General features: G+C 35.9%; 2 protein-coding genes across 2 annotated transcripts; both read right to left on the bottom strand.

The window, feature by feature from the left end:
- Window positions 1-40,509: 40,509 nt before the first annotated feature.
- Window positions 40,510-44,280, bottom strand: LOC149933345 (uncharacterized). Its single transcript, XM_090157274.1, has 4 exons — window positions 43,667-44,280; window positions 42,325-43,603; window positions 42,159-42,275; window positions 40,510-41,445 (listed from the first exon to the last, which is right to left on the bottom strand). Exons 1-4 carry the CDS (start codon window positions 44,278-44,280, stop codon window positions 40,510-40,512), a joined length of 2,946 nt encoding a protein of 981 aa, XP_090013400.1.
- A 9,939-nt stretch (window positions 44,281-54,219) lies between these two features.
- Window positions 54,220-68,330, bottom strand: LOC149933344 (fatty-acid amide hydrolase 2-A-like). The gene is made up of 8 exons (XM_090156038.1): window positions 68,196-68,330; window positions 64,020-64,236; window positions 62,093-62,312; window positions 60,760-60,969; window positions 60,041-60,160; window positions 56,772-56,932; window positions 55,772-55,870; window positions 54,220-55,228 (listed from the first exon to the last, which is right to left on the bottom strand). The coding sequence occupies exons 2-8, from the start codon at window positions 64,206-64,208 to the stop codon at window positions 54,626-54,628; spliced, it is 1,602 nt and encodes a 533-aa protein (XP_090012164.1). The 5' UTR covers window positions 64,209-64,236; window positions 68,196-68,330; the 3' UTR covers window positions 54,220-54,625.
- Between the last annotated feature and the right edge of the window lie 3,759 nt (window positions 68,331-72,089).

Here is a 72,089-nt window from a genome sequence, read left to right as displayed (position 1 = left end):
TTTAGTCGATACAATGGTAATATTATTTAATAATACTATCCAGTGGTAATTGAAGCACTCGGCTGCAACGTTTTTCCTTCCCCCTTCTCATGCCGGGGATCTTTGGACCATGATGCTGGGTTTTAATAATTACATTATTGCTTTCAATTATCGTCTCATCAGCTGAAAAACAGGCTTTATCATATAATGGTGATTCGCGAAAAAAACGCGTTTTATTATTTCTGGTACGCCGAAGTTCTTCGAAATTCAATGAGAATAACGTATCGTTTTTTGGAAAACTACTTGAGAAAATGTACATCCTAGGTAAATTTCTTCTTATCCACCCTTAAGGAAACGTTTTCACTTTATCACATTGAAGTGACCGACATATCGAACAAAGAGTTCCACCAAGACGGAATATGAAAAGGTGCATTGAGGTATGAATTATTATTTGTGAATTTCTCGTAGAACGAGATTATACCTTTACAGGAACTAACCCTTTCTTTAAAATCTGTGCACCTTTTACGGCCATATGAAGCTGAGTAGAGCCTTTGATAATGCTAAATCTATAATAAGTTACGTAATCGATTTATTACAGTCAAAGCTACAGGATTCTGCATTGTTTATGAGGGTTATTACCCCCTTGACACGGAAGTTCTAAAATGTATTCAAAGAATTTACAGTAGCGTCAGAAAATCTCATCGTGTGATTTCTACACATTATTAAATTAGTTTTGTAATTAAAATGTAATACAGGATTAGACAGTAACCGAATGAAGGCTACAAAAACCCGCCAGAGATGAAAGTTGGTTATTGATAAATTTTATATTGAACCAAGTTTCGAAAATATTTTTGGAACCATTTCAAATCGATAACATTTTACCACACGGTTTAACCTTGGATAAATAGTATAAGCTTACGCTTACTGGATATAGCACTCTACCTTCGTCATGGCTAGATAAGAAATACCGGTTTTATTTGTTTTTATTCATAACCGAAAATTATCCGAATAAAAGCCTATTTTTTTGCATAATAAATCGTTTTATAACCGCGAATAATATCCATAAATTAACAAAAATTTTATGAATAATCGAAATTTTGGCGGTTAATTTATCTGTTCCGCCGAGCTCTAGTCATATCATTCTTCGGTGCGTAACGGAAGGGATCGCGTTTCGCGTTACCAGGGAAACGGTGATACATACAATTTTTTGCGTTGCAGCGCATGCGCATATCGTACAGCATTCATGATTATTATTATATTATTTTGAATGAATTCGTTAATATAAAAAATAAATACGTCTCTACTTATTCTCAACCCAAAAATATTTAATAAGGAAATATAATAAAATCTCTGCTAATACATAATTACAGGAGCTGTACAATATTCAAGCTTAACATAAAAGTGGAAAACCCCACCACTTTGTTTGTATCACCAAAAAGCTTCCAACCGATAGATGGCGCCGAATGCGGTTCAAGAATGAATTTATTTATATTTAAAAATGACTATGCTGAGATGTTATTCAACCTGTTTTCTAGCCCACCTCACGGTCTTTCAGTATATGCTCGTACCCTTAAACGTCAATCAAATCGGCCCGGTATCGAATTGGTTCCGTAAACATACGTCTTCCGACGCGGTTGACGTTATCCTTCCCACCCTCTTTTGACGGGGAGACGGAGAAAGGTATACCACGGTGCCCGAGGATCGCTTATACGTGGTCATTAATATAAATAAATAAATACATCAATGAACTAACCTTGAAATTTCAAAATTCTAGCAATTCTAGTTTTTTTGAAAATTTGGAATTGACTTACGCTCATTTAGGTATTGCGTATTTCAGAACGTAATTTGTGAATTTATATAGGGGTTAAAATTATTTGTGTCAAGTGAAATCCCTCTAGGATACCAAATAATACCCTTTAATAATCCTAGAGCTATTGGTAAGTTTTACGAGTCTTGTTGCAAATTTGGATCTTCTTACTTTTAAAGGGACTATAATTAATAGTATCCTTTCTAAAAATTCCTGCCGAAAATCAAAATAGCTCAAAGGACGTTACATCTATTAAATCGAAAGGTTTGAAAAATTAGAAGACAAACGAACTGAGGCTTGATGGGAAAATCACTTGAAAATGAGTTTGGCAAATGGAAACACGCTTCTCGTATTTGATACATCAACTTGGCGTTTTACTGTTGTGTGTAAAACGTCAAAGTAATAAAAAAAAAGCCCGGAGAATAGACCACAGGGCAAAGACAGCTTTGACTGTACAAAAACTTCCCTCATAAATCAACCTTAAATTCACCATCCAATTAATGACGCTTAATTAGAGCTCTCATTCCATTTGGATGTAACCTGTCATTAGAAAAAAATTGTAAATTTGAAGAATGATCAGCTAATTAGCTGCAGCACTGAAATGATAATTTAGTCGTAACTATTTCAAATATTTGAAAACCTTTAATTCTGCTACAATTATAATTCACCAACATTTCTCTAGTGTTGACACTCTATAGAAAACCTAAAGCGAATAAACTAGCACGAATGTCAAATATTTTCTTTCAAATTTTATCGAAAGTTGGATACGAAATAGGAATCCGTGTTAAAAACGAATAAATAGTTTTTAGAAATATTTGAAAGCGTGGAAAATTGATGAAGGGATATACCGGATCTACCAACAACTATTCCATATTCTACTCCGTAGACTTTACTCTCACCAAATACCAAGTATCGTATTCAGATACAAAGAGATATTCAACGGGAAATGAAAGCTAAGGCTTGCAAAGAAACAAGTTGCTTTAACCCAAAATACATGTGCTCCGCAAGTTAGAAGTGTTTGAAGCCTGTGCAATTTACATAGCAGACAGCTCTTTATTTCAGTGAACCTAGAAAGGCTTAGTGGCAAGTCGGAAATGATAATGTAGCAGTCGCATTTAACTGTGTGACCGGAGTCGATTGCTTCAGATACACACTTTATTCGCTCTTAACTTCAAATATGGATATCTATGTGAATATCTAAAGGGTAAAGAAGCCGAATACTTGTAATCACAAAAAGCAAAATCGCCACTGTAAACGCAGACGGTAAGAACCTCATTGTTATTATAATTGGGAATAAAAAGACAAATCTGATTTCACAGTATCCGAAATAGATGCATTACTGAATACCACCATATTATTCATTTAATTTTAAACAGATAAACTGTATCCGCAGGGTAATACCATCAATTTCAAAGAAGTGTACTGAAATATTTAAGCAGCTACGATAAATTGAAATCTCTATACATAAAATTTTCTTTGATAGATCTAAATTACACGTTCATAGAAATGTGAAAACATTTCAAGGCGTCCGAGTAATGCTCTTTCTCGGGGAACATGTCATTTAATTTTTCATTAATAAAGTCTGGCATTTCTATTGCATAGTTGTGTGTTCTTGAGATTGAAACAGGTTCACCTATTGGTAATCCTCCAATTAGCCATTTCAGTTGTGTTTCATAATATACGTAAATGTTTCTTTAGCAATTTGATAACGAACCTCAGTGCATTGTTTGAGAATATTTCAACTAAAATTATACGATTCTAGTGAATCTTCAGGGGTAAATAAGTACATTATCTTTTCACAACTGTTCTTATGAAAGAAGCTATATCATTTAAAATGTCAATTTTTTTATTCGAGTATACTTGATTAAATGTTTTATTATTATTATTTATTAATTTCTTGTACTTGAAAAAGAGGTAACACCGCAAGTTCGTTGTGAAAGTGCAGACAAAAAAAGTAAGCGACGTAACAATATAAATATCGATGGCGGCGCCAGCAATAAATATTTTCAGAGAAAGCCTTTGCTCTACCCAGGATTTCTTTAGAATATAACGCCCACGGCACCAAATGGCGAAACACGTAAAAACAAGAAAAGCAAATAACATACTTTAAGAAAAGATAATTTTAGGTGATACCTTACCGAGGGCTCGGGACTACTGTCTATCTAGTGTCTGTCATGTGATCGGGGCGCTGGGTCACTGGAACCTCATGGGTGTTCCACACTCGTCATTCTGTGACCTACTAAGGAGGGTAGTTTGCAGTGGAAGAGGAAGCCACTCTAGTCCTCAGCTGTGCGAGGGTGGGTCTCGGGCAGCCCATGGTGTCGCCTTTTGTTGGGCCGTGATGAGGGCGTTTGTTTGCTATATGTGAGGCGGTCAAAATGGCTGTCTCACTGGCCGAACGTTGTTTCGCAAAGCGCACTTTTGTCCAGGGCTGGTTGTTTAAGGTGGCCGCTGTAGTGCTTAAGGCGGAGCAGCGGGGTACAAATACATATACTTATGTCTATCTAGTGGTGTGATGGGGTCACTGGAGCCTGTGGGGGGCTCCATACCCGGCTCTCAAGGTCATGTGATCGGGGCGCTGGGTCACTGGAACCTCATGGGTGTTCCACACTCGTCATTCTGTGACCTACTAAGGAGGGTAGTTTGCAGTGGAAGAGGAAGCCACTCTAGTCCTCAGCTGTGCGAGGGTGGGTCTCGGGCAGCCCATGGTGTCGCCTTTTGTTGGGCCGTGATGAGGGCGTTTGTTTGCTATATGTGAGGCGGTCAAAATGGCTGTCTCACTGGCCGAACGTTGTTTCGCAAAGCGCACTTTTGTCCAGGGCTGGTTGTTTAAGGTGGCCGCTGTAGTGCTTAAGGCGGAGCAGCGGGGTACAAATACATATACTTATGTCTATCTAGTGGTGTGATGGGGTCACTGGAGCCTGTGGGCGGCTCCATACCCGGCTCTCAAGGTCATGTGATCGGGGCGCTGGGTCACTGGAACCTCATGGGTGTTCCACACTCGTCATTCTGTGACCTACTAAGGAGGGTAGTTTGCAGTGGAAGAGGAAGCCACTCTAGTCCTCAGCTGTGCGAGGGTGGGTCTCGGGCAGCCCATGGTGTCGCCTTTTGTTGGGCCGTGATGAGGGCGTTTGTTTGCTATATGTGAGGCGGTCAAAATGGCTGTCTCACTGGCCGAACGTTGTTTCGCAAAGCGCACTTTTGTCCAGGGCTGGTTGTTTAAGGTGGCCGCTGTAGTGCTTAAGGCGGAGCAGCGGGGTACAAATACATATACTTATGTCTAAACAGGTGCCAGAAATGACGTTGTCTATTGAGCTTTGGAGTCGAAAAACATCATACACGTCTACATTTTATTGTCAGACAATGTAAAACGCTCTAATGCGATACTATTTATAACGCAAAATTAAATGCTTTAAATATGATATTGGTCTCGAAGATCTTGTGTTGCGATGTTGGAAAATTTGCATACAGTTGAACTTAGATATCATAAATGATTTTAATCTTTTTTAACTTCTCTCGCAACTCATTGAGGTCAAATGCTTGCTTAAACAAATCTTCAATTGTCTTTACAGTCTTTGGTATCTTTTATGTGGGTTTTATAGTGATAGTTTATCATCTTTAAAGGCCGTTATGAAGAAAGATTATATAACAACAAAAAAACTATACTTCAAATTTAAATTCAGAGATAAAATAGATTATAAAAACAAATTATGTCACGAGTTGCTTTAAAATTAGACGGTTATGAAGCCAAATAGGAGCGCGCAATATTATTGTTATCAAAACGTTGTCGATATCGAATCGCGGACACAAGTTTTAACGGGAAACTTCAAATGTTTTAAATACGTTATTGAAAAATCTGCGCACGTGCGATAACCGCCAGATTTCGCTTGAAGATTTTCTTTCGAAGGAACTGTTCTATATCTCAATTCCCAGAACTTTTTTAACCGAGTAACGGCAGGATATCGGCAACTCTCGAACGTAATTAAAAAAAACGAAAATGGTGACCTGAAATCTGAGCACGTCTACAGCTCTGAATGAAGAAAAGTCACATAATTGTCATTATTTGTATGAGACGTTTTCTTTATCACGTTCGAATTAATCTATAGTTTAAATAGTCTATTTCTCTAACTTAAATAGTTAAAGTTAAACATTTTCTTAACACATTCTAATTAATCTATAGCTTACATAGTTTGAATAGTTAAAGTTAAGCGTTTTCTTAACACATTCTAATTAATCTTTAATTTTAGGATAATTAATTTAAGTTTAAATATATTTATTTTATTATAATTAATTTAAGTTTAAATAGATTTATTTTAGTATAATTAATATAAGTTCAAAGAGATTTATTTTAGGATAATTAATTCAAGTTTAAATAGATTTATTTTAGGATAATTAATTTAAGTTTAAATAGATTTATTTTAGGATAATTAATATAAGTTTAAATAGATTTATTTTAGGATAATTAATTTAAGTTTAAATAGATTTATTTTAGGATAATTAATTTAAGTTTGAATATATTTATTTTAGGATAATTAATTTAAGTTTAAATAGATTTATTTTAGGATAATTAATTTTAATTTAAATAGTTTTATTTTTGGATAATTAATTTTAATTAAAATAGTTTTATTTTTGGATAATTAATTTTAATTTAAATAGATTTCTTTTAGGATAATTAATTTTAATTTAAATAGATTTATTTTAGGATAATTAATTTTAATTTAAATAGATTTATTTTAGGATAATTAATTTTAATTTAAATAGATTTATTTTAGGATAATTAATTTTAATTTAAATTTAGATTTCTTTTCGGAAAATTAATTTTAATTTAAATAGATTTCTTTTAGGATAATTAATTTTAATTTAAATAGATTTCTTTTAGGATAATTAATTTTAATTTAAATAGATTTATTTTAGGATAATTAATTTTAATTTAAATAGATTTCTTTTAGGATAATTAATTTTAATTTAAATAGATTTCTTTTAGGATAATTAATTTTAATTTAAATAGATTTCTTTTAAATAGATACACATTTTTGTTTTATATTTAATGTTATTATTATTAGTAAACGTTTTTAATAATTTTCAAATTAATCTATAAACTTTAAGTAGCTCAGATAACTAAATTATTAGTATAACAATTAATTACTTTCTGCTTAAGAAAATAATCTTTTTAAAATATTTAAATTTAAGAAAAAGCATTATCTGTTGTTATTTTATTACAAAAGAAATACAATACTTAAACTATGGCTTAGATAAATTGAACTCTATCATTCAATTATCTTAAGAGAATATAGATTATTTGTTTACAGTTATTTTGTTGATAATATGCGGTGGTTATATTTCCATATTACGTTTGATATACAAAGTTATTATGGGCAACTCACTACCCACTGATACTATTCTCAAGATTATAATTATATTTATATATACTAACATTAAGCTCCTTACCTCTAAAAAAAATCGGCTCGACATCTCATTGGTTTCCTAAGACTTAAGTTTCCGACGGGATTGAAACGCACGCTGGTGACGTTTCTCACCATACCTTTCTTGCCGAGGAAAAGCTGGACCAGAATCACTATTCCTAAATTGGTATAGATTCCTAGTAAAATAATTTTTTTTGCAATTGTTTTCTATCAAAATTCATTCTGTTTTTGAGAACCCTCTTAATATTGAAATTTTAGGTCGTCAACCGGGTGACGTTTTTCTTTCCCCCTCCCTTTTTTAGTTAACACTGGATCCTTAATTAGAGTTACAGCACTATTATTAGCATAACTAGCATAGTGCGATTACGCATGCCATTTCCTATTCTCTCGACGATAGTAGAAGGAAAGTGAGGGCGAGGCTCCGAACCCGGGTTCGGGTTTGGGTTCGGGATCGAAATCCGGGATTTAAGGGATGAAATGGGGGTAAAATCGTCAAAAAGTCAATGTATTTAGGGTATTTCTCGCGACGATTTGTTTTCCCGTATATCAACATATTGTGTCCAGGCCAACTTGTTCATTTATCTACGCTTATCTCGAAAGATACTTGAACGTATATCTTATCAAGTTTTATCGTACGGAATAAGTTGAAATGATGTAAAAATTGATAACCTAGGCGACGCGTGCGCAGATTACCCCGGGGGACGCGGTTAATTTGAATTTAAGAGTGTTTTGACGTCATGGAATATTCGTTGTTAAAGTAGAATGGAAATATTTTTAAACTTCATTTTAATATCATTGTAGTACTTCAATATGCTTGACACTTGAACCAATCTCACGAGTATTTCTTAAAACGAATATCTCGATCGCGTTTTATCGTACGAAATAAGTGGAAATTATGTAAGTTGTATGATACTTGATAACCTAGGCAGGAAGATAGCGCGCGCGTGCGTGGATTACCTGGGAGGCGCGGATTGCCCGGGCGCGCGGTTAATTTGAATTTAAAACATGGATTACCTCCGAAATAATTCATGTACCCAAAATTGGACCGCAAGTTTTTTTTCTTTTTAGGGGAATCTCTATGGGAGTTTAACATTACAATAAAGCTAATAGGTCCAGTTTGGGGTACTTTTGGTCCGAAATGGGGTACATAGGGCCGAAAATGGTGACTTTGGTCGTTTTAAGGGTACTTTTGGTCTATTTTGGTCCATTTTTGGGTACATCAGAAAAGCAGTTGGAAAAACGAAGAGCCTTATTTTTCCACCCATCTCCAAACTCCAAAAATTTATTGCTTTAATTTATTTATCGCTTCCGTAGGTATAAAATAAGATAAAAACCACTTACCTTTATTTTAATTACGGTAAATTAAAAATAATTAGTGTACTAAGTTACGTTTAAAAGAACCTTTTGTAACAATTCCAATATGTATATATAGGTAAAAGGATTGAAAAAATACTTAAAGTGGTTTTACTGATAAACTCTAAAGGAATTTAACTTTAAAGGGTATCTTAGATTATTGTTTTTAATTTTATTCAAGTTGAAAACGTATTAAGAGTCCTTCAATAAAAGGATTTTATTTACGAACTTAATTCATATTTTCTTCAAACTTTCAATTCGCTTTTATTACTATTTAAATACGGTAAAATATAATTCTTATACACAAATATAGTCAGAAAGATACTATAAAACACTAAAATTAAAATTAAATTAAATTTGTGTGGATAAGATTTGTAAATATCATTTTGAAACTAATACCTTTCACGCTTTATTTAAGTCAAGCCAATAAAAACAATTACCTATATTTTAAATACGGTAAAATATAAATACATTTCCGATATGTAAATAGGTAGAATAACACTATGAAAAGTTCCTTTTTCTTCTTTTAATACGACAACACACAACTCTGATACGCAAATATATAAAGAAAATATAAAAAAAAATTTACTCTACGTTCGATACGTTAAAATACATTTCCGATACACAAATATAGATAAAGAAATACTATAAAATGTAAAAAGGTAGAAAAATACTACACATTAACCATTATGAATTTAAGCTTACAACATCCTTCACGTATAGAGCATAACATATATGTTCAGAGTTAACTTGTTTCCTCGTTATCTTTATCGCATGTGTTTTAAATAGCGTATGGAATAAGTTAAGAATGTACTGAAATGGTGTATGTTTAAACCTCGTAGAATAAAGAGTAAAACATATGTTCAGAGTCGGCTTGATTACTAAAGCGAATAACACAGAGACGTTTCCGGTGTAGTCACGTAGGAAGAAAAATACTACAACACTCTCTATACTCTACATTCAACACGTTAAAATATACTTCCGAAATGCCAATATAGGTAGTAAAATACTACAAAATCTCTATACTTTACCTTCAATACGTTAAATTACATTCCAATATGTAAATATAGGAGGAAAAATACTACAAAAGCCTCTTTTCTTGGCGTTCAATATGTTAAAATAGATTTCTGAAATGCAAATGTAGGTAGTAAATACTACAAAATCTCTATACTCTACCTTCAATACGTTAAATTACATTCCAATATGTAAATATAGGTAGTAAATACTACAAAAGCCTCTTTTCTTGGCGTTCAATATGTTAAAATAGATTTCTGAAATGCAAATATAGGTAGTAAATACTACAAAAGCCTCTTTTCTTGGCGTTCAATATGTTAAATTAATGATATGCCTCCGATCGAATCGTTCACATTTTCCTATTTAAATATACGCATTTAAATTAGAATTGCTTCTAGTGTTCGGCAGTCGATTAATTTTTATCCACAAATTTTTCGATTTATTTAAAAAACGTTGGTAAAAAGAATATCATTTTAACTTATTTAATTGTGTTTTTTACCCAACCAAGCATTTATTTGAATAAAAGTGATATTTATTTAAATAACCAATAGTTAAATAAAAATTGTTAAATGTTTAAATAATCGAAAGTGAACAAGCCTATTTTTTAAATAAAACAAACAGACTTTAGAGTTGATAAGATTTGTAAATATCATTTGAAACTAATAATTTTCACGCTTTAGTTAAGTCAAGCAATTACATTTTTAAAAATGAAAGAAGTTAAACAATATAAAAATTTGTAAATATTGTAAATATTTTTAGGTAATAAAGAAATTAAGAAATGTTTTAATTAAAATATCTTTCATTTTCTACTACATTTTTAAAAATGAAAGAAGTTTAACAATATAATTATTCTAATATAATTTCAAAATCAGGTATTATTTAAAGTACAAATGCATGATTTAGTGAAGCAATTCTTATTTAAATACTTTTATTTAATTAATTTGTGTATCTGAAATGTATTTATTGAAAAATAAGTGGGTTTTACTATTTATCACAGTTTTATATATATATATATATATATATATATATATATTGGAATTGTTACAAAAGGTTCTTTTAAACGTAACTTAGTACATTAATTTATTTTTTAAGTTCAAAACGTATTAAGAGCCCTTCAGAGTACTATAAAAGGATTTCATTTACAAACTAAATTAATATTTTCTTCAAACTTTCAATTCGTTATAATTTGAATTTAAATGAAAACATCATGGATTATAGGTACGTAATCTACTATTAGACCGAACGGATTAAAAAATACTTAAAGTAAGTGGTTTTACTGATAAACTAAAGGAATTTAACTTTAAAGGGTATCTTAGATTATTGTTTTTAATATTATTCAAGTTCAAAACGTATAAAGAGTCCTTCAAAGTAATTTAAAAGAATTTTATTTACGAACTAAATCCATATTTTAGAAGTTAGTTTGTATGAAATACTTACTAATACCTGAAAAATGGACTTTAGAGTTGATAAGATTTGTAAATATCATTTGAAACTAATAATTTTCACGCTTTATTTAAGTCAAGCAATTACATTTTTAAAAACGAAAGAAGTTAAACAATATAAAAATTTGTAAATATTGTAAATATTTTTAGGTAATAAAGAAATTAAGAAATGTTTTAATTAAAATATCTTTCATTTTCTACTACATTTTTAAAAATGAAAGAAGTTTAACAATATAATTATTCTAATATAATTTCAAAATCAGGTATTATTTAAAGTACAAATGCATAATTTAGTGAAGCAATTCTTATTTAAATACTTTTATTTAATTAATTTGTGTATCTGAAATGTATTAATTGAAAAATAAGTGGGTTTTACTATTTATCACGTTTTTATATATATATATATATATTGCAAGTAAAATTAATAGTAATTTCAATTACTTTTTTAGTTTTTTTTTTGACAAATATGCAAACTATTTAGTTATTTCAAAAACAAATACGTCGAATTATTTGGTATTCGAAATACTATTGGTTAGTTTTTATATATTTAATTTTATTTTTCAGAACAATTTCTCTTTGTCTAGCTTCTTCTAACTTTAATTTAGATGGCCTTAAAGCCAAGTATTTAACAAATTTTGTAACCAAGTAGATGGAGCCTTAAGCAATTTTTCAGTCATGTATTCAAGGAAATGTTCAAATATACGTGTATTTGGTCATTTTGATGGTCAAATAGCCCAGTATGGAACTGCGAGATGATAGTCAGACATTGAGACGCGGGTGGCGCCCGTGCCCCAGCGTCCGCGCCAGCCCCGTCGGTGCCCCATTTCACATTTCAGACGTCGACGGAGGCTCGGGGCACCATCAGGGCGAGGGCGAGGGCGCGGACGCTGGGGCACGGGCGCCACCCGCGTCTCAATGTCTGACTATCATCTCGCAGTTCCATACTGGGCTATTTGACCATCAAAATGACCAAATACACGTATATTTGAACATTTCCTTGAATACATGACTGAAAAATTGCTTAAAGCTCCATCTACTTGGTTACAAAATTTGTTAAATACTTGGCTTTAAGGCCATCTAAATTAAAGTTAGAAGAAGCTAGACAAAGAGAAATTGTTCTGAAAAATAAAATTAAATATATAAAAACTAACCAATAGTATTTCGAATACCAAATAATTCGACGTATTTGTTTTTGAAATAACTAAATAGTTTGCATATTTGTCAAAAAAAAAAAACTAAAAAAGTAATTGAAATTACTATTAATTTTACTTGCAATAGTAAAATACTAAACCAAATGTATAATTTATATTTTATTTTATTTAATAAATTTAAACTATATAACTAAACTTTTTCAAAAAAAACTTTTACAAACAAAATTTAAAATACACATTTTTAAAATTTAACTACACCAGCACCAAGTCAGCTAGCGACTTTTTTTTTTAAGTAACTACTAACTACAATTAAAATCAAAGGATCTGCTATATTTTTCATGCTTTGAAAACAATTCATTAAAATCTCGAGTTTTTAAATATATGTAAAACACGAAGGAGCAGATCTTTTATCACAAATTTTCAAAAATTATATTTAATTTAGTTTATAATAATATAGGGAACTCAAAAATTAAAAAACGAAAAATCAAAAAAAATTACTTACTTCAACCTTTCTCCCAGTTATTAGTTTCGTTTTAAACTTGGTTTACGTTTTAGTTTTATTTCTAGAAAATTCTAAAATTCCTTTAGAGTTTATCAGTAAAACCACTTACTTTAAGTATTTTTTTAATTAGTTCGGTCTAATAGTAGATTACGCACCTATAATCCATGATGTTTTCATTTAAATTCAAATTATAACGAATTGAAAGTTTGAAGAAAATATTAATTTAGTTTGTAAATGAAAACCTTTTATAGTACTCTGAAGGGCTCTTAATACGTTTTGAACTTCCAAAATAAATTAATGTACTAAGTTACGTTTAAAAGAACCTTTTGTAACAATTCCAATATATATATATATATATATATATATATATATATATATATATATATATATATATATATATATATATATATATATATATATATATATATATATATATATATATAAAACCGTGATAAATAGTAAAACCCACTTATTTTTCAATAAATACATTTCAGATACACAAATTAATTAAATAAAAGTATTTAAATAAGAATTGCTTCACTAAATCATGCATTTGTACTTTAAATAATACCTGATTTTGAAATTATATTAGAATAATTATATTGTTAAACTTCTTTCATTTTTAAAAATGTAGTAGAAAATGAAAGATATTTTAATTAAAACATTTCTTAATTTCTTTATTACCTAAAAATATTTACAATATTTACAAATTTTTATATTGTTTAACTTCTTTCATTTTTAAAAATGTAATTGCTTGACTTAACTAAAGCGTGAAAATTATTAGTTTCAAATGATATTTACAAATCTTATCAACTCTAAAGTCTGTTTGTTTTATTTAAAAAATAGGCTTGTTCACTTTCGATTATTTAAACATTTAACAATTTTTATTTAACTATTGGTTATTTAAATAAATATCACTTTTATTCAAATAAATGCTTGGTTGGGTAAAAAACACAATTAAATAAGTTAAAATGATATTCTTTTTACCAACGTTTTTTAAATAAATCGGAAAATTTGTGGATAAAAATTAATCGACTGCCGAACACTAGAAGCAATTCTAATTTAAATGCGTATATTTAAATAGGAAAATGTGAACGATTCGATCGGAGGCATATCATTAATTTAACGTATTGAACGTAGAGTAAGAGGCTTTTGTAGTAATTACTACCTATATTTGCATTTCAGAAATCTATTTTAACATATTGAACGCCAAGAAAAGAGGCTTTTGTAGTATTTACTACCTATATTTGCATTTCAGAAATCTATTTTAACATATTGAACGCCAAGAAAAGAGGCTTTTGTAGTATTTACTACCTATATTTACATATTGGAATGTAATTTAACGTATTGAAGGTAGAGTATAGAGATTTTGTAGTATTTACTACCTACATTTGCATTTCAGAAATCTATTTTAACATATTGAACGCCAAGAAAAGAGGCTTTTGTATTATTTTTCCTCCTATATTTACATATTGGAATGTAATTTAACGTATTGAAGGTAAAGTATAGAGATTTTGTAGTATTTTACTACCTATATTGGCATTTCGGAAGTATATTTTAACGTGTTGAATGTAGAGTATAGAGAGTGTTGTAGTATTTTTCTTCCTACGTGACTACACCGGAAACGTCTCTGTGTTATTCGCTTTAGTAATCAAGCCGACTCTGAACATATGTTTTACTCTTTATTCTACGAGGTTTAAACATACACCATTTCAGTACATTCTTAACTTATTCCATACGCTATTTAAAACACATGCGATAAAGATAACGAGGAAACAAGTTAACTCTGAACATATATGTTATGCTCTATACGTGAAGGATGTTGTAAGCTTAAATTCATAATGGTTAATGTGTAGTATTTTTCTACCTTTTTACATTTTATAGTATTTCTTTATCTATATTTGTGTATCGGAAATGTATTTTAACGTATCGAACGTAGAGTAAATTTTTTTTTATATTTTCTTTATATATTTGCGTATCAGAGTTGTGTGTTGTCGTATTAAAAGAAGAAAAAGGAACTTTTCATAGTGTTATTCTACCTATTTACATATCGGAAATGTATTTATATTTTACCGTATTTAAAATATAGGTAATTGTTTTTATTGGCTTGACTTAAATAAAGCGTGAAAGTTATTAGTTTCAAAATGATATTTACAAATCTTATCCACACAAATTTAATTTAATTTTAATTTTAGTGTTTTATAGTATCTTTCTGACTATATTTGTGTATAAGAATTATATTTTACCGTATTTAAATAGTAATAAAAGCGAATTGAAAGTTTGAAGAAAATATGAATTAAGTTCGTAAATAAAATCCTTTTATTGAAGGACTCTTAATACGTTTTCAACTTGAATAAAATTAAAAACAATAATCTAAGATACCCTTTAAAGTTAAATTCCTTTAGAGTTTATCAGTAAAACCACTTTAAGTATTTTTTCAATCCTTTTACCTATATATACATATTGGAATTGTTACAAAAGGTTCTTTTAAACGTAACTTAGTACACTAATTATTTTTAATTTACCGTAATTAAAATATAGGTAAGTGGTTTTTATCTTATTTTATACCTACGGAAGCGATAAATAAATTAAAGCAATAAATTTTTGGAGTTTGGAGATGGGTGGAAAAATAAGGCTCTTCGTTTTTCCAACTGCTTTTCTGATGTACCCAAAAATGGACCAAAATAGACCAAAAGTACCCTTAAAACGACCAAAGTCACCATTTTCGGCCCTATGTACCCCATTTCGGACCAAAAGTACCCCAAACTGGACCTATTAGCTTTATTGTAATGTTAAACTCCCATAGAGATTCCCCTAAAAAGAAAAAAAACTTGCGGTCCAATTTTGGGTACATGAATTATTTCGGAGGTAATCCATGTTTTAAATTCAAATTAACCGCGCGCCCGGGCAATCCACGCCTCCCAGGTAATCCACGCACGCGCGCGCTATCTTCCTGCCTAGGTTATCAAGTATCATACAACTTACATAATTTCCACTTATTTCGTACGATAAAACGCGATCGAGATATTCGTTTTAAGAAATACTCGTGAGATTGGTTCAAGTGTCAAGCATATTGAAGTACTACAATGATATTAAAATGAAGTTTAAAAATATTTCCATTCTACTTTAACAACGAATATTCCATGACGTCAAAACACTCTTAAATTCAAATTAACCGCGTCCCCCGGGGTAATCTGCGCACGCGTCGCCTAGGTTATCAATTTTTACATCATTTCAACTTATTCCGTACGATAAAACTTGATAAGATATACGTTCAAGTATCTTTCGAGATAAGCGTAGATAAATGAACAAGTTGGCCTGGACACAATATGTTGATATACGGGAAAACAAATCGTCGCGAGAAATACCCTAAATACATTGACTTTTTGACGATTTTACCCCCATTTCATCCCTTAAATCCCGGATTTCGATCCCGAACCCAAACCCGAACCCGGGTTCGGAGCCTCGCCCTCACTTTCCTTCTACTGACGATTTTTTAAAGATAATCTCTTTCGCCAATGAGCGACCTGCCGTGTATTAAATTGTGGCCCTCGAAAGTAATCGATAATTAATTGTATATTGCGGCCCGCGCTAAACTTTTAGACATTTTGAATTCCGATTTTAAAAAGCAGCGCCCATTTTCTAACGTTCTCATTAACTTCGAGAAATTAGCAGCATTGTAGCCCTAAGTTATCCCTATTGATAATTAAAAAAAAACTATTTATCACCCTGTTTGGGAAGCATTTTCCTTCCGTCGTCTGTTTCTCCATATGCTCCACGGTGTACACGTGCAACTCAATCAAGCAATGAATCCGTTTTCTTATTGGCTAGATGTGCCGACTTTTTGACGACTTAAAATTCCCTCTTTGCCCATTTGTCGGAATCATTGCTTGATTGAGCCGATTTCTAAAAAGCGCGCTAATTCAAACAATGGATCAAAATAAACACAAAACCAGCATACGTTTTGCGCATGTGTCGGATTCATTCTTATTGATGATTCTATTATTTCGCCACTGTACAAGTTATAAAAGAATTTTAAAGTTTAGTATCGTAAATATCAGACATTTTATGAACCGCCAAAGGTAAATAATGATGCTTAAAATAATATTTCATATTTACGCTACATATACCATAATGTTTACTAAACTTAGTTAGGCCTTGGTTCTAATGTTACAGAGTTGGGTTAGTGGCTTTCCCCGCGTTTTATCCTCAGGTTGGTTTTTTTTTATAAGCTCGTTATGAGCGATTGTAACGGGTGGGACAATTCAGTCCGCTCGTCCATTCGATTAATCAGGTGCGAGATATGTGTTACGGCCACACCAACGGGGGAATACTTGGGGATAGGGTTGGGACACCCGTGGCGGAAGTATGACAACCACCCGTTGGGGGATTAGTGGTCGTCCTCACACGGCCATCCACAAACTCTGCCTCCCGGACGCCTGGGATTACAGGAGTGAGCCACTACTCCCGGCATCCTCAGGTTGTTTCTGATGATGCATGATAGATATTTGGACAGTTTTGTACTGTAATGAATCCGACATATGCGCAAAACGGATTGTATGACGTCATAAAGTCAGCAAATGTAGCCAATATGAAAATGGATTTATTTCTTGATAGAGTTGCACGTCGGAACAGCGGCGGCGATCGGAAAACATTTCTGTGGGGGCACAGGCCATTATTTTTTTATCAAAAAATTCATATACTTAAAACCTAAGCAAGAAAATGTACAGCTCTAAATTTTTATCTTTAGAAAAATAGCTGTGTACAACAGTACATGGCTAGCAAGGTTCGTAAATCGTGCATGGCTAGATAATTAAGCCTTTCTTGGCCACATTCTTTACGAAGGTATTTTAGCTAACATAGGGTACACGACGACGCGATTTTCTATTTGGACGAATCTATAGAAATCAATTTTACGGTTGTATCATCTTAATGCTACTCGCATCTGCAATCTCAAATTAACTTCGGTAAAAAGACTGAATTCGGACCCAAATAAAGGCAGTGAGATCATAGACAATATATATCCCTAAGGGGACGAGAATACGCTCTGATTTTTAGACCCCATCACAGTCGCTTTGCGGCCAGCTGCAAGAGTTCGTGTCGATGCTAGGGCCCCAACTGAATAAAGACGGCTGTACTTTAAAAACGGGAACTTTCAAGGTCATTTGAAGCGCTTAGAAGCTTACGTGTTTTCCCCCCTCTTTCAATAACAGAGCGTCAGTGAGAGAAGCAGCGACGTTAATGCAGTGGAAGGTAGGCGATTTCTCGTCCCCTTAGGGATATATACTGTCTATGGTGAGATTATAAATTTTTCTTTGGTTCCTCAATTTTATTTATGTGGGGGCTCTGCCCTCGTTTGTGTTTCCCTGTGGGGGCTCGAGCCGATACAAAGAACGGCGCGTAGTTTCTTTTTTTCATTACACACTTTTTTTTTTGGTATATTAAGCTTGGTTTTCATTTACGCGAAAATAACTACGTTTGAACACGACGTCGAACGTAAAATTTTGGTTTTCGGATTTCGGTCGACGCAGAGTAATAGCATTTTAACTTAGCGTCAATAGATTCCAGCATTGCTATCTTGGCTATAGAGAGAGTCACTAATATAACCAAGGCTTAACCACATTTTAATTCCCTTTGAATTTAAATGTTGCTTGGTTTATCGATATGTTTTCTAAATTTGCATTATAATAATCAGTGGCGGACTGGGTCTAATATTTTTTGGTTGCTATTAGACTAAGGGTCCCAGCTTTAACAACTATAACGCTACCATGTTTACGGAGGCCCACTTTATGAACGGTACATGGGATCCACGCCATCGGGCAGGTTACCTCTATGGCCAATCCGAGACTGATAATATTTTTTTACTTTAAATTCAATAAATGAAGCATTTGATATACTGAATTTTAGACGTCCAATACGTTCATAAAATAACATCATAATACCTTAAATTATTATAAAATAACATCATAATACCTTAAATTATTATAAAATAACATCATAATACCTTAAATTATTATAAAATAACATCATAATACCTTAAATTATTATAAAATAACATCATAATACCTTAAATTATTATAAAATAACATCATAATACCTTAAATTATTATAAAATAACATCATAATACCTTAAATTATTATAAAATAACATCATAATACCTTAAATTATTATAAAATAACATCATAATACCTTAAATTATTATAAAATAACATCATAATACCTTAAATTATTATAAAATAACATCATAATACCTTAAATTATGTTTAAATGGAAAATTACTTATATCAAAATAGCAATGTTTGTTCACCGTGCGATGATAACCTTCAGCAGCAAAAATTATATTATTCGTAACTCAGATTTATTTCTGATTGGAAGGCTCAGAGCGTCAGAGGCGTAGCCAGAAATTCGTCAAAAGGGGGTCCAAGAATGTTATTATTAAGAGGGGTGTCGAGAAGGGGTTGTAAATTTAGTATGGACAAGGTAGGCCCAGGGGGTTGACATTGAACCCTCCTTGTGTACGCCACTGCAGAGCGTTATCGTGGAGCACGGCCACAAAAATAAAAAGCCAATATCGAGCCTTCAACCGAATTGCGACCCGGCATAACTGCGAATAATTTTGGATGTCGTTTGACGTCAGGCCAGTGGCCTACCTCGGAAGGACCATGGACTAGTACGAATTGGTATTTGCCCTTGCCCTTCTGGTCGCGTGTTTTTTAAACTGTCGCTACAAGAAATAGCTCTAAAATTTATACAAACGCCGGCGTAAGCCGCCGCCGCCGCCGGTATATTTTGGGTCAAACGCCGCTGCCGACCCATATCAGATCGGCGCAGGCTTCTAAACGTGGGGTTTTCAGAAATGGCTTTTCCATTAGGCAGATAATACATGAAAATCGTACTGTTCAAGAGAAATGGACTTAACAGTTTTATTTAGGTTGGGTAAGAGACAAATTTAAATTTTAAACTTGCGTCCCTAGACATATTTAGAATTTTCTTATTTGACCCTTGAGCTGAAAAGGTTTGCCACCGCCGCTATAAATCAAAGATTGGCGAGTGACGAGTTTCCTCTTTCGAAACTTTCGATTACGCAAATACCCAGTGACAGACTATCATTAAGCGAAATCGTTGAGTACCATATTTATATTTTTATGATACTTATGCTATTAGCAAATACACAACTTATTTTCTGGCTACCAATACTCCCAGAATTGAAAGGTGAGAATCAACAATTATAATGGGAATCATTCTACTTAAAGAAAATCGCGTAACAAGTTGTTTCTTCTCTCAATTTTATAAAAAAAAATTAGGTAGGATTTTTCAAATTCACTTTATTATATTCAGTTTAATCTTCAAAATTCAATGAAAAATAAATAAATGCGTTCTTGTTAATAAATCGATGACAAACCAAGTGGTTTTAAAAACTACTAAGATATCGATTTTACGATAAGCCGCAATTGATTATCGAATATCTGTCATCGTTTTGGCCTTGTTTACCTAAATATTTACGTTCAGGTGACGTTAGTTTTAGTGGTTAAATATTGTATTTTTCATATATTTGGTCGCGAGCGGCCAACATCATATCTGCTGTCATTTACTTAGAATAGTAGATCACGTGCCGATCCCACGCCAAATAGCATTCGAATTACTAAACTGTTGCATACTTAAAACAATAAGGGTGGACAATTTCTCGTAACATTGTCCCGAAGAAAATAATTTTCCCTTTTGAGTGTAATCTCTTCCACGGTCACAAGAGTATGTATGTATTTTAGATTCATACCCTTCAGATTTACCCGATGAGCTATGCCCCTGCCCCTGCGCAACAATAGTTACGAATAACTTATTTAAATTCGGAGTACAGTGTACAATATAACTAACCAATTTGTCTCGTGAATTGTCACATTTACCTTCGTTTCAAACATTGAATCTCCGAAACGTTATATTTTACTGATGTTACGAAACTGATTTAAGGTGTTATTTAAAAATAGTTCTTGAATTGCAGCTAAAAGCTCTAAATATATTAATGCTAAAACAGTGGCTAATGATGCAGAGCCAAATGTTGAAATGCGAACGCATCAGTTGACAACAAAGTAGACACGTAATATTAAAAAATTTGAAGTATGTTAATCAGAACCTGAAGTTTTTAAAGTTAAGTAACTGCAGTAATTGCACTAACCCTGAAATCAGTCACTTAAACTCACATCAGTTGTGATAAAATTTACGCGGCAATAACTTATCGTCAATACTTTTCCGAAAACCGAATACTTTGAAAATAATCACGAACTTAATGCCACGTTATACGACTAATTAAATATTATTTAAATAAAGCTAATCGAAGACTATGATCATTTCTATTTCGTAATGATATTGACTTAAGTTTGAACTATTATGAGAGATTTTTGCATTATACACGTGCATTTTGTGATTAACTCGCCGGGAAGGCCGAGTGAATCAGCTGCTCTAAGACTTCATCCTCCGAATGTAACCTTTGGCAATCTTCTGATCGGTTTATCGAATAATTGTTGCAGTTAAAATTAGGGTTGTAGCCGGTCAGCATGTGTAAACGAATCCTCTGATGCTTCCTGTATGCGGAATCATCATTGGGTACTCTGTGAAGAAACGATAACAACATTACTAAGGATAAACATTTTGATTACATCATATGAAATGACAAAAGTATTATATCCATTTTACGACGCTTAATTTTTATTGAATGTATTTAATTTTAAAAATGAATGATTGTACTTAAAAGAAATAAATTTAATTGAATTGAGAATATAGTCACACAAACACTCATGCATACCCACGTAAACCATTATTTTTCTGTAGAACCTTCTTTCTCACAGCTGATAAAATTTAACTCGGTATTCTTTATTTTCCCCCTTACTTTGAATTTCCACTTAAAGATAGCCATATGCGAAGCCACATGCAGAAAATATTATCGTTCTTTTGTAACAGGTAATTTTAAGACCCCTTCGCATTTTCCTAATTGCGAAAAGTTTTCTTCAATGTTTAGGGTTAGCTTCTCTTTTCGGTTTAGTTAGTCGCAAACGAGATTCCCTGCGAGCTCCCAATAGGGGGAAACCGGTCTTCCATTGGAAATTCTGGCAATTTTAATTTGTTTTTGAGTGGAAGATCTGTTTGGTCCAAGTTTCGCGTTTTAATTTTATTATCGAAGACCTATTAGTCCGAATATTTCGTTAATTTTTTTCATTACTTTAAATTTATTAGTGTTAAGCTTTTTTCCCTTTTTATTATAGACTTTTCTACCTTTTCGCGTAATTTAACTGCATTATAGTTCATAGGTGGTTTTTATTAACTTTAACGAAAAGCAGTCTAGCTCAGCTCTAGCACAATGGAAACCCGAACTATCTAAACCAGAAACTCATTTTATCTTTGGACTCCAAAGTTCAATACGCCCTAATGCCGTTTGATTACCATGGTACCCCGAACACCTGCGGTGAAGGAAAATACAAACTTTATCACATAGGCTCTGGTGTAATACGTTAAATTGCGATGTTAAATTTCATAAAATCAATTTTTGACGTGTTAATAAAGTTATTGGAACCACAATAATCCAATCCCAATGGCGCGCCCTTTTATAACCTAACTTCTTTCCCATTAATCAAAACCCCTCACATATTATAACAATTTGGTCTATCAAGGCTATCTTTACCTGTGATTTATATTGCTAAAAGGTAAAATCAAAATATCTTACGTTCTTCTGTTTGACCTCCGCTTCCCTACTTGTCGATAAATAAGGTTATCAATATGACACACCAAATTTAACAAACAAGTGGGCGAATTGGTTTTTTTAACTATGTAATCGGCGTAGTTTATTACGTGCTGAACAGTTTTGTCATCAGCTGGGTTCTCAGCAATTATATCAATTTGAGCTTGAAGACCTCTCCCTTTAAGTTGTCCGAGTTTTTCCGCCAACGAATCCTGAACCCTTATTATCGGATTACTACGCAGTGGTTGCTTGTTAAACTGTCCGTCTTGACTGCCAAACAGCATGCTTGAAAAGGGGTCAGGTTTGTCGAATGGATACAGAGGATTTCTGACGTTTGGTCTCTTAACCGACACATCCACTGTCCAATCGGGTGGCTTCGTTGGATGGGTTTGAACCAGCTCGTGTCTTTGAAACGAAGTGACCGTATCTGACGCGGAAGGTAAATTACTATCTCTAATTCGACCTTCAACTCTGATAGCGTAGTGTTTTTCGTAATGTGATGGGTAGTATTTTTTAAGCCAATCGTAATAACTGACGTTTTGATTGGAGTAACTGGCGTTTTCCCAATTAGGGAAGTATTTGTTCAACCAATCCAAATACGCGTTGTTTTCGTTGGACGCGTGACGGATGCCATTGTTCCCGAAATATTGATTATAATAATCTGGGTAATATTTACGTAGCCATTCCCTGTACGTTATGTTTTTGGCGGTATTTGGACCATTGTTCACCTTCATCGTATGATTAACTCTGATGAATTTGTGTCTATGTATACGATCGTTAATATCCGCAGAAGGGGCGGTTATCACTTCCGTTTTAGTCAGAAATTTATTAAACTTTGTACTTGGGATTGGACCATTATTTATAAACTTAGTATTTTGGATGTCTAAGGGTTGTGTGGGAATTACGGGTATAGTCTGCTGATGACTTATTTTGGCGTCATCAGGACGTGGCGTGGTTCGAATACGCTGGCTAATGAAACCCCCGTGAACCGATTGCGACGGTGCGCTATTCCGATTAGATTCGTGACGGTTTGTTTCGATTCTTTTCGAATTAACTATCTCCTTACCAAAGGGTATTGGTGGTCTAATTTTCGTACCAAAATTATTAGTAGACGGTCTAAATAAAGTATAGTTTAATCGCTGTCTCGATTCCTGCACGTTTTGGTCGTAGTGGTCATAGTTTCGTACGGGTATTAAAATTGCGTGCTTGTAATTCGTAATATTTCTTCTTAAAGTATCAAAGTAATTTTCGCGGGGCAGAATGTCCTTTTGCTCGATGTTGGCCAATTGCGCAGCTGGTAGGTAGTGTACATTGCCTTGTGGCTTTACGTGTCTCATTTCATGATTTCCTCCGGAAGAATCGACAGAATAAATAGGATGAAATCCTCCGTATTCGGGCATAGTTTTTGAGAACTGGGGCTTATGAGGATCATTAGCTAAAAAAAACCCTTTGTTATCAGCCATTCCGACTGATCTTGGTAAATGGTTGGGTGCTAGATTTGAATATATTTGTTGCGGTCTTGTTACTGTGGTGCGCGTAGGTACTGACTCTTCCCGATTTAGATCGGAGTTCTGTCCAGTTATGGGAAATATGTTCTGTTCTGGGCGAATGGGCACCACCGCTACGTGCTCGTGAGTATTTACTTCTGAATCTCTCCACGGTAAGGCGTTGAGGAAAGACTCCTTGTTATTCACAACGTTTAATACTTTCATCGGGTATTTGTCGTATTTCAGTTTGTCTTTGTTATCCATTAATAGTGATGTTGTTGCAATTTCGCCAGCAGGAATAGGCAGAAATTGAGGAACAGGAATATTTTTATTAAGCTGCTGAGATAGTTTCTTTAAATCTTGGATGTTATTTGGTTTGACGTTATGCTGGCGGATGTCACTGTGTATATGTTCCGGTTTGAATGAGCCATCCGCATTCGATTCTTTCGGAAATTCATTAGGAAAAGGTGGTAGAAAAGTGGGTAAAGGTGGAAGTCGAAGATGTTGTGCTCCGTCCATTCCTTGTTCAACTTCGGCTAGTCCTTTTTCAGCACCATCTAGTACATGGTGAAAATTAAACGGTCCTCCCTGGATATTTATATCAGGAGGAACTGCGTATTCAAATGGTAATAGTGGTTTGTCAGGAAGTGGTCCGTGATGTTCATTTTTAAAAAGTTGAGAGAAAGGAAGACCTGGTGGGAAACCATGAGGTCCTTGAATTAAAGGAAAAGGTGGTGGTGGTATGCTATGGGCTTGAAACTCTCCATGCGGTGTATGAAATGATAATGGTAAAGAATCGTGGTGCTCAGGGTGGTTCGGTTTGTTCAAAATTTCGATAGAAGCGCTGACTTGTTTCGGTGGTCCTGGCCTTCCTTTAACTGTCTCGGCTTCTATAACAATTTCCGAGGGTCCCGTTTGATGGTACTCATCATCGGGATTCTTTACGTTGACTCCAAGCCCAGTCCAAGAGTGAGGATTCGAGCTGATTTGTTGCTGAACCCATAAGGGGTACGAGTCCAAAGGCCGAAACTTAATTTTTTTTGGTCTATGAAATTTTTTCTTCACTTCTTTCACTTTGTCCAGTAAAGGATGATTAATCTTAACGTCAAAACTAACTCCGAGGCCTTTATCGCTTTTTTGATCGTAATAGTCTTGCCTTAGCTTCTCCAGATTAAAGTTTCCGAGAGTCGGATGACCGACGACGTTGATGTACTTGTAGAAACCTTTTGGTTTAACGTGTTTCAATGATTTCTTGTACGCTATAAGAAGACCTGTCTGGAAAATTAAATAATAGGATTTCCATCAACCCTTGTTATAAAGAAATAGTCACCCTATACCACGTAGCTCGGTAATTGTAAAGTCATTGTTAAATAAATAAAATTGATTAAATTGTAACGTTTCCCTAGTTGAGGCACTAATTTCCTACCTCGACCAGCGTAGGCAATAACGTTGACATTAAAAGTAACTTAATTAATATAGGTTTTTACAATTATTAGGACGCAGAGAATATTGATTAATTGAATACGTTTAATTTTAAGAAATAATTATTTACACTGCATTATTAATTAAATCAATAGTTGACCTAGAATATAAGCCCACTACTGTTTGGCCAAAATCCCTAAATCTAAAGACTTATGTTGGGAAATTAAAAACACTTCAAGGTAATAATAATAAACAACAGGTTATGAACAATTAAAAACTAGGTTAATACGGTACGATTAATTACTATTTGGTTGGTAGTGGATCTTAGTTAGCGGTTACGATATAGCACCGGGGTACCCCACTCGATTGTGCGCGCGCGATTAATTACTAAGGGAGACGAACTCCTAATTAATAAGAACACTAAGTTCTCTTTCGCGAATGGCCTATTACTGCGGCACGTAGTTCGGGTAACCCGTGATTAAACTTATCTCACTTGGTGGCTCATACGAACGGCTGATGATCCAGTGACTGGTTTCCAGAGATCTTCATCGGTTCCGGTGCCTGGAGCTTCGTAACGGTGCACCCTCGAAGGTCTAGTGGGAGACGCGGCGGATAGTTAGCTACATAGCCGGTTACTTATTTTATCACTACCGCACTAATTGGTACCACGGAGTTTTTCGCTATGGTAGAAACTGTCGCGACTATTTTGGTCTTGCTTCTCTTTGTGTTCTTGCTCCGAGTGCCTGACCTCAAGGTCGAGTTTTCCCTTTTTAAAAGCTTCGCGGTTCTTACACCACAAATCGACACATCTTGGGCCATAGGGGTCTTTCCACTCTTCGTACGTCACTACCAACCAATATCCGCTCTGGGGTTTTCCACTACTCAACCAAAAATATCAGAAAATGCTATACAATACTATTCGCGTTACAAATATATTTTCCGTTGAGGGATATCCCCTGCGTTCTATTGTGAACTTGAGAAAAAGGGCTCGGTAAATACCCGCTGGTCAAAGTTGGAAGCTAAGCCTATAATTCTAAAGACAGTATTTTTTGAATATATGTTATGATAAATATAGGCTTATATAATGTTTAATATTTAATATACATCCTACATAAAATCTCGTTACAAAATCTAATGAATTGTTTCAGAGAAACGTTACGAAAGTGACTATAGTCCACACATTGTTTACAGTAAAGCAAACACTGAGAGTAAAACCCTCAAAGGTTTGATTTTACTGCTTTTATTTATAGTAGATGACCCAAAATTTTAAAGTATGTGAGGAATACATACTTCTAACACTATTTAGTGGGGTGGCGGAGTGGTTAGCACTTTCTCTTCGGTTTCACCTTCCATAAAAATTTGTTGAGGTTAACAGTAATAGTTAGTGTAGGTAGCTCGCGGGGCATTGTAACCCGGCCACCTGAATTCATGGCTTTAAAAGTCGCCTTGGTATTAGCCTAGCTGATTATTATTATTTTATGTAAAAACTATAAACAATGTTTCAACTTGGGAAAATTTTGGGAGAAAACGAAACAATATTTTTTTTTAATAATAATAACAGCTACGTTAATACTCAACAGAAACGTTTAAAACCCCTTTAATCAGTAGTGATAGCACTTGAAAACACAACGCAGAAAGAGCTATTCCGAGTTTTTACCCAGTGGCACAAACTGTGAATGAGCCTATTGCAGTGAATCGAAAGTACTAACCATTCCGCCACCTCACTTATAAGATAATTGGAAAATTTCAACATTGAAGCTATCCCATAAGACTTTGGCTATTTAGAAATCGGCTTTTAATAGGTTAAAACTTCTCCAATGTATATCAGTTTGTAGATTATTCAGTGAGTAGTCAAATTTAGATACGCTAAAAAATCTGATATAAAATGCTTTGAAGCTACTTACTTTTGCTGTCGTAAGGGCGTTAAGAGTAAACAAAGCGGCTAGTGGTTTGTGGAATTGAATGGGAGCTTTCAGCGGTGACACGAGCAAACTGAAGGATGCCGGGGAAAGGACGCTCAGTGTATCGCTTTCTTCAGGGACCCACAGCCACACCAAGAACAGAAGTCTCCAAATCCATTTGACGTCCATATCTGCGCAATCTAAACAAAATAAAAATACGGCTGTAGTCTACATTTGTCTCCGCTTTTGCAAATCTTTCTTACCGTAATCACTATTAATCGAATACCACTTCTTTTTATTCGAATATCGCTTTTAACACTCTAATAGAATAAACTCATTTATTTACTGTAATTAAAAAGAAAAATATTTAGCGTGTTCCGGTATGTTTTACTTTATATCAAAAGTATGTAATATATTTGTTAGAGGGAAGCATCCATCTACCCATACTGCTATTATTATTCACTGGAAACGTTTACCTTTGCAGGGTCCCGCTTATAATCAAAATACGTTTTAAAATAAACTAAAGCTTTACCATACGCAGTGTAATTTCTGCATATTTCCATAGTAGGAAGAGTAAAACACGTGTTATATTTTGATTAGGTGTGTGCTACAACTGGAAACATGTTTCAATTTTATGGTCTTAATGAGTACTTCCTCGTAAGTAATATGTTATATACCTCTGCTAATAAACTACTAGCCTAGGTTTAGAATATCCCATATTTGGAAAGTATCCATACAGTACAAGATTTATTTTTATGAGTTACTAAGTTATTATATTGATGACTGTACAGACTCGTATCATTGTCGCTTGAATGAATGTCTGGGAGGAAATTTCATTTAGTGGTCAAATGGTTTATCGGAACGAGACACAAACAAGGAAATCCAATTTGGCTTTGATTACAATTGCCAATTTAAATTGACTGACACGCCTGCCTAGAAAGTAAATGATAAATGGTTTATTAGTATAATATATAATTTTACAAGCACTAAGCCGAGTCTCGAAAGTTCGGCCTTTAACTTAATTCACAACATGGTTCTTTTAAATATTAGCTTATATAAATAATGTTTTTGACGTAAAACAACATTAAAATGTATTATGGTCGTTTAATTTATTTTACCTTCATCCAGCTTATTGCAATTCACTTAACTAATATTTCAGATTATACTCCGACAGCCCTTGACCCAATTTCAAATGATATATTTTATTCCATAAATTATCTAAAATTGATGAATTTCGAAAAGAGCCAGTATTTCTAAGCAATTTCACGGTGTTTGAGTGGCCTCCCTTTAATAGTTTATCACCTATTTTCAATGGAGTGTCTGGTCCTGCTGAAATTGAAGAGACCAAACACACGCGGTTTGAGGGGGAATAGCCAGGGTGACAAGACAGATGTTCAATAATACTATCTCTTTCCCGACCTTCGTTTGGTTGAAATTCCCAACAGACCTCCTCCTGGGAGATTTCGAGAACTCTTAAAAGTAATTCATATTACTGACGATTTTTTTTCCTTTCAAGGATTCTCTCTATTCGCCAATGCGATGAATTTAAGGGATTCTCATGACTTTCAAATAAGCAAACCTGTGGGAAGATGGATATTTTTAATTGGGTGAGTTTTATTTAAGTACTGTAGTGGGTGGTAGCACGGCACATTTAACTATTCACCGCCAAGGAAAGATTTAACGTTGTAATTAAAAGGCATTATATATTATATTGCATTACAATACATTATATTATATTCATACTATTATTTGATTCGGAGGAAACCAAAATCTATTTTATTGAACAATTTCAGATCATCATATATTTTTGACCAAAATATAAAAATTGGCCTACAAGGAATTTATTCACTTATAAAATTAACTACATAAATATCCAAGTTATAATACACTGAAAGTTAGGAATAGTCATGTTTTAAATTGAAATTTTTCAATATTAAAGGACTTGTACATTGCATTAAGTAATTTTTGTTCAAGCTTGCCTCGTACAGAATGTTAAAAATTAATTTTGGAGGAATATTTTATTTTCAAAATATCGTCTAAAATATAATACAATCTCGAAGAGTAAAATTAATTTTTTTGTTATGTTTCTTTATTTTTAATTCAACTATTTCCTGTACTAACGTCATATCCTTGTTAAATTTGTAGGTTAGAGATTTTTAAATATTTAAGGTTTTTGTTTTTAATGACAAACCGCGAGTTAAAAACTTTATTGATACTAAACGGTACCCTTCAACTAGCAATATATTTAAATAGCTTAGAACTAGTGGGAGGATTTTAGGTGGTGTACGTTAATATATTTTCGCCAAAGTGGAACCCATTTTAAACTGTTGCAATTTTTACAGACAGTAAATGACCTTGCTTGGGGCCCAACAAAATGATTTTCTGGGTGCCTCTAAAATTAATTTGCGGGGTACGACTAAAATGAAAAGAAGGTCCGCGTAGTCTACCATTAAAACCGCCACTGCTTATAAAGGTCCAATTATAGGTCTATAAATATAATTTTTTGAAATCAAAAATATCCTTACTTTTGAGAAAATGTTCCCTTACAGTCGTGATCGAATCGCAAACATCGTAAAGTTATTTCTTTCAAGGCCAATGCCAACTAACGACGCAGCGCTTATTAAAAAAAGCATCCAGGAATTCCGGTCGTAAAGTAGGTCTCTGTTCTCTTGTCGAGCAGGCATGTCCCGCTTATAGATTCGTTCCCCCGTCATTCTTGTTTTCCCTCCGAATCACCTAGTTTTTACCGCGATAGAAACACGTATAAAAATCAGGTTTTTTATCCAACTTTAATATTTCTTAGACGCCGGGGAAAAGTTTAAATTAGGCGGATCTATATTATTCCCGCGTTTCTTAGACCGAGAAAGACCAATACCTGTTCCTAAAGAGAACCAAAACAATATGTTACGAACCACTGTTTTCTAGCTCGAATGAGTATAACTAAGAATGAATGTAGGTTATTGAGAATATGTGTTTCCAACTATAGCTTCTATTTTCGTGTTTCCCGGAAGAGAGTGACTGCGATAGTACCAGAGTGACTTGTCCACTTATCGGGAAAAAGGGGGGGGGGTTACTCTAGGAAAGCCGGCTGGGCGTGGTTTTTCTTCCACGATACATTCTCGGTATAAGGAACGGATGAACGGGAAAAGAGGAAACCCTAAAAGAAACGGGATTATTTCGAGTTCAAAGTAAATTAATCTTTTTCAAATTTTATTCATCCTTTCACTAAATGTAACTTTGTTACTAAATGTAGCCAGTAGATTCGAGTCAGTAATTTATTATAATAATATAGTTTGGCTTTTAACGTATAAATTCTTTGAGCGATGCCAGTAAATATATGGGTCATCGAGGATTTGTGATGAGCCTAGAATGTATTTATTTCTACTTGGAAAGAATAACTATGTGAATTCGGCCCGGTCTCTCATTGGTTCCCTAATACCGACGTCTTCCGACGTGATTGAAGGCCACGCCGGTGATGTTTTTCCTTCCCCCTCTCGTACCCGGATAAAATTCGACCATGGATCGGCTCAACATAGTCATTCTCCATAAGCATAAAGAAACATTCTTGTTTGAGATAAATGTAAAAAATATATTCTTTTTGACGACGTAATATATTTCTTTATTTTCTTCGAAGAAGGAAATGTACTTGGCCTTTGGCCTCTTTGGTTCTAGTTGCATGGTTGCATTTTTCTATTTATACTTAAAAAAAATTTCAGATACGTATACTCGAAATCGATGTTACCTGAGACTACTAAAAGGCCATTATCATTAAAAACATCAGCTTCAGTAACTGGCCGATAGATGGCGTCTTCCGTTATTTTCAAATTATGTTATTATGATAAACGATAAAAGAATATTAAAATTGAACTAAGTAAATAAGTTTATAAAAAAATAATTTTACAATTAGTAGAATTTTAATAAATTATTATTTTATTATTTTATTATTTTATTATTTTATTATTTTATTATTTTATTATTTTATTATTTTATTATTTTATTATTTTATTATTTTATTATTTTATTATTTTATTATTTTATTATTTTATTATTTTATTATTTTATTATTTTATTATTTTATTATTTTATTATTTTATTATTTTATTATTTTATTATTATATTATATATATTATATATATTATATATATTATTTTAATTGTCTTAGCCTTCGTTCTTATCCTAGTCCGTTTACTTATAAAACGAGTCTACCCAAGATAAGAAGTATATTTTGTTCAATGTCAAGCTTTGATTAAATGGTTTAAATTGAACAATATCCTTTTCAATGTTTTTCCTGATATCTCCCTTTACGCTTAAATAAGGTAGCTGATAGCTAAGACGACGTGGCACAAGGTTCCTAGAAAAATCTCTTATATGACGTGGCAGGGGTGTATTAACCATTAGGCAGAGTAGTCACGTGCCTAAGGCGACATTTTTCTAGGGGCGCCAAAACTCTGATAAAGCCCCACGATCGAAGTACTTGACTTATCCCTACTTAGCGGACCAGCCCGTTAGACAATGCCCAGGTGCACCAATTTTTTTCTGCGTCTAGAGGTGCCGAAAGGGTTAATCCGTCTCAGTGACGTGGGGCCAATAAATCTATCGCTAGCCTGCCGTAAAATACTACTTTATCTAAAAATGTATGAAGAGTTTAAAACGTGTTTTAAACAACGTTTTTTAAATGTTATTTTTAAAGTTATTTTTTAGTTTAAATTAAAAACAGTTTAAGACAACGAATTGTGTTTTAAACAATAAAAAACAGCGTTTTTGTTCTTTTTGAAAAAAACAAAGATTTTTCCAACCGTTTTTCATTCATTTTCCGGATAAAACAATCAGAAATCGACGAGCCCTGTTCTTCGCACATAGTGGTGATACAATCATATCTTATGATATAAAACACCGCCGTATCCATAAATCCTGTTGGAATTTCATTTTTTTCGCTGAAGAATCTGTAATTTTTGTGTATATAATGTGACGGGCTTTATCACCAGGGCTAAAACCATAGTCGAAAACCCATCAGCAATTGACTCTGTCCCGGGGAACTCGCGTAACTTCACTATTGGCGTTAGCGAGAGACATACTAAATTTAGGATTAAGTGTCTAGGGGTATGCTTACTAGTTAGAGGTAAAGAGAATAGATTGAAGTTTGCAAGATACATTTAATTTTAAAATAAACATTGATAAAGTTAAACACAAAAAGGAACATTTACCGGATATACGGTTGACCAATAAAAACAAATTAAAACAAAAACAAAACATTTCATAATTCAAACACCAACTAGGGTATTTATGGGAATTCCCTTAAAATAAGCCCATAGGGCCCTACTAATAGAACGATACTTAAGATTTTGAGTCCGGTGTCCAACGCCTTGCTTCTCCTAAGAAGATGGCACGAGCGGGGTGCGCGCACAATTTAGACGTATTCTGGACCTTCTTTATTTCGATCTCTTATACCGTCGCGTATAACGCGAATCATCGGTTTCGTGTCGATCACTTATACCGTTGCGTATAACGCGAATCATCGGTTTCGTGTCGATCACATATACCGTTGCGTATAACGCGAATCATCGGTTTCGTGTCGATCACATATACCGTCGCGTATAACGCGAATCATCGGTACCGAATAGATGATTGACTAAACAAATTTGAATTACTCTCACCATCATAGGTGAAGTCGCTCACGAGGCTGTTTTGATCTCTCTAGAGTTCGTCCTTTTCTCAAACTTCGTTAAGATTCCAATTCTGCCTTCCAAAAACGCGGACACCGAGTTTTTACTCGAGGGTCACGTGACCTCTTCATCCGGGTCGGTTTGTGTTCGCCAATCAGTTTCTTTAGTTTTTTAATTGGAATATCTTATTCGCAGAAACTTAGAATACCAGGGGACACCAAACTTGGTGACCCCCAGGGTCCAAGGTCGGAAACGCGCACATGCAAGTTATAAACCTTCCGCACTTAGCACACATGGTAAATTTACTACAAAAACCAGTTTAATTGGACACATGTTCTTAAGATTGTAAGGTGGGTTAAAAATACTAACTTTCAAAGAAAACGAACACACATATGTTCTTAGAATTATACTGGATTTCTTGCAAACTTCAATAGTTATTTTCATTGTAAATAAGTAAAAAGGAAACGAAGATAAGAAACAGGGACGGATTCTCATAACGTCCCAAGAGTGGAGACACGTGCGGAACAATGTCAAAAGCGAGAACGGGGAGTAAAGGACCATGGCCATTAGCCCTCTAAACCAATTTAAAGGCGAGCCTGCCAACACGCCTTGAGGCGAGTGAGCAGAGCGCTGATTGTAAACCTGTCAACCGTCATGGGGGCGACCAGCGTCCACACATGACGATTGATGGTTTTTTTTAGAGTTGTAAGTCGGAAAATGACCGAGACCTTTTTTCCGGAAAATTTTCCGTATTTTTCCGAAAAAAATAATAAAAAGTTTTCATTCCATGATTAGTCTAATATATTGTTTGCAAATTGAAATAAAGCGGTATTTTAGCCTCATTTTTTCGAATCTGAAAGTAAAACTAAACCTCTAGACTAGTTTAAACTGATTAACAATGTAACGCTATTAATGTTTTGTAGTATGTTTACTGATATTCGACATTTTACATCGATAAAAAGTTAAAAACATTAAAAACCCTTAAAAGGTAATTTATGTTTCAAATTTTTATTTCTCCGATTTGGGGAAAAGTTTCCGCAATTCGGAAAATTTTCCGGAAACTTTTCTGGAAATTTTTCCGCATTTTATTTTTCCGGAAAATTAACATCCCTAGTTTAAAAAAAAAAACTAAAATAGGAAACTACTGCATTTCTAAGCTAGAAATAATATAACTGGGGAATATATACTTAGTTAAACTCATTGATTGTGAATATATAAAACTTAAATATTTGGCATTACGAATATATAAAACTTAAATATTGGCATTACAATAAGATGTTGCTTTATTCTCGTTTAGTCTGTCCTTTTAAACATTAGTTAAGACTGGCAATTGCAATATCAATTTTGCCAATAATAGGTGCAGAAATTGGTTATCTAATGTTTCCAAAATTGTTTGTGTAATCAAGCTGTTGTAGTAACAATATTAATTTGGGCAACCGAGATTCGGAACTCTAAGAAATCTTAGGGAAAGTGATATTATATTTTATCTTTATTAAACAAAATTGGATGCATACTGGGAAGCTAATACAAAAGACAATTACGGTAAGGAAAAAAAAATGTTTATCCCAGAGGCCGCGTTGACTCGCTGTACGGCGATCGCGATACGTTGATTTAAAAAATATCAAATATTGGGCTTATTGAATTTAGCCGTAACATTGATAATTCTTCATTCATTATATTTCAAAAACCCTATTTATTATTTCGTGGAATTCAGTTTATTTTTATCCAAGGAATGGTTCCACATGTAGCGTAGTTTACGAAACTCGCGCGCCACGCGAGTGGAATAATTATCTCGATATTCGACCGTTCCCTAAGGCCCACATTGTGTGTAGGGAAGTGGGGTGGCAGAGTGGTTAGCACTTTCGCCTCGCAGCAAGAGGAGCCGTGTTCGATCCCAGCTTGTGGCACTGGGTGAAAACTCGGAACAACTCCTTCTGCGTTGAGTTTGCAAGTTCTCTCCCCACTGGTTTAAGGGGTTTTCCCCCGAGTTCTTCGGTTTCCCCTTCCATAAAAACTTGTTGAGGTTAACGGTAATAGTTAGTGTAGGGAGCTGTTGGCTCGATCGCGTGGCATGCAGGGCTTGCCACCACCCTCCTACGCATTGTAACCCGGCCACCTAAGGTGGTGCCTTGGGTATTAGCCTAGCTGATTATTATTATTATTATTATTAAGGTCAGCCCCTTGCCCACGATTTAGTAATAGTGATGGACATGAAGTTATGTATTTGTACCCCGCCGTTCCGCTAGGCACTACGGCGGCCCACAACACTCAACCAGGTCCGGACAAAAATGCGCTTTGCGAAACAACGTTCGGCCAGTGAGACAGCTATAAAAACCGGCTCACATATGGCAAACAAACGCCCTCATCACGGCCCAACAAAAGGCGACACCATGGGCCTGCCCGAGAACCCATCCTCGCACAGCTGAGGGCTAGAGAGACTTTCTCATTCACTGCAATTACCATCCCCGATAAGGTTATCAAATGACAGGTATGGAGCGAACCATCGCGCGAACCCAAAATCCGAGCCCAGCAACCACGAACACACCCGTCCCCCCTCCGGCAGGCGGCGAAGGGGGCGATGCGAACTGGCGCGCAAGCCCAGAAATCAGGCCCGGCAGCCGCGAACGACACCAGTGACCCCATTAAGGACAATCCGGATAGGGACAGTGATACCTGTGCAAATCAGCCGCAGGTTATTAGCCATACGTTGCCCGGCTCTCGCCACGAGGAGGCTTTGCAGTCAGGATTTAAGAGAGCCAATAGTGATGGACAGGAGGCTCGAACAAAACTAAGCTGCAGAGCCGAGCTGAATACATATTACGATCGGGTCAAACGAAGTAACATTTGGACCTAATGGGCCTAATCCCCGTTGTGCTCGGTCTCCAGCTTAACTTAGCCTTGAACTAACTCTCAAAGGCTAGCTCACTGAGTGAGTCGAATCCGACCGTGCGTCGGCCCAAGCTGTTGTGTGGGCAGGTAACGCTAGTGAGTTGAGCATGTCTGGTTTCCCAAGGAACCCTCAATGGTGCGTGAGTAGAAGTGATTCATCCATGGCCAACAAAAACTCCAATGAGAGTGCTGCCGCAGTTGAAACCAATGCAAGGGGACTGATGAATAAGTATAAAAATGTTGACTTTATAAGTAATTATTATGGGGTTTTATATATGGGAAGCGGTTTATGTTGTATTATTCATATGATGTTAAAGTTTATAATTACTGTTTGTTTCACCCCCTGGTAACATCATTTAAATCTAAATTTAATGATTGTTTGAGTGGGGTGGCAAGCCAAGCACTTCGACCTGAGGTCCATTGTGCATCAAATGATAGTTATAAGCCTACCATTTTCTAGACCAGCAGCTACGCTATCTCTAATAATGAACGATACGCGTTTCATCCATTAATTGTAACGCCAGAAAAGGTATGTTGGCCATGGTGCGTTCAACCATTTATTGCGATTATTAAGTTGAATGTAATAGTTACGTTACACTATTCCCGAAAACACCACACCACCGTGTTCGCTCCCAAATTTGTACGAAGTCCGATCTCTATTCTGGTGTACCTGCCGAGGTACCGGCGCATATAATATTATTACCGGTAAAAATAATCAAATACCTAGTTTTAAATAGAAGTATTCTTAAAGGAAAAGTCCAGGTTTGGTAAATCTTGGGTCTATTTGAAAGATCATGTTTAAATAAACTCAAAAATATCAGTCGTAAAATTGTATCTTTTTTTAATGACGAGAAATTAATTTTGAAACGAGCGAAATTTACCGCCAAGCGATCTGCCATTTTTTGTTTCGGGGTGACGTTTTAGGACTTTAATCACGTGCTGTTCGCGCTATAACAGGCTTTAACCATAGATATAAGAAATGTATATAAAGGTCTAGATAAATTTCGGGGCGTCTAAGCCTAACATAAAATACGGAGTTGACACCTAGCAGACACCGAGGAAGGCACGTGACCAAGAGCGCGAGCTCTCTTAGCATTTTGGTACTAAGTGCTTGACCTTTCCGCAGGCCGTAGTCTTTAGACACCATCTGTTGGTGACCTTTAGTATCATTTTTAAGCAGGAGACAATGGCTCTCGCGACGATAGCACGAGCTTTCTTACCGATAGATAGCGCTTTATAAGGATAGCCTGCAGAAATTACGCGTTTCTGCTAGCTGTCACCTCCGTATTCACTCCCTTTGAAATATTTTATCTAGACCTTTATATACGTTTCTTATATCTATGGCTTTAACAGCGCTCTGTTCCCCGCGCGCGCTTGCTCCGCGTGCGGTCTGCGGAAGGAAGACGAAAGAAAATGGCAGCTCGCTTGGCGGTAAATTTCGCTCGTTTAAAAATTAATTTCTCGTCATTAAAAAGAGAAACAATTTTGCGACTGATATTTTTTAGTATATTTAAACGTGATCTTTAAAATAGACGCAAGTTTTACCCAACCTGGACTTTTCCTTTAATTAACGGAAGGAATCTTAATTAACGATATATTTCACTTTTATTTGTGAAAAGGGAAATGTTTGGGCAACGCTGGGGATCCAGTGTCGTCTACGTCTAGTGGTTAGGATATCTGACTATCACTTGGAAGGCCCGGTCTCTAACCCCGGCATCGGAAGAATTCTTCGCTTTGCTATAAAGTTTAAATTTGATTTGAAATAGAAAGCACCGGAAGTCTAGGTTTCCTACTTATCTGCTGGTCAGGTATCGTCTAGTGGTTATCTGACTCTCACTCAGAAGACCCCGGTGAAAACGTCGGCTTCAGAATAATTCTTCGTTTTACTATAAAAGGTGTTTTAATTTGATCGCACCAGGGATTTTACTCGAACACTATATTACCTAGAAATGTGAAAATTTCAGGATGTAGACTATCAGGGAAGGTCGTTGTTATTGGTAAATTTCAGAAAAATCATGACATTTTTCACGTTTTGGAATTAATATTTTTTTAACGCTAGCTGGTATTGAAAAAACCCTAACCGTGGCGTTTAATTTTCTCGTTAAAGTTAAATTTACTAGGGAGAGTCCTTTTAGATTTTGGAATCGCTAGCGACTAAAAACCAACGATTCTCATATAGAGACTGTTACTGGATTAAAATAAAGACGGGTTAAAATAACAAACATTTATTTTAGAGAAGCAAAAATTCGTAAAGTTACAAAATAATAAGGAGATCTGTTCTCGACCAGTCTCACATTTCAACTGCCTTCTATTCCTTTTTTCCAGCGCCACTTTTTCCCACTGGGCCCAAGTTTACTTTAATGAGTGCAACTGCACTCGGGACAATAGCAATCCTCGATCGTTCCCCATCCGCCACCACTCTATTTTATGACTCTTGGCTTTTTAGGCCAAAGGGCCTATTTTACAATATTTTGTCATAGAAAAATTTAAGACCAAATTATTATTATTTTTTCCTAGCATTACTACACTTTAAATTGTGCCCTACATTAAGTTCTACCTAAAATTAAATTCAATTAGAATTACAAACTAAGAGTTTTAACACTCCCCACCGTAACACGCCAGTGTTACACAATAGTTATTAAGTTCAAATTACTGAAATAGAAATGTCCAATAAAGAGTTCAAATTAGAATTGTTCACAGAGATAATTGAAATCAAGAATAACAAAAAAAGGAAATTTTTCTTTCCTACGATACATCATACAAGTTATACATAAATTAACACTATGCGCGAATACAACATTATTATGTACATTAATAAAAAACAATTCAATGAAAGTTAGTCAACCAACACCAGAGTATTTACAACCTCATTTTCGTCTTATTACTTATTAACCTCGAATTTATAAAGCAGCTGGATTGGTCGCCTGATTTCGCTGCCGTTTGACATTCGTACCCAACACGATCTAATACATCCCTCACGAGTCTCGCGACCTTCAACAAGTTTAGTCACCAGCCCCAGTTTCCACATTTGACGCGGTAATTTGTCATCTCGTACTATCATTACGTCCCCGACCTTTATTTTTACATCTCGTTTAGCTAAACTACTGTAATGGGCATTGCGCAGCTCCAACAGCTATTCGTGACGCCAACGGTTCCAAAGTATTTTCATCAGCGCGTCTCGATGTTTAACTCGTATAAGCATATTTTTTCTGCTGTTATTGTTAGCTGCAACGGCATCATCCTTTCCCTGGGGGGTAAGCAGGTCCCCCTTTTTCCAAGAATAAAGTGTGAGGGGGTCAGGGGTTCTGGCTCTTGAGCGTCATTAAAAACGTATGTTATCGGTCTCGCGTTAATCACGGCTTCGGTCTCCGTGAGCAGGGTCTCCAGTTCTGGATAAGTGATGGAAGCTTTACCGAGAACCTTTTTAAGGGTCGTTTTCGTTGATCTCACCATTATCTCCTAGTAGCCTCCCAACCAACTGGCTCTTTCCGCAATAAACTTCCACTCTACTCAATTATTTCCAAAAAACTGCTTAACTTCGTCGCTGTTAAGATTTCGCCACATTAGCTGTAGATCTTTGCTCGCACGTTTAAATGTTTTTGCGTTGTCGCTGACAATTAGGTTAGGGATTCCACGCCGTGATACCATTCTGCGAAAGGCTAGTAAGAACTCGTAAGCTGACAACAACGGTACCAGTTCCAGATGAATAGCGCGCGTCACAGCTCATGTAAATAAACAAATGTAAGATTTAACTAGACCTCCTGGTGATTTCACGAATACGGGTCCGGCGAAGTCTACGCCGACAACTGTAAACGGTGGCGATTCCGTTATTCTTTCGCGAGGTAATTGACCCGTGGTTGCGTCGCACGGCTTTGCTGTAAATTTTTTACATATTAGACAGTCTTTTACTATTTTTCGCGCTAATTGGCGGCCAGCGGTGACCCAATATCTCTCTCTGACCTGAGTTATGGTCGCCTGAATACCACCATGCATTATTTCTTCGTGGCTTCTTCTCATTAATAATTCCGCAATCCTTTGCTTTTGGTTAATAATTATCTGGTATTTCTGACTATAGCTAAATTCTGACTCGCCTAATCTACTTCCAACGCAAAGTATTCCCAGATCATTTAACTTGGGTTTCAACGTCATAAATACTTGATTGTTTAGATAGCTTCCGATTTCCCTTTAAACTCTCTATTTCTTCCTTGAAATCCTCTTTTTGTATATCTCTTATCCATTTTTCCTCCAAACTGGCTATTTCTTCGGCGGTAACTGGGCCCTCGCGTCGAGCTATTTTTCTAGTCCTTTCGGTAAATCTAGTCATCAGAGCCGTTATTCTAAAAACCTTTGTTATACTGCTGTATTTCTTTAGGTCTATAATATTCTGAATTCCCGTTGGGGCGTCCAACGTCACTGCCATCACTGTTTTTCGACGCTCCACCTCTACTTCTTCATTACATAATTGGGAAATTTCGGTAGGCCATTGATGTTCGTTTTGACGCAACCAAGCTTGGCCTACTAACCACTTTCCCCCGATTACGTCCTTCACCCTAGCTCCTCTGGTCGGTATGTCTGCCGGATTTTCTAACCCTGGTACGTGTCGCCAACAAGAAGGATCTACGAATTTCTTAATTTCAGACACTCGATTTTGAACGAAAGGTTTCCAATTATTTCCTTTGATCCAATACAAAGCAATTTGCGAATCGGTCCACATTTTTATCTCGACACCGTTTTTTCCGAAAACTGGTTCAACCCATTAGCTCTAATCTCGGTAATGTCAGTGTCTGGGGTTTCAGGGGAGCTACTCTGCATTTAGAAGTTACGAGACAGACGCGTTTCCTTCCCTCTTTGGTTTGGTAGCGCGCGTAAACAACGGCGGCGTACGCCTTTACGATGGCATCAGTGAAACAGTGAATTTGAATGTTCGATTCCTTTTCGCCTTGCCCATAATAGGATCTAGGGATCCTGAATTTTCTTAAATGGGTCATCTCAGCGCACCACTGACTAAACTCTTCGCTCATTTCACCTGGAATTTTGTCGTCCCAACCTAATTTATCTGTCATCGCCCATAAAGCTTGAAATATAAATTTTGCTCTGACTGTGTAAGGAGACAAAAATCCCATCGGATCAAATATCTGAGACACTGCGCTTAGGATGAATCTTTTTGTAGCGGTTGCGTCTTGTAATATTTCCATTAATTTTGATAGGTCAAAAGTAAATTCATCGGCTTCCGGATTCCAAAGTAGCCCTAAGACTTTCTGACTAGGATTGACCTCTCTATCAAACCTAACCGCTACCCCAGGGTCGTTATCTTCCCCTCCTATCTTCTTCATCAATTCGGGCGAGTTAGAGTTCCATTTTCTAAGCCGCATGTTAGCTTCTCCCATATCTTCCGACGCTCTTTTTGCTAAGTCGTAGGCTGACTGTACATCTTTCGCACCCGTTGCGAGGTCGTCCACGTAAAAATCATTTTGAAATATGTCTGATATTTCCGGATCGCTGTCTTTATATTTATCAGCGTGGGTTATGATTGTCGCCGCGAGAAGAAACGGGCTGCATGTTAAGCCAAAGGGTACTCGCTGCATGCACAGCACCGTGTAATCGTTAGGAATAATTTTACAGTTATTATCTTTCTTAACCCACAAAAAACGAACACTGTCTCTGTCTTCCCTCTCCAACGCAACCTGAAGGAAGGCCTTCGTATTGGAGTTTTAAATCCAATGTTAATCAGCAGAGCTACCCTACACTAACTAACTAACTAACGAAACTAGTAAGAAATCATAACGTAGTGATTTAAAAAGACAAACGTTTATTAAGAATGAATACTTTACAAGATGAACGACATATTAGGAGTGACGATAATAATAAACGCTGTAAGCGAATATATATACACATAAGGTTAAAAAATAGTAAGATAAGATTAGTGATTAAAATATATCTTATTTACAATAAACATTTTTTAACCTATTAAAAAACCTAAACGAGAAAAGCCGATAACGCTTTTTATCTTCAACACTTCGCGATATCGGCCGTTATCGCTATTTTGTGGTGTCTGAATCTTAGTAGCAGTTGTAGCATGTCTTGGTACAGGTTTGGGCCTCTAGCTACACATTCGTTAAGAGAAGGAGTCCCGTAGGCGTGACTAGTTCCATCTAAAACCACCCGCAATTTAGTGGTAGAACTGTTTTCCCTTTTTACCGCTTGGTGGGGCTGATAAAAGTTTCCCGCGGGGCAATGTGAGGATCCTGAACTACCGCTGCTATTCCATTTTGAAATTGTTCATTTATAACCCTTTTATAATCCGAATAGAAAACTGGTTCTCTCATAAACTTCCTAACTAAACTTCCCATTCTTTTAGTCGCTACCCCGAAGTTATCCTAATCCACGGCAAGCTCACACTATATCTACCATCTTCAAATTTCAATTTATCTTTAAAATTTTTAAAAACTTGATCCACTTCGAAATCTTCTTCTTCTTTGGGGTTAATTCCTAAACTTTCCAACTCCCAAAAGGACTGTAATCCCTTTATTTATTTTATTCACTTCGATATTCATAACTGTTACGCCAAAACTCCCAAATTCCGAATTACTGGGGTCCCGCGTGGGCCCCTGAAGAGCCCAACCTAATTGAGTCTCAATAGCCACCATTGATTTCCCAAATCTTCTAATTTGCCCTCTAACTATCTCCCAATAATAATCAGCTCCTACAAGGAGTACAATGCTCGAACACGTTAATGTTTGGTAGCTAGCCTCGTCCGCCATCTGTAAACCTTGCTCTTCCATTATTTTTTCAATATTTCCACAATTGATAGAAGTAACTGTATTACATAAGTAGGGTACCTCGATAGCGATTATTTCAATTTTTGTTTCGGGGAATCTAGTATTTTCCAAAATTAAATTAACTTTTCTTCTCTCTACCCGCTCTGGGTTTTCATTCCCAAAATTGTGGATTGTCACCAATTGCCTGCCCACCTCGGAGAGCCCTAAACTACGGGATATCTCTTCCTTCACGAACGTAGCCTGGCTGCCCCCGTCCAAAAGACAGCGGATCTCTTCTTTTCTCTCATTCGTGGGGTTTTTTGCAATAGCTCTCGCTGTTTGCAACCGTATAGTCTTATCGTTCCCTATTGTCCCGACTACTCCGACGGTCTTAGGCTCCGTGTGCTCTGTTTGTTTATATTGCGTATTTGTCGCTCCATTTTTAAAAGTCTCTACTGAATTCTTATTCGCATCGTTCCGTTCGCAAAGCGCGGTACTATGCCCGCGACGACAAATTTTACAAGTATTGTATTGAGCGTGGCAATTTCTGGAGTCATGATTGAATTTTAAACAGATAAAACAACGGCGGGCTTCCTTAACTATGTTCCACTTCTCATCTAACGTATATTTGGTGCAAGACGTTGACGCGTGCGACGGCCCTTTACAAAATACGCAGTAAACGGCTTTAGCTACTACGTTGTTCGATAGCGCTGCCGCGCTCATATGACCATTCTTGGGTCTGGTGTCGTATCGACTGTATCTATTAAAGTTATCTACGCGTTTCGGTGGATCGGGTTGTTTAGTTTCACGCCTTTGCGGCTGGTATACTTCTCCGAGCATTTTACAAGTTTCCCTGCTTTCAATTTGTTTAAGCAAAAAGCTAATTAGTTCGTCCAAATCCCACTCTGCCGATGCCCCTCTATATTCCGTATATTTTAGTCGAATGTCTGGTGGCAGACACCCTATTAGCTTAGGGCAAAGGAATGTACCATTAACAGCGGTATCAATGTCAAGAGCGCGCAAACTCCTAATGTTTACTTCGTACGTGTCGTATAAATTGCGAAGGGCGACCAAATCCGAAGAACTGCTTACGGGTTCTAATTTTAATAATTTTTTCATATGGGCATACCCGACAATATCATCTCACCCAAACCTTCTCTTCAACAAATCAATTGCTTCGTCATAATTTTCATTTGAGGGTTTCATTCCTCTTAATACCTTTAAGGCATCCCCTTTTAACAATGTCTTAAGATAACTAAATTTTTGTACCTTAGAAAGATTTTTCTCACCGACCGTAGATTCGAATAAACTGTAAAATCCATTCCACTCGGTCTCGTCGCCGCTAAACTTCGGCAAGACCAGCGGCGGAAGTCTCGTATCCTCTTGTCCTTTCGCGCAGTTTCCTCCCAGACACGAAGTTCTGGTGTTATTTGCTCTTGTTGCTGCTTGTGCCCTTTGTTCCAATTCCTTGATTCTCCTGATCGCTCTATTCTTCGCCAACATTATTTTGTTTTGGTATTCGTCTTTCTTGTTGAGCTCTTCATCTATGGCTGCGTCACTATCCGTAAATTTTAAAATCTTCTCGTCCAAGGGTAGTAATTCTTCCTCCTTTCTCGATATTAGCGTTAGCTTGTCTTCAAAGTCCGCTATTGGAGTACTAGCTTCCCCCAATAGCACGTCTAATTGATTAACTAAGTTAGTAGCTGCAGTCCGTATTGTTCCGCGAATTTTCACTTCTCTCGCCCGTTCTCGATCCGTCATTTTTAAATATACAGGCTGTCCAAACAATTCTAGATCTCCGTATCTTTTCGTTTTTTATACTATTTATTATTCCGTTATAAATTTATCCGATACCGATGTCCAATTTTCGGCAACTGCGCGGAAGTCCAAAAACCCGCTTTTCCGTTTCCAAGTTCGATTTACCTAGTTCGTTAGTCCGCTATGATTCCCGGGTTTCGGCACCATGAAAAAACCCTAACCGTGGCGTTTAATTTTCTCGTTAAAGTTAAATTTACTAGGGAGAGTCCTTTTAGATTTTGGAATCGCTAGCGACTGAAAAACCAACGATTCTCATATAGAGACTGTTACTGGATTAAAATAAAGACGGGTTAAAACAATAAACATTTATTTTAAAGAAGCAAAAATTCGTAAAGTTACAAAATAATAAGGAGATCTGTTCTCGACCAGTCTCACATTTCAATTGCCTCCTATAACTTTTTTACAGCGCCACTTTTTCCCACTGGAGGCAAGTTTTTGAACATGGTGGCCGGGGACAGAACCTCTCTCTTTTATCGAGGCGATTTCTCGGTATTTCCTCAAAAAGCCCACGTGTCATAAATGGGCTTGGTGCTGCTCTGGGCCCAAGTTTACTTTAATGAGTGCAAGTGCACTCGGGACAATAGCAATCCTCGATCGTTCCCCATCCGCCACCACTCTATTTTCTGGCTCTTGGCTTTTTAGGCCAAAGGGCCTATTTTACAATATTTTGTCATAGAAAAATTTAGAACAAATTATTATTTTTTTTTCCTAGCATTACTACACTTTAAATTGTGTCCTACATTAAGTTCTACCTAAAATTAAATTAAATTAGAATTACAAACCCAGAGTTTTAACAGGTATAGACGAAAACTATCAATGGACAAGTTTGTAGAACATACTCGTAAACATTAAATGATATTGGTTTGGTCGGAATAGGTCAATTTATCACTGAGATATTAGATCATGAAAAATAAAAAGTGGTAGTACGTGCCTTAGCCTTTTCCCAACTAATTTAAAAAGAAAGCTATTTAAATTGTAATGTTTGTACTGTCACTACGTTGCCTAGCTACATAAAAAAAACTAATGAAGCACATACGAAGTTCTCGAATCTCGACATTCATGTTCAAAGGACCTAACCGCTGGCTCGTTATTCTCGACATTAAAGGGTCTGAAAAGTGAGGTTTTGAAAAACGTCATCCATGACGTCATTAACGAAATTTGGCGAGTAGAACTACTTTTTCTCAAGTTCGCGAAGACGTAAACAAGCACCGCTGTGTTGGTATTTTTGTATGACTAAATCCAGCGTGGCCTTGGTTAGTGTTAGCTGAGCTCGTAGGAAGTTTTAAAATTTCGTTAATCTTTAATGAGATTTAGTTTAATGAACAACAAATGTTTAACGAAAAATTCATTTGAGTGATAAGGTCTTTTGGTAGTAGTGTGTCCGTTATTTTTTTAATTATTATTTGCGAGTTTCATCGAATTTTGTAAAAACACGCTTAATGAATCGAAGCCAATTTCTAAGGGCCTTGGTTTCACTGGGGCATTTTGATAAACCTTAGAACTCAACCACAGTTATTTTGCCTTTTCCCATTTATCTAATTCACCAACAAGAGATATTTTCGTATCATCACGTTTCCGTTTTTTATTTGAATTAAACTCGTTCATTATAATTAAATAAATATTAAAATACTAGAACCAAAACCACGTTCACGAAGGCCCGAATATCTTATTTCGCGTATGAATACCTCTCACTAGTCTCTCTCTCTATCGGGTCGCTCTTCACTATTTTCAAAACATCTTCGTCAGAGCCAAATTCCTCAAGCGGGGAAAAAAGAAAATAAAGCAGGGTCCGAATTTTTTTGGAGATACCACGTCACTAGACGATTTCAAAACCCCACATTCCAGCCCCTTTAAGTCACTCTACACCCTCATTCCACACTATGATGGATTAAAAGCTCTTCAGCATTATCTCAACCGTCACCATGACCAATAATTTCCAACTGACACTTTGTTGCGTTTAGAGTTACCGAAGAAAGTCGATTAATATTCAAGCTCGGAACAGAATACCCCTGCGGTCTATACGAAAAACTTTCCTTTCGGTGATTTATGGTGTTTCCCTAGTCCCGTAATTGTTTTATTAATCAAAATTATCGCTTAATTCTATAATATTATTTCTCTAATTTTAATGTTTTATCGAAATTCTAGTTTAATTCCGTATTATAACCTTTTGTACGCATTTTCTTTTTTACGTGGTTTAATTAACGCGTTCTCGCACGCGCTTCTGGAATTTTATTTTTATTGTTATAGCGTTTTCCATTGGGAACCTCCGAGCACTCCCGGAGTGCTCCAAAATCAAAATTGTATTCCATTGGGAAAAAAAGGGGCAACTCCGAGAGGGAGGATCGTTTTCCATTGACCAAGGTACTCCCTCCCAGAGTGCTCCCAGCTGCCCCAACTCAAGAGTCGGAGGGAACCAAAAAAGTGCTCCGAAAACGTTACGTATTTCATTGGGAGTTACCAGTGCGAATCCTCTGAGCGCCTCCTACAGAGAGCAGTGACGTCATTTAACAAATCTAGATCACACTCGGAGTTCCCAATGGAAAACGCTATTTTAGTTTCTTCTCCGCCTCGAAGGCATATGTGCCGAAGTACCGCGTTTTTTCAAATTAAAACGGTTTAGCTTAACCCTTGTCCATTTACTGTAATGTTTGTATGACTGCTAAAAATGACCGTTTTTTAAACTATTTTTTTTATTGGTAATTAATTTGGAGAGAAAGTGTTACAAAGTTTTAAAAAACGAGGTTGTAAGAAGTCTACAAAAATGTCTAATTTATGCCAACTTAATTCCCCAAAGCTTTTTTTTGCATTTGCACTTCGTTTAAATTTAGGTTTCCTTTTAAGTATTTAAAGTGCGGAGTCACCTATATTAAAACCATTATCTCAACGTACTTCAGTAATTAAGTATGCCTCATAGTTGACGTGAACAGCGGTCCAAGTTGGTATAGTTATATTACTCTGATGGTCAGTTATTTCAAGTTGACCAGATCACCACACTATTATCCATGCTGTTCGTGACTTTGAAGATGATGTCAACCCGAATCGCGCATTCCACGGACGGGGAAATCAAATCATTAATATGGAAGACATGGTCAGCACCTACTTTGTCGCTTACCGTCGAGCAAGTATAAGAATAGCATGCTCCAATTTGGAATTGTCAACGTATTGTAAAGTATTTTGTAAATATTCTTTATGTTCGCTCCCCAATATTTAAAAATACTTCGTTTCCTTCTAAATATGTGAACAATGGTCAATATAAAGGGTATTACTAGTGACGCTCCTAGAACTTTCCACCGAGTTGCTACCAATGGTGCAATCAAAGTGAGAGAGCGGACACTATCGCGCGCTTAATGGTCACGTGGTGACCCATTGTGCCCAACAGGGTTAAAACCTTTTAGCGCGCGAGATTTTGTGGAGCGAATTGAGTTAACTGTGAGACCGTAAAGATGTTATCGTCGCTCTCTCCTTTTTCTTCGTGTTTTGTGCGCGCCCTGTTGGGATGGGCAAAATGCTTTTCCAGATGGAAACCGTTGTTGTAACTATTTAAGAATTATAATTATCAATATACCTGACTAGGACTTTCGTTGACACTCTTCGATAGTGTAGTTTGTGGCCTGACGAGCCATATTTGTTTTGTAATGATATTTCGTAAACCTTAGTTCTAATTTATTAAATAACATCGTAACTGAATTTAACTCTCGCACTATTTCATTATTATCTATATTTATCCAATGCTGACACTTATTAATTCCGCTAGACAACGAATCATAACTTCAATTTGATATTAACCCGATTTATTTCAAAAAGTGTCACAGTATTAGGTCTGGAGTGTCCTTGACCACCTTAACTTTCATAAAAGCCGTGCCACGCTACACCAAGCACTTCACGATTGGACTTTTGCAACTGGTTCAGTACCATGACCGATGCAAATGAAAATTTTCTCCGTTTGCTCCTCGTGTCGGATGAGTGCTCATTCTCGAGGAACGGCCCACTTATCAGACAGAACAACCACATGCGGAGCGATGAAAATGAGCACTGGGGACTTCCTCACCACAATCAGGTCCAATTTCGTTGTAAAGTCTGGGCTGGTCTATTAGGAGATCGGGTAATTAAACCATTTCTTCTATACCGAATCGACTTAATGGGGAGAGCTTCTTGACCTTCGTAAAAAATGAAGTTGCACCAGCAAAGAGGTGTGGTACAATTCCTTAACATCTAGATGCCTGGGCGTTGGATTGGAAGGAACGGTCCAGTGCGATGATCTGCTAGGTTCCCAGATTTGACATGCACGGTTGGACTTTTTCCTGTGGGGATTCTTGAAGGAGGAAGTTTATAAGATGCCAGATAAGTATTACAGCATTTCGACTCGTAGCTCCAGCTATGGTCCGTGGTTCATTTCAAAATATGCTGTATCGCGGAAACACTTTCGGAAATGTTTTTTTCTCTCGAAATTAATTACCAATAAGAAAATAGTTTAAAAAAAGATCATTTTTAGCAGTCATACAAACATTGCAATTTCAATAGCCTTTTCACAACTAATTAAAACAAAACCTTAGGCCACCTACTACCAAATTGTTATTTTTCATGACCTAATATCTCAGTGAAAAATTGACCTATTTCGACCGAACTAATTTCGTTGAAGGCTTACGAGTATGCTCTAAAACTTGTTCTTTGACAGTTTTCGTCTACCACCTAGCGTTAAAAAATAATAATTCCAAAAACGTGATAAATGTCACGATTTTGCTGAAATTTACAAATAACAACGAACTTTCCTGATAGTGTACATCCTGAAAATTTCATATTTCAAGGTAATATAGTTTTTGAGCAAAATGCCTGGGGTGATCAAATCAACACACCCTGTATAGTTTAATTTTGATTTGAAATAGAAAGGCGTGGAAGTCTAGGTTTCCATCTTATCTGCTGATCCGGTGTAGTCTAGTGGTCATTTGACTCTCACTCAGAAGGCCCGGGTTTATACCCCGGCATCGGAATATTTCTTCGCTTAGCTATATAGTTTGATTTTGATTTGGTTTTACTATATAATTTAATTTTTATTTGGAATAGAAAAGCGCGGGAAGTCTAGGTTTCCGCCTCACCTGCTGATCCGGTGTCGTCTAGTGGTTATTATATCAAGACTGCTAACTGAAAAATAAAATTTTCCAGGCACACAACAGACTAGAGATTTTATGTAAAACATAAATCCGAAAATTTGTTCAATCGAAATTTCAAATATTGCATTATTTTAAAATTTAATATCCAACCAAAGAGTTAGCACAACTCTTATCATTCAAAGGGCGTTTGAATTTTATTTACCCATATCCGGTTGCTATTTGCTAGTAAGGTCTATAAATATAAAACATTTTAGTATGAATTTATCTTTATTTTGTTTCAACGTGAACGAAAAATTTGAGGGACTCGTACGCTCTGATTTAAAAAAGCACGGATTAATACGGGTAACCCATATTATCAGGAGGTTTAAATCAAGGGCCCTAAAAACTTGCCTTAAAGTAGGGGGCCCAAGTCGTGGCTTAAGCAAAGTCAGGGTGGGCCAATTAAAATTAAGGCCTTAAGGTCCGGGTAGTAGTTAATCCGCCGTCTAAATAAAGTTATTTCTGAAAAAATGGTTGTAGATTTCTAACTCTCTCGCGTTTAAATAACTGAAAGAATTCTAGAGGCGCTAGTAGATTTGACTCAAAGTGACTAAAGAACAGCAGAAAACTTTCCTATTTTGGCTTTGTCAAAAATCTATTTATTAATTGGTGGACCTTAAAATACATTTTGCGCGTGAAAATATGCCTAACCTTGCAATGTAAAGGTACTATCACGCCAAAAATCGTAATTTAGAAATCGGTCAATTCTGAGCCGCATCAATATCGTCCAACAAAAGTTTTAAGCTCATTAGTATCTTCAATTAATGCCGCTTTCTTTTTCTTTCCTCCCCTGCGCGCATGCGAGAGTTACTGAATAAAATAGTGACGTGTTTTTGTTAGTTTTTTTGTAAGGTTAAAGTTTATAGCGCTCGCTAATTTGTTTCTTCATGATGCGAAATTGTATGAGCCCTTCTATATTGAATAGTATATCCTGGCAAATTGCTGAACAGGTTTTATTAAGCGTCTATTAAAAATACTAAATGGTTGCTCTCACCTTCGAAACAGCTAACGCTTTCAAAGAACAATTCCTCCCAGTGGATTTGAAATGCTAATTGGCCTTTTAATTGAAGACCGCAGAATATTGAAAGACAGTGGTAAAAGTACATTTATGGATGAAGCACAGCACACCGATTACAATTGCCGTCTTCATAATCGTTACGATTTACATACGAAATACATTTCAACACTATAATTATAGCCAATACCATGAAAAAGTACGTCGCGCAGAGACTTTTGAGAGTTTGTCATATTTTAGCACGCACAATTTAACGTTTATGGAGAGAGTGACTCTCGCAATTTGGCGGTCAATTTAAAAAAACGTGCATACGTTCCAAAAAAAAATAAAGTGAACACTTTTACGGAAAAAATCTATTATGCTATATTTAAAACCTCTATATTTTGAAAAATATATTATAGATTAATCGTATGCGTCGAAAAAAGAATTTGAAGCTAATTTCATCCCTGCTCTCAACTTTTGTTGATATTAGTTTGGTTAATATTAAACAAACTACGATTTTTACAAAATTCTAGAAAATTTTAATTTATTTTATGATTATATTAATTTCGTTCTTAGGCCTGTATATTTCTTACTACCGTACGAGGTGGCGGTGGCTCGGTTGTAAAACATTAGCCGGGTTCGATTCCCGGCCGATCCTTTACGAGCTTATCTAGAAATTTCTTTTTTCGATTATATATCTCCTATTCTTGAAATTCTTAAAAATTGTCGAAGCGTCAGTCGTAAAACAGTTGTATGTATCAAGCTCTATTGATTAGCCCGCGCTTCTGATCGTAATATTTAAAAAGATGGTGGTTGCTCGATAATTCGTTAATAAAATAAGAATACGTCAGGCTGTCTTATGGAAAAATGACGTATGGTCCAGAAAGATATGGTTTTCGGTTTTAGTGTCACCTATTTTAACTTTCTTGCATTAATTTAATAGCTGATTGGTTAAAATTTCTCATCAATACTCATAGAAAGAATGAAATATTTATGTTATTTTCATTTCACAAATAACATAACGATTGTGACCACACATGGCGTAAACACTAGGAGTTCTCGGATCCGGACACTTTCAGACCAATTAACGCAGCTCCGACTGTACACGTTTTCCAGCCCCATTTCGACCTCTCTGTGGCTCTTACATACTTTTTCCATGAAGCGATATTTCAAGCAGGTGGTTAATTTGTTAAGTCACAGGAATTTCATCATTATTTTAATATCTGTCCCTACTTCGCCATACAATTTACAGAATCAACAAAGCTTTTTCATTCAAAGAACTGGTTTTTGCATAATTTATTCCCCTTTTATAAAATTGGGTTAAATTGAACGTCTGTACGAATACTATATCACTTCCTGCAGATTAAGTGTTATTTTTTTCCACCAACAATGCAATTTTCCACCAATAAATGTGGTTAAGCTAATTTCACACACTTCTACTATAAGTGTATTTAACTATTATATATTTAATTTCGGCTCTAGGGTTTCCCTAGCGTCAGCAAAAGCAAGAAGGATTCTCGTTTTGGTCTTTAAACGTTATTCCTGGTATAAGAATGTCTAGGGGTATGATTACACGTTAATGAAATAAATAAACAAATGATCGGGTGTCCAAGTAATATAATATAAAACCAATGCTAACAAATACACTAAAATAAAAAATATCAAGACTTCAAATAAAAATATGCACCACACTAAAATAAAAACAACATGCAAATTAAGTTCGTTTCGCGGAATCACGAGGGGGGACAACGCGGGCTCTCTCTCTCTCTCTCTCTCTCTTAGTAATATTAAATGGAAACCGTTCTCGGCTTTGGCTCACCAATTTTGCGGTTAGTCTGTTGGCTCACACTTGAGATGGCTGCTCGAGTCTTTGGATGGGTACTTCCGTAGTTGGGCCTTTGGTCCTACTCCGTTGGATAACTTCTTTACTTGTTAAATTAAACTTGGCCTAATACTGGGCCTGAACTCTTTAGTCTAATACGGAACTTCTCGCTTTATCCCGGGACTAACTGTCTCCGGACTCTTCCTTCTACTCAGCTACCCTGAGGTTCTCCGGTTCCCTGGTTCAGCGGGACGCTCTCGGAAAATTGCCAACTACTCGGTTTTACTGTACAGGGAGGTCACGTGATTAAATCAAATTTCGAAGATGACAATTTTTAGGTCAATGATTGGCGAAGGTGAAAGGTTAAAGGAAGCTTGAGAGAGGCGTTTCGTTGAAAGGTGATTAGTCGAAGTATATTTGAAAGTCGGTTGTGGAAATTGGTGACACGTGTCCGCATGTGGTACCACTTTTTGGACCCGCGGCACTTTCGGAAGAAGAGAGAGTAGTCTTTACACTTTACGTTTCCGATCAATGTCGAGAAGAGCGGATATCGAAGAATAGAGAGAGAGGGGTTCGATGGCGCACAATGGGACAAGATGTTAACGCGCGCAAAACTCTGTGTAGAGGAGAGCCATTCTAACACATGTTGGGGTAATAAAAACTTTCGCGAACGAGAAAACACCTTTTGTAAAAATAATACACTAATGATAAACATTTGGGCTTGGACACCCGTACGGGGATAGAAAATATAAAGGGGCTTAAAGTAAAATAGCTAATGGATAACGAGAATACTTTCCGCGTGTGTGAAAACGAAAAGATAAGATGCTAGGAAATTTTACAAAGAGCGAAATAAAGTGCTGCCAGATGTTTTAAGAAATGAATGGTAGCTTTAAGAATATAGGATAATAAAAATTATTGGAATAAAGTAAGGATTATAAAAATTAAGCGTCGCAAATTTAATAAACTCTATTTTGCCCTAGTCATACCTGAACTAAGTTAACGATTGTGTTTCGAAAATACAATTTGTGTAAGAAAAGCAAAGTCTCTAAGCTGTTTAAAGTTTGCAATTATAGCCTTCGACCTTCTTTAATGTTGGCAGAATGCAGCGACTCCATTTGCTCCTTGCCTTTTAATCGTCTTTCTATCCCTGAGCTAGATAGCGCAAGCCCCGTTGTATAGTCCCCCATTAGTGGCTCGAGATTCTTCAGCCAGTCCGTGCGAGTACAATAATTATCAGATCTCGTTGAATTTAATGATTCACTAATTCAATGCAATCCGAATTAACTTGAAATAAGGGTCAGAACAACGTTTGAAATACCAGAAATCCTGTGATAGCTTCGGAATTTGGCTACGGTGAGCTATATTTCTACTAGAACTAACATTACAAAATGTTTTCACAATCCATTTTCGCTGGCAATAGCTCGCGTGTCGTGCCAAATTATTTTACCTTTCCGAAATCTAACAGGCAGCGTCGAAAGAGTGCAACATTAATTAACTTCATTTCTAAACTTTGATTTGGAAATGTAACATGTTTGAAATCCAGTGGTATAAGTAGAATAGTTTTTCGTTAACTTTCCATATTCTTAGGGATGTTAATTTTCCGGAAAAATAAAATGCAGAAAATTTTCCAGAAAGGTTTCCGGAAAATTTTCCGAATTGCGGAAAATTTTCCCCAAATCGGAAAAATAAAAATTTGAAACATAAATTACCTTTTAAGGGTTTTTAATGTTTTTAACTTTTTATCGATGTAAAATGTCTAATATCAGTAAACATACTACAAAACATTAATAGCGTTACATTGTTAATCAGTTTAAACTAGTCTAGAGGTTTAGTTTTACTTTCAGATTCGAAAAAATGAGGCGAAAATACCGCTTTATTTCAATTTGTAAACAATATATTAGACTAATCATGGAATGAAAACTTTTTATTATTTTTTTCGGAAAAATACCGAAAATTTTCCGGAAAAAAGGTCTCATTCATTTTCCGGAAAATTTTCCTAGCGGGAAATTTTCCACGGAAAATTTTCCGACTTACAACACTACATATTCTTAAAAATCGGGTTTAAAATTCAGGAACTCCTCGAAGCTACTCGAGACCAAACGTGAAGGCTTGTCAAAGACGAAAGTCGAGGGTAAGAATTAATACCTATCGGTTTACTCAAAAGATATTGCTCGGAAACCAATTAGTTTCGGAAAGTTATTAAAGGAAAATTAAATGAATTTTTTTTTGAGTTACTAATATTACTCTAAATATTTTTAATCGTATATTTAAGAAAAACACGGTGACAGGTATTATTATCTACCTAGTATAAAATATTAAAATTTAAGCGACGTTCACACGACAAGGTTTCAACCATCCGCCAAACTCCTTTTCGATTTCATTAACAAATGAAAGCGTAAGGTTGTCCTGAAACTTACCACCCGCCACTTGTATACCAATCGGGTAACCATTAGAATCCAGTCCAACTGGACACTGAGTGACCGGATTGCCCAGTAAGCCGAACATTGTATAATAAGACATGTTCAAGTCTTTATACAACATTTCGAAGGCGCTACACGAAGTTACTGGCCACGAAGGACATATCAGAACTGTGTTTTGGTCCACAAGAGAGTCAAATTGGGCTCGCAATTGGCTTTCAACTTGAGCGTATTCTTTGACCAGGGGAGATTTAACGGGCGGCGCCAGGTTATTCAGAACGGCAAATTTTAGACTTTCAAAAGTGTGGTTTGATAGTCCTACAAAGCATTTGGGTACTTCTACCCAGAGGTTAATTTCTTTAGTTGGATCATTGGTCATCCAAGAAGTGTATTTAACGGTCGACTCCCCTTTGTTCTTGCTGGACAGTATCCAAGGTGTGAGATGTAAGCCAGGAAATGATACTTTCTTCGCAACTATTCCGTGTTTCTTACAGATGAAAGACAATATCTGCAATTGAAGCAATTGCATTAACCATAGTGAGAAAAAAGAACCGGAGTTTTCTTCCAAGATTAATTCAAAATTATGCAAGGTAATAATTTTGACAGTAAGTCTTGATCCCTTTGTAAATTAACAGTAATTCTTTTGTAGAAGCGAAATTTAGTAAGCGTCACAGAAACCACTGTCACACAACAGGTAACACGAACTAAATTCTAGACGGTTATCTTGAAAAATACTATGTGAATTACTTTGAATAAAACAACGTTGCCGTTAACTGGTTTTAAACGCAGTATTAAAACTGTTTATTAAGTATTAAGTCACGTAAACCAAGGACAAAATTTCTAATTGGAATTCGTAAAAAAATCACCATGTTAACATGGAAAACCAGGAAATATAAGACCGTTTTCGGTTGCGCTTGAGCGAACAGTACGGCAATTGTGGTGCTTCTAACGGACAGATTTAGATATTTGATTTTCTTGTCATTCTGCTTGCTAATTCTCAATGATGAGTAGTGATTGAAAACAAATTTATTACGAAAAAGCTTTTAATTACCTTTTTAATTGCAGTTTTTGTACTTTCACATACTGGATCGGCCGTTGGATCTGCGGAATCATCAAGGCAGTATAACACTTTTATATTGTTAAAATCAATCTGAAAATACAGAGAACAAAACAGAAAACATAAAATATATTAGTTATGCTTTGTAGTTTTTGTTATTTTATGGGGCGCAGTTCTTTGGATGTGAAAAATAATTTACAAAATTTTGTACAAAGAAAATGGAATTCATATTTTTTTCTTAAATTTTTCCTCCTTATATTTTTTCACACATCGAATTGACAACAATTGTAGTTATTAGAAGAAATTAAAACTAAATTAAAATTTGAAATATTTAAAATCGTGAATATACAGGGTGTTACGGGTAAGAGTACCGAAACTTTCTATATGCATTCTATGGGTCTCTATGAGTAAAAAATGTTTAATAAACATGGGTCCTAAAGTGCTTCGTTTCAGAGATATGGGCTCACAAAAAAATACCCCAAAAACCCGGACACAGCCTTAAATTAAATTGTTTGCCAGATTTAAGGCTGTGTCCGGGTTTTTGGGGTAGTTTTTTGGGAGCCCATATCTCTGAAACGAAGCACTTTAGGACCCATATTTACGAGACATTTTTTACTCATAGAGACCCATAGAGTGCATATAAAAAGTTTCGGTACTCTTATCTGTAACAACCTGTATAATCAGCCTTCATTCATTTGACTTATACCTGAATTTAAATAAAAATTGAAAATGATAAAAACAATGATATTTTCTATTGAACAACCTTTAAAAATTTTATTTAAAAGGCACTGCCAAAGTGACCGAAACTGCGGTCGGGTCTTAAATTATTTTTTTAAAGTTTAAGCACGAAAAAAATTCGTTGTTTTTACTTTTAGATTTAATTACTTTGCTCAAGATCAACGCTAATTTTAACTAATAATAGTATACCAGAAGAAAAATTAACTACGATTAAATGTACCAATCATAAATAAGTTCGTCATTAAATATAGAATACCTGTTTTCCAAGTGATTGACCGAAGGAGGAATTAGCAGTCAAACATCTCATAACAGTGAGTAAATCTCGGCTGTATCGAGATAGTGGCCCCTGAACGAGAACTTTGTCAAGGGTTGTCCCTTCGAGCGACGGAGGAAACATACCAAAATTGGAAATCGTGCCTATTGTGAGTAAACAAGGGACCATAAATATAGGAAATCTTTCCTTTTGGGTAATAGGAGGGTATGTTCTGTAGACTGTATAAGTAAAGTAAAAAATAGTATACATGTATCTTTGGGATATTTTAACCCGCCAAATTAATTTCCATATGTTTGGCCGAGGGGTAAGACCATAGAAATCTCATAGGTAACTAGAATGCTGCCGTGTAACTGGCAAATGGACCAAACGCCGTGGCAGACGATAGCCAGATCTCAGCCAATCAGAGCTCAAAGAGTGGTTCTGCCAAGAATTTAATGTAACCAGAGAGAATGACCTCACCTAGCTCTCGCTATAGTTACGCGGAACCAAGGAGGATTATTATCCTCCTTGGCGGAACCACTTTACGGCCTGTCATTGGCTGAAGGATCAAGACGAACTGGCGTCAAGCTCGGCCGTAGGCGGCAGCATTCTAGTTACCTATGAGATTTCTATGGGTAAGACAGTCTTAGAGAATCTGTACACCGAGTTCGTGCATTTAGCACTATTAACGGTACATATTTTCAAGCAATCGCGAGTTCCATTTAGCACTGTCAAAGGTACGGTAGTGTACACCGAGTTCACAGAGTGTCTTACCCCTCGAATTTGGCAACCAACAAAAAACATTTAGCTAATCTATCTAGTTTCTCTAATGAAAATATTTTCTAAGGAAAGGTTTTTGCGCAATTATATGCTGATTTAATCCCTAATTTTGTGCTTATCTAAAAATCATTTCCAGAACATCATATCAGGCTAAACCTAAACCTAACCTATCCGGTAAGGTGCCGTGAAAGTAAAGAGTCGAGTGAAAGAAAAGGAAGTGTAATTGTATTGTTTTCAAGCAACAAGCTAGAAGCATTTAGTGTTTCCAAGCAAAAAGCTAGAAGCATTTATGGTTTCCAAGCAAAAAGCTAGGTGTATTCGTTGTTCCCAAACAACAAGCTAGGATAATTCATTGTTTCTAAGAAACAAGCTAGGAGTACTCGTTGTTTCTAAGCAACAAGCTAAGAGTATTCATGGTTTACAAGCAACAAGATAGGAGTATTCATTGTTTCCAAGCAATAACATAGGAATATTTGCTGCTTCCAAGCAGCAAGATAGGAGTATTTGTTCTTTCCAAGCATCAATCTAGAAATATTCATGGTTTCCAAGCAAAAAGCAACCCACTACGTTGTGTAAATTCTAGTGTTCAAATCCCCATCTGTTGAGATTCCTTTTAAAACTGCACTTTAGTTAAAAATGCACCCTTCGTTTACCATCGTGCAAAGGCGAAACTTAGTGGGCGCGGGTAAATGTATGAAAATTAAGGTAAATATATAAATAAGATCGACTATTACTTCTAAAGAAATTTTTTCAGTGACTTTTAATTTTTTTCCTCAAAGTGATTTAGGTCTACAAAGGGTCTGTGAGGGAGGTTTATGACCAACCTGCTCAGTCAAGACTAAAAACACGAAGAACGAAAAATGGTCACCAATCTTTATTGAAAACGAGCGATCATCTGTTGAAATGTGTTCGTCAAACCAACCACACCTTTCCCTTATCATTTTCAGGTGTGACTTAAGTGTGACTTCATTTTTCTTTTAACATTTTCAACTCTTTTAAAGTACCTCCGAATAAAATGCACCACTTCATCATTTTTATGTTTTGATTAGTAATATCATATGTAACATACTGATTGTAACATGTTATTAATTCAGGTGGCCGGGTTAAACTGCGTAAGAGGGTGTTGTAACGCCCTTCATGCCACGCAAGTTAACAACTCCCTACACTTTCTAAATATTGCCGTTACCCTCAATAAGTTTTTATGAAAAGGGAAACTGAAGACCTTGTTTGAAAACGTATCTAGCCAGTGGGGAGAGAAATTCAACGCAGAAGGCGTTATTCCAAGCTTACACCTAGTGCCACAAGTTAGGGTCAAACCCGGCTCCACTAGCAGTGAGGCGAAAGTGCTAACCACTCCGCCAGTAGACTTAGAGTCTTTATATTCTTTGTGCCAATGAAAAGGTTCCCATGGAAACCAAATTTCGCATTCGCGACGCACGAACTAAACTACGGATTGACGAAGTAGGAAGGGCAGAAACGTGTGAGGAATTCTGCTCTTTTTCAAATTTCCGTTTCTTGTCTTTAAAATGTATTATGTATATTTCGTCACGAGTTGGAAGTGGTATATTTTACGTCATATTTCGGGGAAAAGGTTTCACGTATGGTATAGTATTCTGTTCGCAGACAGAAATTTGAAAATTAAATTAAATTTTGTCAAATCTTAAGTAAAATTTCTTAAACCGATAATGGCCAGAAGTCTGACTCCCCTGTTAATTCACCGCTCGCTTATTTTCATATGTTTAACTTTTATCGATGACGTATCGCGTCGTTGAGTTCCGGATAAAACAGTACTATTGGACTCAATTTTTAGTCATTATTAGGAAATAAAGAATTCGAAGGCCATCGTCCTGTGGCAAAATCCGTTACTGAATATACATTTTTTTAAGCCTCCAACCCATAACTTAATACCATAAGTAACATAGTAGTCATAAAAATGACACTTTCTAACCTCATTTAATGATAGTCTGTTTCGCCAATTACCATATAAAACATAAAGTGGCTAAGGACTGACAATTCCAAGCGATAGTTAGTAGTCTTTGGAACTGTCAGATAATGACTGCAGGGAAATCGCCGCTGATGATCTTTCTGACAGAACAGCCAAGGCATATTGAAATTTCATATAAATTTCAAAAGAGAAATAATAAAAAAAATTACTTTTGAAATACAATGATAAATTGTTGAATTGGTACTTAAAATTGACTACCATAAATATTCGCTTAATTTCGGTAATTAGTTTGTTTAGAATTGAAAACCTAAACTCCGTTTTTGATCGTATTTATCGCCCCCAAACTAACCAGGTAGTAATCTGGCCAAAGAAGCGAGTACGGAGTGACGAATATCCTGTTCAAAAATATGCTATTCATTTAGTGTCATAGTTATGTCTATTATGTTACTTATTATAATATCCAGTTTGACAAGAAAAAATCTAAAAACCCTAACTATCTTTAAAGTCAATTTCTATACATTTTCGAATGTTAAAATAGACTTTTTACCCGACGTAGGTTTGTGGGAAAATATGCCGGTGAGAGAGGCGGGCATTCTAAGGCTTCCACACAAATCATTTCCAATGCCGATCACTGACGCCCCAGTCGAAATGAGTGCGCATTCTCCGCCTAAATACAAAGAACATTAATCACTTATAACCCGCTCAGACCGAAGCTCTTAATATGATCAAGGTTTGCTCTGCTATTAAAATAGTATGGTGTAATGGAACAAAGTACAACGCTCGATACCAATCATGCCAGAGAAAAGAGCTCGAAGTTTTGATTTCCTCACTAGAACGTGTAGAACAGGGTAGATAATTTTCCAACAAATTGTTGAAACAAGTGTTCAAAACTCGGTTTAAAACAACTATTAGGAAAACCATAATTTATTTGAAAGGTTTTCAACATGTCTAAGCAGTTTTAATCAGGTTAAGGCAGTTCAAATCATATTAAAGTAGTTTTAGTTAGTTTAAGGCAGTTTAAATCATAGTAAAAAATTTATATAGTTTCAAACAGTCTCAAATAAATTGTAAGATAAATTTTCTATAACTTTTGTAAGAATGTTTTGGCGCCAAGTAAAGTATGACAAGTAGTTCAAAATCAGTTTTAAACTAGGTATTTTATTTTATTTTTATTTAAAAGTGGTTTAAATCAACGATTTTGCTAACACTGCTGCAGAACTAACCTTGTTTTCTCAGGGCTAATGGGGTGTCTAATGTTACACTTACCGCTACTTCCACCGGCGATTTTGGTGAGATCGTGCGGGTTTTTGGTCATTCCATAAATCTTATTGTGAGAATTAAAGCTAGTACAGAGCTCAGGAACATTGGAAATGCAAATTACGATGGCACCGGCGTCTTTTATCAAACGGACCACATCAGCGTCTTGGACAGCACGAACTCCTTTTCTTGCCAACAGACCACATTCGTGAAGATACCCTGGAAGATTAAAATTGCCGATCATTAATTGGATAAAGATTACTTTTATGGGAAATATCCCATCTACATGTATACAATTATAATTTACACGTAACAATCTTGCTTAAGGATTTCCATGTGTTCCACTAATTAACATATAGGCAAGTAAACAACCAGTAAAGGTCAAATTGTTAAACCGTTTTTTTATGGGCGATTGACTGTTTCGGGATTGCTTCAAAGTCTATCTCAAAATCTAACCCCTTGTTACAAGTTTTGAAGACAAATTAAGACAGATATTGGATACGTCAACCACTAGCTCTTTTCTTTCGTTGATTTGCCGCATTTGCGTTGGCAGAGCGATTATAGGGAACGAGTGCTACCCCGAAATGTATGATTATATGGACAATTTGTGTTACGAAATTATTTTAATTGAACACTAGAGAAATTAAGTTCTCATATAAAAGTTTTTTTTTCATAAATGGGGTATTTTGTATGGTAACACTGGACAACAAAGAAAATGTTTCGGGCTCAAAATTAGCTGATATTAATGACAATAAAAAATGTTGGTTAGCTCTAGTTTTTGATATACAGTCACTATGACTGTATCTCAAAAACTAGAGCTAACCAACATTTTTTATTGTCATATTCGTGTTCAGCAGACAAAAATACATTAATATCAGATAATTTTGAGCCCGAAACATTTTCTCTAATGTTCAGTGAATTGATTTAATTAATTTAATCAAGATTGTTAAAAGAAAGCGAAACCACCAAGGGGGATTTCGGTTAAGAACTAAGGAACCCTTTATATGCAGTCGAATGCTCTACTACTGACTTATTTCCCCTTGCGTGTGGCTGCTTCGTTTCATACCGATTATCATTTTACTTCGAAACATTAGAAACAGCCCATAATATATTAATGTCTATGTATTATGTATTAATGTCTATGTATTATGTATTAATGTCTATGTATTATGTATCTTGGAAACGGTAGTTATTACAAAAATTTCATTGCCATATTCGTTTTTCTTGGCCCAAAAATAGTCAGAAATAGTTCAATTGGGTTAGGAAAAATTCCAAAACATTTTGTTTGTTGTTCAGTGTAATTTAATAATGCGAACTAGTCCATTGAAGATAAAGAGCTTACCGTCGCAAGCGATATTGCCCTTGACTGTGACCGGGACTCCAAACAGAGGTTTTTCTCTGGCTAATTCGCCCGGGTGTTTCTCAGAATTAGCAATGTATTCATCTACTACAGCGGCCTTTTGCAGCGCTTCCAAGAAGCAGTCCTCTGTCATACCATTCACGATGGGATTGACTTCCTTCAATCTCTCGATAAAGCATTGTACGACCTTCTTTGATGAAAGCTGCAACAAAATGTTATTCGATTACCTTTTCTTTTCAATCGATAATTTTGCGTCAATCAATTGTTAAAACTAACAATTACGGGCTAAACATGGCTTTCATGTTACACAAAATTAATAAACCCTAAATTTAAACTTTTACTTTTTAAACTAGAAATTATTCGCATAATCACCCGGAACTTCAAATCATTCTGACTCGTTAGTTTAGTATGATATTTTGATTAAATGATTGTTTAAAATGCTGTGTACATTTTAGTATATATGTATGTATTGCAGAGTGAAATTTTCATACATTTAACGACCTATTCATTGACCGTAACTTGTCGTGTAGTTGACTTATAAATTATGATACATATTATTTTATTTCGACGGAAATTATCGATACATAATTCGAAATTAAAAGGGTCCCTTTTGGCACTGAAATGTTGATAGGATGAATTTGAATTGGCAGGTAAACTCTTAGGAACGTTTTTTGTTCAGTAACACCCGTAGAATGGCCGATTTAATTTTTGTCACCGTATATTACTAGAATGTTGTGAATTACTGAATCGATGGGAAGGTCAGGATACTCAGATTGTAGTGGAGTATGATAGACAAAATCTATCTAATACAAGAACAATGTAAGTCTACCAGTATATGAGGGAATAAATTAAACAAACTAAACATTGAATTGTAAATAAAATGATACAAGGCGGGCTTTCCTTTATAGCACCACGTAAGCGTATCACAAGTCAGCTAAGTTACGGTTATATACTGGCCTAAGATGGTACCCTATAGTTACGTAGACTTAATATCTTCCAATCAGTCCACAGTCGCTACTTAATACTATAGTTGCAAATAGTTTAAAGCGTGCCGATTTTGAAGGTCAGATTTGGTGACTGTAGTATAACAATTAAACATTTCTTAGCATCTTTTTTTGGTTATACGAAATACCGAGAACCCACTGCACCTAACTAACGCATTTAGTGGATTGAATCCGTGGCTGGTGCAAGTGGGTGGTGAATTTGGGTTAAATTACTTATCGTGTTGGCTTCACTCGGCATCTCCTACGGCGACGAGTACTGATGCATGTACCGGTGACTGCACGGTTGCACCTAAGCGAGTTCAAGTGGAAGATAACGCGCGAACTCATTAGATAATTACTACCGCGGGAAGGTTTCACCGCGAACTTTTGGAGCAGAACCGCTTAGTAGTTTCCAAATTCCGAGAGACACTGTCCTTTTTTCCCGGTAAAGGTTCCTCGAAACGTCCGAGTCTTTTCAAACATACCGGATATTAGTGCGTGGACACATAACTACATCACGGGACTTTAACATGTCAAAATACACTTTCTATCCAGGTACCATGAGTTTGGAAAATTTTGGAGAAATATCGCGAACGAACAAAATACCAAAAAATTATAACATAAAAAAGCATGTCTAAGAGAACCTTCTCGGAATGTATTTACAAAAGGGATTATAAAAGGGTAGGCCCAAGTGGAGCCCACATCACAACCCGCGACAAACAAGTTGGCTTAGCACTATATCTCATCTTACTTAATTCTAACTATTACTTGAATGGGCTGAATAATTCGTCACACAAAGATTAAAAATAGCAGCAGACTATTTAATAGAAAGATTTCTACGTAACTGTAGTGAAGTAGCCATTACTCGCATAGGGAATAATATCTATTATATTGATTTATTATGGAGCATAAAAATATCTATTTACCTTTCCATTTCTGATTTGCTCGGCCAAATCAGTTGCAGATGTAATTAGAATTTCATTTTGAATCGGTGGAATTTTCCCTTTCAAAGGAGGCCAAAACATTTGCTGCACCAGAGTAACTAGCAGTTGAAAGACTGTCATGAAAGCCCGAGTTGCAATGGATGTCAACGTAGAGTTGCTAAACGTTCTCATGATTTATTTCCATAAACTTCAAATCCACCTAAATTTAATTTTAGAAACTAAGTCAATCAGTACTATAATATATCCATTGTGCACAGAGTTATGTAGCACTTGCTGGATACACTGTCCTTCTTCCGGGGCCCCAACTAGTTAAGTAGATGGTATAATTCTTAGCCTTGGTTTCCACAAACGCGCGTAATAGCGCGTCATTGAACTTTAAAAGTTACAATCGTTTTTACGCGAATAAGGAAATATACATAAGCCTTATGCTTGGTTTCCACTAGAGCGCGTCATAATACATTTTCTTTATGCGCGTCAAAACGTTTGAGTGACGCGTGGTGAAGGGCGCTAGTGGAAATCAAGACTAATAGTGTAAATCTTAGTTTCCACTAGAGCATTTTATTAAAGGAAAAGATCAGGTTTGGTAAAACTTGGGTCCATTTGAAAGATCATGTTTAAATAAACTCAAAAATATCAGTCGTAAAATTGTATCTTTTTTTAATGACGAGAAATTAATTTTTAAACGAGCGAAATTTACCGCCAATCGATCTGCCATTTTTTGTTTCGGGGTGACGTTTTAGGACTTTAATCACGCGCTGTTCGCGCTATAACAGGCTTTAACAGCGCTCTGTTCCCCGTGCGCGCTTGCTCCGCGTGCGGTCTGCGGAGGGAAGGCGAAAAAAAATGGCAGCTCGCTTGGCGGTAAATTTCGCTCGTTTAAAAATTAATTTCTCGTCGTTAAAAAAAGATACAATTTTACGACTGATATTTTTTAGTATATTTAAACATGATCTTTGAAATAGACCCAAGTTTTACCCAACCTGGACTTTTCCTTTAGTTTTTTTTCTTCAAAGTTGAGAAACGCGCCGTTACGTGCGCTAGCGGAAATGAAGCTTAAGACGCAAATTTTAATGTTTAAGAAAAATATAAACGACTTGTAAGCTTATGAGACTAAAACTGCCGCTCCAAGAGGATATATTGGCACGCGCAAAGAAAATTTAAAAATCTTAAAGCGTCTTATATCGTCGCGTGCCCTTTTGATGACTACCAATTTCAAGTGGTTTATTTTTTCCTTATTATAATATTAAAAATATTAAATAAATATTAATATTAATATTAAATAATAAATATTAAAAATAAATGAACTCTAAGGCAAAGGGTGTGAACGCTAATCGTGAGACAGACACACATAAACTGGCGAAAATATACATTAGATCTACAAATTCTCAAATCGTAATTTTGACAGGAATTTGGGAAAGGGCATATTATTTTACCATAAATTTCTCGTAAAATTTAATTTAAAAAAAAGCTACGGTTTCTTTATTCTGAGGTAGCGAAGGGGTCAGATTCGGGGCCAGGAGCTAACTATTTTGCCAACTGACCAAAGTATTGGGGGAGACTCCCCTTAGTACGCCAAAGGGACGTCCCTGTAAATAATCAAATCCCACGATGTTTTTTTTAAATATACTAAGAATTCCATTTACTGTAAAATACTGTCATAGTGGATTAAATTTTGAAATTGTTTCTAGATTATTTACAGAATCTCTATTTAGCACAACAGTTTTTCTAGTCCCGGTACCTTTGACAATAAATATTTCAGCAAAAAATCCAAGGATGGTGCTACGTTTTAGCTGCCGGCGCTAGTCGTCATGACAGAGTGACATCCGCTAATAAATAATTTCGCGAAGTCTATTTCTAGAGTATAAAACTATAAACCCAAAAATATTTTTTAATTAAAAATATTTCACACGATATAGAAAAGAGGCCAACTGAAAAAGTACCGAAAACATTGATATAAAATTATCGTTATTATAATTATCGTTTTAGTTATATTTGTAGAATATGAAATTTGGTAATACACTTTCAGCGTTTTTTCTAAGATCTCAAAGTCCTATCGTACATTTATAATTTTGTTTTCCATAACTGTGTCAGTTCACTATCCATGTCCATCGCGTGTTAAATTTTACTTAGAGGCATTTCTAGAATGACCTTATAATACGCGCTCTTCACCTCGTCGTCATAGTGAGCACCAGCCGTGCTGATACGTAAGACCAACGGGGGTGGGGGGGAGGCAGAATAACTAGAGTGAGAAATCGGTGTATATAGCCGAGGCCTTCACACTAAGCACACAGCATGGAAATGTCAATATAAACAAAACACAAACCGAATGAGAAAAAGATACATCAATGTTTATAGTTTGAAAAGTATACGGAATCGCATGTTGCAAAATGACACAGTTTGCGGCGATGACGTCGAAGAAGCCCCTGGGAACAGTGAGGATGCCAACTATAGTAGAGGGAAGATTTCGTATGTTCAGATAGCCCGAAGAGACCGGAATAGGTTTATCCTCATGGAGGGGTCGGACCGCCGCGCGAGATTGCCACCTGAGACGCCAATCCTCGACATCTCAGAGTTGCCATATTAATTTTAAGGATCCCGCACACTCCAATTGGGAAACTAGCCCAAAATCCCGCCCAAACAAATATTCGTTATCTTCTCGATACACCCCAGGAAAATCAGTATGTTACCTGATTACTTAATGAAATGTACTAGAACTACGAAGGCAGTTTAGCCTTTGGTAGTGTTAACGGGTAAGGTATAATTTAAATGTGAAGTTTAGCCATATTAACGTTTCTCACCAAGGGGGCCCTCTCTAAAAGAATTTTAAAAAGATATTCACAATTTATTGTTGCGCTGGGTTCCCGACCATTGGGGTTTTGGGACTATATTACCCACCGAACTTTCTACTCAGCTTGAAAATTTCGAAACCTAACCCAATATTATTCCGCCGAACTTGCAGAAACCCGCCCAAAAAATCAGCGTCTGCCCAACGCTTTTTTCCCCGCAACAGAGTTCGGAAAGAAGCTCAATTTGGGCGGGAAACCGCTCAACTGACAACTCTGCTCGACAATCGCCCGTCGGCACACACTCTTTAGCTCCCCCTTTAGAGGGGAGAAAAAAGTTCACATTTGGAGGACGTTGGAGCCCAGTAACAGCCGCGAGACGATCGGCAGCCTCGTGAGCAGGACACCAGATCGGCGAGACGGGATACGGATAACGTTCGTATAAATTATGAATGGTGGAGAATGTCTCGCGAGTTGCGTAAGGGTGCTTTTTCAATCTGAGCAAACAACTATAAGCGTCTTCAGATGAGCCGACGCGTAGGAGAGAGCCATCTGAATGGCAACACAAATCGTTATAATTTGTTTTTAAGTTGCGCATTTTTTCGCTAGAATGAATTATCTTTGTGTATGTGTACGTCTTTCCATGCAACTGACACGCTTATGGAACATAGTTATAGACTTGTTAATATTATTTTGCGAATTTAGCGTCGGAAACGTATCACAAGATAATTTAATAAACAACTATAACGCGTCATTTATTTAAATAAATACCATTCAGCCGGTTCAAAGAGTATCGTTTTTACGTCTCAATAAAGTTTAGAGTCATGTCCAATTGACGTCGAGATCGCTTTTAAATCTTTAAAATTAAATTTAAACATCCTTTTTGGTTGTTAGGCTTATTATTCTATTCCACATATTTTCAACGTTGGGAAAATAGTTAGCTCTCGATATTTTAAATAAAATACCAATCGAAATATTAAACCAGTGGCATAAATTAGGTCTCTGGGACCACCGTGAAACTTGTTTTGAGGCCACTTCTTATTAAAGGAACTATTGTTTCCCAAATCTTTGGGGCCCGCTCATACGCAGACCCTGTACAGTTACGCCCCTTTGCATTAAGTATTAAAATTTAAAATTATTTTCATAAAAGTATTCAAAATATTATTATAAATACTATCCAACATTGTTCAGCATTGTTTTAAAATTATTAAACTTAAACTTAAAATCTATAATAACAGGAATAGTACCGTGAAGATTTAAAATCCCTCGTTTAGCAACATTTGTAAAATGTAGTAATTATTACACGATAATTCGAACTTTACAATTGATGTCGTCGTAAATTTTCAGGCTTAAAAATAAAAATGGTTTCACTCACTGTTCAAAAGATCCAACAACAAATTTGGGTTGAATTAGCTTTCTTAATTGAGTATACGCTTCTACCGGCTCCTGGAGCTTTAAATTTTCAAATGACATTGAAAGCAAACTGCATATATCAATTTAAGGAAAATATTTCCTTCCCAAACAACCGTTGATTATGTACATGTAGGTTTTTTATAACCTGTAGCCTAGCCTTCAATCTCTGTTCTCTCTCTCTCTCTCTCTCTCTCTCTCTCTCTCTCTCTCTCTCTCTCTCTCTCTCTCTCTCTCTCTCTCTCTCTCTCTCTCTCTCTCTCTCTCTCTCTCTCTCTCTCTCTCTCTCTCTCTCTCTCTCTCTCTCTCTCTCTCTCTCTCTCTCTCTCTCTCTCTCTCTCTCTCTCTCTCTCTCTCTCTCTCTCTCTCTCTCTCTCTCTCTCTCTCTCTCTCTCTCTCTCTCTCTCTCTCTCTCTCTCTCTCTCTCTCTCTCTCTCTCTCTCTCTCTCTCTCTCTCTCTCTCTCTCTCTCTCTCTCTCTCTCTCTCTCTCTCTCTCTCTCTCTCTCTCTCTCTCTCTCTCTCTCTCTCTCTCTCTCTCTCTCTCTCTCTCTCTCTCTCTCTCTCTCTCTCTCTCTCTCTCTCTCTCTCTCTCTCTCTCTCTCTCTCTCTCTCTCTCTCTCTCTCTCTCTCTCTCTCTCTCTCTCTCTCTCTCTCTCTCTCTCTCTCTCTCTCTCTCTCTCTCTCTCTCTCTCTCTCTCTCTCTCTCTCTCTCTCTCTCTCTCTCTCTCTCTCTCTCTCTCTCTCTCTCTCTCTCTCTCTCTCTCTCTCTCTCTCTCTCTCTCTCTCTCTCTCTCTCTCTCTCTCTCTCTCTCTCTCTCTCTCTCTCTCTCTCTCTCTCTCTCTCTCTCTCTCTCTCTCTCTCTCTCTCTCTCTCTCTCTCTCTCTCTCTCTCTCTCTCTCTCTCTCTCTCTCTCTCTCTCTCTCTCTCTCTCTCTCTCTCTCTCTCTCTCTCTCTCTCTCTCTCTCTCTCTCTCTCTCTCTCTCTCTCTCTCTCTCTCTCTCTCTCTCTCTCTCTCTCTCTCTCTCTCTCTCTACTCTCTCTCTCTCTCTCTCTCTCTCTCTCTCTCTCTCTCTCTCTCTCTCTCTCTCTCTCTCTCTCTCTCTCTCTCTCTCTCTCTCTCTCTCTCTCTCTCTCTCTCTCTCTCTCTCTCTCTCTCTCTCTCTCTCTCTCTCTCTCTCTCTCTCTCTCTCTCTCTCTCTCTCTCTCTCTCTCTCTCTCTCTCTCTCTCTCTCTCTCTCTCTCTCTCTCTCTCTCTCTCTCTCTCCTGTACTGAGGGTAATCTGGATAATATCAAACCGATTACTTTCTCTCGGGCCGCATACACGCATTCCGGATAGAATACAGACGTAGCAGACCAGCACACAGTGTTTCAAAGAGCCCAAATTTTGGCCAAAATTCCAAAATGGTCCGTTACAAATAATATGTACATTTTTATAATAAGGAAATAATGGAGAGTGACGCAGCACCAAAAGTTTTTAGATGCGACCCCTAGAGGCGAAGTTACTTTCCCTGAAGGCTCACAGGGATTTCGTGGGTGGCATTCGATAGATCTTGGCGAAATTTGAAGGTGGAAAAAAATTCACAGTCATACGTTATGTCAAACAATAGTTGTAACTAGTTTAAGGGTTGGAAAACGCCATTTTGGAGCGATTTATTCCGAGAGACGCGTATAGATAACTATAATTTTTTCAACGTTTATTAGTAAACGTTAAAATTAGTCCATTTAATAAATTTATTAAGTTTCCCTTCGCAACCTTTGGAGAAAATTGGGTTTTAAAATTCAGAAATTAATAATTAAATTCCTAGCGAAAATTTGGCTAGAAATAATTGTAGCAGAATAGTTCTACCATTGCGCAAATTAGTGTTACCACTTGAGAAAACTAATTTGCACACATAATTATATTAGAAACAATATGAACTTAACCTAATTGCACCAGTTATCGCTAGAGTACAGTCCCGATCAAAAGTTTCTGGCCGTTTTCTCTTGGCAGCCATTTTGTTTCTATTTTAGGCAGAGAGCCGAATGTGGTTCTTCTATGAAAGAAAACCCTCACGAAAATAATATAGGTGAAAATTAATGTCCTACCACCATTAGGGCGCGAGCAAAGCTGGAAATAGCCAAACCCCTCCAAAATGACGTCCAACCCTTAAACTAGTTGCAACTATTGTTTGACATAATGTATGACTGTGAATTTTTTTCCACCTTCTAATTTCGCCAAGATCTATCGAATGACGCCCACGAGAACCCTGTGCTCCTTCAGAGAAAATATCTTCGCCTCTAGGGGCGCCGCTAAAAACCTTTGGTGCTGCGTCACTCTCCATTATTTCCTTATTATAAAAATGTACATATTATTTGTAACGGACCATTTTGGAATTTTGGCCAAAATTTGGGCTCTTTGAGACACTATGCAGCAGTATATAAAAATACGTTTATATAGTTGAAATCATTATCAAGGAAATGGGAAACCAGTTTAACGTTATAGTTGATATCAGAAGATTATAATATATATCTTACGAGAGAAGTATATTTCTTTCTATACTGGCCCACGGAATACTTTTAAATATTCACGTTGAATTTTCAAATAGCTCCTCCCCTTACATCACGTGACTCAGTCTTTTTCTAAAACACGTCATTACGCATCCCCAGCCTCATAAACCAAACAATTATGTGGTTCGTCAATGTTATTTTTTGAGCTCCAACTGATTTTGAAAGGAAACCACGCGCAGAAGTATGCGCGGTAGTTTTGTTTGATTATTAAAAATTATTCTATTACATCAAATACTAACTTTCTAAGAGTATTAAAAACACAAATGAGGTTTATAAAACAGTAAAATAAAATTAGGAAGTTTAATTTTTACATATTTCTTCATGGGGTAGAGTAGTAAACTATCGCCGACTTTGCTATAATATTTGAGATTAACAGATATTTTACGTCATTTTAGTTTCTCTCCGTACGAAGAAAGAGGCCTTTTAAAATCGGTCGCCCATTGGAACCTATTAATTGCATTGGATTTGTTTTCAAATAATCGGTTACTTTTTACAAACTACGTAACGAAAAAACCTTATTTTTAGACAATCCCTCGTAACAAAGAGTAACAATTGGAAACAGCCTCCCCCCACCTAAATTACGAAGCAAATACTTAAAACCATTCATTTATAATAGCAGTATAGCCATAATATTATTAAATTTCTTTCAAAATTGAGCCTATTTTTTAAATGAGAAAAACAAATACTAAATTGCAAGACTTTAATACTTCTTCGTACAACGCTAGTGTACCTTAATTTTTCAAGTATTAGATTTGACGATTTTTCCGAGTAATTAACGCGTCTGCACGGTCGTTTGAATATGATAGTACGGCATTTTAAAACTGCACTAATTACAATAATTAATAATAGCACTAAACAGGAGGACTAGAAGTAATGCCACGTTATTAAAAACTATTTAAATTGACGCCATTTTACGGGAATGGTCGAAGCATTATGGTGGGGGGTGTGTTGCTTAAACAGTCTGAGAAAATAATTACTACCAAAGAAAAACCTGAGTTTTTTTAGGATTATATCGGTGATTAAAACCAATGTGATAATTATTTCACAGCGCATTGTATAGTAAAGAAATGTCACACAACATGTAGGATCAAAACACAATAAAACTTCCACCGTGGACCTTATAACGTATGGAAGTTCTTAAAATATTAAGTGGGCCAAATGCGACCAGCATGTATGTTATGTTCAAGTGCTACTGGACCACAACTATCCTTTCCCTATCCAAGACCGTCATAGTCATTGGCGAATAACCAAATAGGGTCAATAGGCGCGCGCCCAGGACGGTAATAGTGAATGGCTCGATCGCGTGGCA

This window comes from Leiobunum rupestre, chromosome 8 (assembly GCF_980474605.1).
Source record: "Leiobunum rupestre chromosome 8, qqLeiRupe1.1.hap1, whole genome shotgun sequence".
Lineage (NCBI taxonomy): Eukaryota > Metazoa > Arthropoda > Arachnida > Opiliones > Sclerosomatidae > Leiobunum > Leiobunum rupestre.
Note: the sequence above shows the minus strand (reverse complement) of the source record. Positions and strands in the feature narration are given on the sequence as shown.

Bases quoted from the DNA above. Each gene is read 5' to 3' on its own strand.
- LOC149933345 (XM_090157274.1), bottom strand. From the start codon at position 44,280: ATGACGGATCGAGAACGGGCGAGAGAAGTGAAAATTCGCGGAACAATA. The intron at 43,604-43,666 runs GTGAGATGATAT...ACCCGTAAGCAG, and splicing joins TTGTTGAAGAGAAGGTTTGG to TTCTTCGGATTTGGTCGCCC. The intron at 42,276-42,324 runs GTAACAGTTATG...AAGGGATTACAG, and splicing joins CGGAATTTGGGAGTTTTGGC to TCCTTTTGGGAGTTGGAAAG.
- LOC149933344 (XM_090156038.1), bottom strand. From the start codon at position 64,208: ATGAGAACGTTTAGCAACTCTACGTTGACATCCATTGCAACTCGGGCT. The intron at 60,161-60,759 runs GTAAGTGTAACA...CTTTGTATTTAG, and splicing joins AATCGCCGGTGGAAGTAGCG to GCGGAGAATGCGCACTCATT. The intron at 56,933-60,040 runs GTAAAAAGTCTA...TACTCACAATAG, and splicing joins TTCCCACAAACCTACGTCGG to GCACGATTTCCAATTTTGGT.